Here is a 71923-nt window from a genome sequence, read left to right on the forward strand (position 1 = left end):
GAGTCCATAAAGTGAAAGCAACTTTATTAGGAAAGAAAAGGAATAAAAGAATGGCTACTCTGGCCGGGCGCAGCGGCTCCCTCCTGTAATCCTAGAACTTTGGCATGCCGAGGCAGGTGGATCACTTGAGGTGAGAAGTTCGAGACCAGCCTGGTCCAACATGGCAAAACCCTGTCTCCACTAAAATACAAAACATTAACTGTGTGGTGGCAGGTGCCTGTAATCCCAGCTACTAGGAAGGCTAAGGCAGGAGAATCGTTTGAACCCACGAGGCGGAGGTTGTAGTGAGCCAAGATCATGCCACTGCATTCTAGTTTGGCCAACAGAGCAAGACTCCCTCTCAAAAAAAAAAAAAAAAGAATGGCTGCTCCATAGGCAGAGTGGCCCCAAAGGCTGCTGGTTGCCCATTTTCATGGTTATTTCTTGATCATACGCTAAACAAGGGTTGGACTATTCCTGAGTGTTCCAGGAAAGGGGTGGGCAATTCCCAGAACTGAGAGTTTCTGCCCTCCCTTCCGAGACCATGTAGGGTAACCTCCAGATGTTACCATGGCATCTGTAAACTGTCTTGGCGCTGGTGGGAGTGCCTTGTAGCAGTTCACGCATTATAATTAGCACATAATGAGCCGTGAGGGCAATCAGAGGTCACTCTCGTGGCCATCTTGGGTTTGCGGCTTTGGCCAACTTCTTTACTGCAACCTGCTTTATCAGCAAGGTCTTTATGACCTGTATCTTGTGGGGACCTCCTATCTCATCCTGTGACGAAGAATGCCTAGCCTCCTGGAATGTGGCCCAGCAGGTCTCAGCCTCCCTTTACCCAGCCCCCATTCAAGATGGAGTCGCTCTGGTTCACGTGCCTCTGACAAGTTGGCCTGGGTTGAGCGTTCCCTAGTGTGTGGTTGTTGGAGCTGTTTTTAGGAGTAAGAGGGATTGTCAGTAGGAAACAGGCCTCTGTTAGCCCTGGGGCTGGCACTCTGCCCCAGTATGTCGGCCTCATTTTAGTGGTGACAAAACTGGGGCTCAGAGACCTCAACTCCCTCATCTCGAACCCCCAGACTGTCAGTGGTGGGCTGGGGTTCGAATGTGGGGCTTGAAGACCCATCATCTCCTCTGGTCCCCCAGTCTCTGCTGCCCAAGAGGAACAGGATCCCAGGATCCAGGCCCCTCATGGCACCAGCCAGGGTGGGTGGAGATGGGAAGGCACAGTTCCAAAGACCCCCGGACTCTGAGGCAGGTCGGGGGCCGAGAGCAAGCCGGACCTGCGGACCCCACCCTGAGAAGAATGGCTGCAGGCCCGGCCCAGCGGGCAGGAGGTCTGTGTCCTCAGTCAACGTGACGGCGCTTCCCGCTCCACCAGCCAGGCCGTGCCGTCTTCACGTTTCCAATCATGCGGCCTCCTCTCCAATTCCCAAGCCCCACCCACAGAGACAGCGATCTGGGGTCCACGTGAGGTTTGTCAGCAGCTCTGACCCGCTGCTTCCCGCCAGTCCCGCGGCCGGTTCTGGAAAGCTCTCTGCTGCCCCCAGGTGGGGAGGCTCGGGGCAGGGCTCTGGCTGCAAGCATGGGGTCCGAGAACCTCCTGGCTCTGTCACCTCTGCTGGGTGGAAAACCAACCCAGGACTGAACCAGTGACACCTGTGGCGCTCCCAGAACCTCCTGGCTCTGTCGCCTCTGCTGGGTGGAAAACCAACCCAGGACTGAAGCAGCAGATGGGTGCCTGATTCCTTATGATCAGAGCTCCGCCCACTGGCAAGTCTCTCTCCGGGCCTCAGTTTCCCCTTCCATTAAACGAGGGGCTTGGGGGATACCAAGGAGGGGTAACAGCTTAGTGAGGATGGCAGGTTTCTTCTGGGGAGATGAAAACATTTTGAAAGTAGATGGCGTGAGTGGTTGCACAGGACTGTGAATGCACAAATGCCACCACATTATTCGCGTTGAAATAGTTCATTGCATGCGATGTGAATGTCACCTCATTTAAAGTGTTTAAAAGAGGGGCCTGGGAGAGTGCAGTGTATGTGAGAATCACGTGGGACACCCACAGTCTCTGAACCTCGGTTTTCTTGCCGTAAACTGGCAAAGAGACCGTGTGAGCTGTGTTCCCTAAGGCCAAGAGATTCCAACAAGGAAAACCTGGGATTCCAGGGACTGGGATGAGGGCCGGGGACCGGAAGGGGAGGGGTATGTGGGGATGGCTTGGGGGCAGCCCAGATAAAGCTTTCAATACTTGGCAGCAGCATCTACACAGGCAGAGATCCCTGCATCTCACTTCCCACAGGGCTGACCAGTGGCCAGAGGTGGGACTGGCCAGGCTCAGCCCAACCAAGTCTGGGAGCAGAGGACACTGAGTGAGGGATCCCCGGGGCCACCGTCACTGGCCTGTGGCTCTCCTGACACCACAAGAGAGGTCCAGGAGCTGACCTTGGGTCCCAATGGGGGACACCTTCCTGCTGCAGGCTGGCAGGGTGGTGTGGTGGTCAGTGTACTGGGCTCTGCGTCTCCGCCCCTACCTGCTGCTGTGTGACGGTGGGCCAGACACCTAATTTCTCTGTGCCTCTATTTCTTCAATGGCGAACAGGGACACTAGCAGCCCCCACATCTGGGCACAGTGGCCTGAAGGTTAAAGGCAAGGGCGGCACGAGACCTACAGCAAAAGCTCTGAGCAGGGAGAGCAGGGAGCTGCCCAGAGAGTTCCACCACCATCTCCCCTCTGGCCACCGAGGAAACCGAGGCTCATGGTGACCTGGCCCAGGTCTGTTGGACTCACGGTCCTTCTCATCCCCAAGATCAGAGGGCTGCCACCAGGGAAGGAGCTGGCCCCTAGACACAGCCCAGGAAGCACACAGGGAAGGATGCCCTGGGGACTTCGGTAGGTTATTGCAAAGAAAAATTTATTGCTATTTGAACCCTGCTTTCATGCCCCATTTCCCAGAAAATGAGCCACGGGAGACACCAGGAGAGGGAGGAGACGATCCTTCTTGCACAAAACCCACTCCCTCGGATGCTGTCCTCAGCGAGGGTGGCTGGGGGCCAACCAGGGGGCCCACCCGCAGAGTGGGAGAGGAGGCATGTTGACCCTGCGGACGTTGAGCTCTGTGGCGAAGGTCCTGGCCTTCTGGTAGAAGAGGAGCGACTTCTCACGGTCCAGGAGGAAGTTGTGGGAGATGGTGGCCGGCCGCGTGTAGATCTTCAGCTGTGCCTTCTTGTTGCCCAGGTCCACGGCGGCTGCCAGTGCCAGCTGGTAGTACTCAAACGGGTCCTGAAGGGGACAGGTCATGCTCAGCAAAAGGGGGACTCGGAGCCCGTCTTCCCAGAGGCCGTTCCTCTCTCCAGGTCATTCCACATGTCCAGCCAATGCTGGCTCACCCCATGAGCCCCGAAACCTGTTACACTGCTGTGGTCTCAGCTGCAGGAAGTGGGGACGACCCTGACACCCCTGGAAGCCTTCCTGACTGCCCCTACGCCCCACTCACCCCAACCGTCCTGCCCCAGTGCCACCCTCTCCGCAGGCAGTGGCTGCTTTCCCCATGGGCTGAGGTCAGGACAGATCCTGCCTGCTCTGAGAGTTCCATGCAGGACCCGTGGCTCCTAGCCACAGCAGGGGCACAGCGTTGAGTGACCCAGGCTCCCCTCTGGCCCCTGTCCATGCTGACCATTTCCAGGCCCTCCACGGGACAGGCCAGGTACAAAACCATCTCACAGGTGTCCTCTCTGGCAATGTTCCCTGAAATATTGACGGAGTGTGACTCCCCAGACATCCACTCCCATTTTCAATGCGTCTTTGGCCCAAACTCACCATCCCTGGGTTGGGATGCCGCCTCCCAGACCTCCTCCTTCACCCTCCCATCCCCCACCCGGCTTCTCCCCGGCGCCTCCTCCACATGGGGCCACCCAAGGAACCTCTCTAAGACCCATGCCTGGCCTGTCCCTCTTTACCATCTCAAGATGGCTCCCAGGGTCAAGGACAAAGTCCAAGATGCAGCAAGTCCATTCCCCCACTGCCCCGCCCCACACACGGAGCAGGGGCGTGAGAAGGCCCCGAGTCACCGCCACTGCTCATCCAATGCCCCCGGCCCACCCGAACACTGGACTCTGTGCTGGGTGCGTGGCTCAGCCTAACGTCCTTGCTCCCAGTCTGAGGGACCTGGGAGTAAACACTGACCACACAGGGTGGCCCAGGCTGTGGCAGAGGGAAGCCCAGGAGCCTGTGGGGGGCCCAGGAGGCCCCAGACTCAGCCGGGGGTGGAAGGCAAAGGCTTCCTGAAGGGGTGGGGGCATCCCAACTAAACAGGAAGGAGCCAGCCAATGCATATGTCTCTGCATGTCCCTGTGCGTGTGCTTGTGCGTTTGTGTGCCTGTGTGTGCGTGTCCGTGTGTGTGTGCCTGTGTGCATGCCTGTGTGTGCGTGTGTGCACCTGTGTGTGCGCGTGCCTGTGTGTGCGTGTGCCTGTGCCCGTGTGCATTTCCATGTGCCTGTAGTGTGTGCAACAGCTAGTGAGTGGCAGGCTGAGCCAGGACACACCTAATCTTCTCTATTCCAGGGCTCACTCTCACGTGTACACTAAAGGCGACCCCATTTTAGAGGCAATCGGCAAAGATGCCCATTTACCCCGCCTCTCTGCCAGCCTTCCAGGCCCCATGCAGCCCGGCGTTTTCTCCTACTCCTCTGGGCCCTGGGTCCAGAACCTCCTATACAAGGAGGAGGGTGTAGCCTTGGAAAGACAGCCGCCCTTAGGGAATTCCAAGGGGGCCTCCCTGTGGGAAGCTGGCCTGCGCTGACAGCATAGTCACGATGACGCCCAGAGGGCTGTGCATGGGAAGGAGGTGAAGGAGGCCTCTGCCCCTCAAACCCAACCGTGGACTTTGGCCTCTCAGGTACTACTTGGCCCTTTCCTTCCTCCTGGGCAGGCGGAGTGGGCGGCAGGCTTGACCAAGAGAGATAAAGGCCTCTTCTGGGAGGCCCATCCCCCTGGGTCCCAGGCGAGCCCCTGAGTGGTGAGCAGTGTCCCTCTGGGTCTGACACTTGGCACCTCCCTGTCTGGCTGGGACTTGGGAGGCCACAGGGACCACTCCTGACCACCAGGTGTCACCAGCACTGGGCGGGGGCCTCCCGGGCAGCCCCAGGCCTGCGGGTGGGGGACACGGGGCGAGGTCGTAGGGCTGCCCCAGCTCCTCATGTTGTTCTAAGGACCCCAAGATCTCGGCCCCTGGACTGGAGTGCCCTGGCCCCTCAGCCCATAAGGAGCACTGATGCGGTGCCGGTGCGATGCTGAGGAGGGGCAGTGCCTGCTGGGCAGAGGGGTGGAGACACGCCAGGTCTGGGTCTGACAGTCCCAGCTCTCCACCCCTGCAGGGCTGGGGGCAGAGGGAGCACAGCACCTCCGCTCCAGACAGACCCGACCCAGCAAGGCCTCAGCCTGGCTGGCTGGGGCCCCGCCCCACTGCACCTGCCCTGAGCTGGGGTTTCCCTGTCTGTGAAACCGATGGTAAGACACTGGTCCCACCCCACCCTTCCTGGGTGATGTGAAGGTTCAAGGTGTCTTGGGACTCCAGGAAGGAGTTGCTCAGTGCAGGCTGGCACCCTGGGCAGGCTTCCTAGAGGAGGCGCCAGGATTTGGGTTGGATCTTGCAACGTGGATTCAATGTGAGGATGATGCGGTCCTCCGAAATGTCCTTCTCCCGACCCTGTTTTCTTTGTTAAATGCAACTTGACACTTGACTGTCAAGACTCAGTTTTGGTGTCACCTCCTCCAGGAGGGTCCCCCTGACTACATTCCCCCTTCTTTACCCAGAGGCCACCATTGCCCACTCATGTGTCAGCCTCCCTGGCTGAGACTGAGTTCTTGAGGGTGGGGCCTGGCCAGCTTGGGAGCTGGGTTGTATCTGCTAACATTGCCGGTTCCTCCAGCCACGTGCAGAGCTCCAGGGAGGCCACTGGGCCATTCCTAAGGCAGGCTGGAACCCAGGCCTCTGGGGTCTGGGTGGAGATCCCACTCCAAGGGGGCCGGGAACACCCCGAGCCCTGCCCCTCCCCACCCACCTTCAGGTCATAGAAGATGATGTCACCGAGCACCAGATACACCTTCACATAGTAGAGGGTCTGCTCGTCGAACTCCAGTGGCGAGTTGCAGAGCTACAGGGCCTTGAGGTAGAAGTGCTCCGCCAGCTTGCCCTGGCCCAGCTGATGGTGCAGGGCGGCCAGCCGGTGGTAGGCCACGTGCTCGTTCAGCCCGTCCCCTGGGGTGCAGGCCAAAAGGGCAGGTGTGAGGAAGTGGCTCCCTGGGGCAGGGAGGGCACAGGCCCCTCAGGAGCAGGTATGCAGACCCCTGGCAGTACCTGGCTTGCCTCCAGGCACCTGCGGTCGCCTGGGCAGCTCTGGCCAGTCCCTTCCAGGTTCCCAGACTCACTTTCCCATCTGCAAAGCAGAACTAATAAGGCCTGCCCCTGTCTACTGTGAGGCTTTGGCAAAGTCGGACTTGGATGGCCCAGCTCTGTGCCTACACAGAGCCACCTGCCTTTGCTCACTGGTTTTAACCAGGGGAGCCCAAAAGCCATGCAGTCCAGGTGCTCCCGGGCACCCCGGCTCCAGGCAACCCACAGACGTGACATCCGACTCCTCCTGCGTGTGTCACAATCAGAGCCCCCTACTTTGGGGAGTCAGCTGCACACCTACTGTGTACTGGGCCACGGGGCACAAGGTGCTGGGGCATGCGGCCTGCCTAGGGTTCCCTGTCTCTGGAGGGGGACAGACGACCCTGGCACAGCACCAGGGGATGCCCGGCTTTAAGGTGCCGACTGCTGGAAGGAGAACTGGGATTTTATCAGCCAGAGAGCCGTGTGGTTGATGAGGTTGGGTAGGGCACAAGAGAAAGGGAATGTGCCACTCAGCCTGGCACATAGAGGGACCAACGAGATGCCTGGCATGTCTGGAAGGCAGAGGGCACACTGGGAGGCCCTTGTGGTCAGCAGCGGGAACAGGCAGAGGAAACAGAGCTCAGTCAGGCAGGGAGCTCTGCACTGCGTGAGAAACCTCGGACCGTGCCCCACAGCTAGATGGGCAAGCCAGTTGGGCAGATCTGCCTGCCTGGACAGGAGACCAGGAAAATCCAGCAGCTGTTTCAGCTCCTGCCCTGCAGACCTGGAGGCTGGGCTCTGGCAAAGTGTGGGTCCTGGCAGGGTGGGGGCTCAGGGGACTTACCCAGAGTGATGCTGAGTGCTAGGGCCATGTAGGCAAACTCCAAGCCGTCCTGGGGCTTCTCCAGTGTGGCCAGGAGTGCCACCAGCTTGTTGCACAGCTGTAGCTGCAGCTCCGCCTTGCAGTTGCCTGTAGTCACTGCCAGGGCCAGGACCCGGTCCTACCACACAGGCAGGTGGCTCAGGTTTCCCACAGCACCCACCTTTTCCAGTGCCCTCCTCAGAGCTCAAACATGTGCTTGGAGCTTCCCACGCCCCAGCTACCCCTGCACCTCCACACAGCTCTGTGCTTTGGGATAACACACAGTTCAGACACCCAAGTTGGGGGCTGAAGAGTCACCTGAGGCCCATCCAGCTACACCCGACAGCCTCAGACCAGCCTTTCCCACCTGGGCACCAGGGGGTCTGGCTGGGGGGAGCCAGCACTCCTCTCTGCTCTAAAAACACCGCATTTATCTGTGCCCAGGGCTGAGCCACACCGTGAGCTCAGAGGAAGGGAGAAGCCGTCCCACTTCGGGGTGCAAGCAGACCTGGGCCTCCCACTGACATGCTGTGTGTCCTTTGACATGTCCCTGTGCCTCTCTGAGCCTCAGTTTCCTCATCTGGAAGATGGGGACAGAACTTCCAGCTCATGGTTGCTTGAGATCATCAGGTACAAGGGTAGAGCCATTGTCACATCCAGGCCCCAAACGTTTGTCCCGGGCAGGGGCATGGTCAATATCATTCCCGGTGAGACCACTTGGAAACTAAGCATGTGCATGGGTGGCCCTGCCTCCGGGTGGGAGGCCTCTGCCCTGCCACACCTGTGCCTCAGCCCTCCAGGTGCTCCCCTGAGGCCCACCCACATCAGCCCACAGGCCAGCTCACCCGGTAGAAGGACACGGCTTTCTCCCGCTCCCAGGCCCCATTGAAGAAGATGTTTCCAGCTGCCTCAAACAGCTCCAGCCTCAGGCTGGGGTCGCCTGTGTACAGGATCACATTCTGTGCCACCTGAAAGGAGACAGAAGTTCCCTCAAGACCCACACATGGCGAGGTGGCCACGCCCACCTTTGCCAGCCTCCTTCCTCTCACACACTACAGGTACACCTGAGCATTTTTCAGGCTCTGTGCATTAGGGATGCCCCCACCACTGGCATGAGGACAATGAACTGATGCACCTGAGTGCCAGGAGGTGACTGAGCAGCTGCAGCCCAGGAGCCCGACACCTGTGAATCCTACCACCAGGGCTAGCCCTAGCCCACTCCGCCTGTACTCAAACCAGTCTCCGTGGCCCCCAGATAGCTGGGAGCCCATCCCCTGGCTCCTTTCTGGGTTGCCACATCCCTGCCACATCAACAGTGTTTGTGGGTGGGCCTGGTCCCCTCTTGGCCATGAGCTCTTGATCCCTCTCCTCAGCTCAAGGAGGTATACAGCAGGTGCTCAATCACGAAAGCTTCACCAGGCTGGTGAGCTTCACAATTTGTTCCAGATCACACTGTGTTTGGGAAAGCCGCTGAAAACAGCCACTATGATAGATTCATTTTGTAAGGAGATGTGCCACGTGTCGCTTGGAGCAAGTTCTTCTGTGTGTTAACTGAGTGGTCACATTATTTGAGCATGTGCTGTATACCAGCAGGTGCTGGGCACTGTGAGGGGCTGCGCCGCTGCCCTCAGGGAGAAGATGCTGGCCACTGGGGGAGGATGTGCAGGAACCAGTTGGAGGGAGGGAAAAGGCACACAACAGGTGCTCAGCAGTGGCTTAGGAATGAGTGGATGGATGGATGAATGGATGAGGAGATGTAGACACATGGATGGACGGATGGGTGTGTGGATAGATTAATGCTGGGATGGATGGATGGATGGATGGATGGATGGATGGATGGATGGATGGACGGATGGATGGGTGGATGGACGGACGGATGGGTGGATGGACGGACGGATGGGTGGATGGATGGATGGATGGATGGGTGGGTGGGTGGAATGATGTGTGTATGTCTGCATGTATGTATGGGTGGGTAGATAATGCATGGATGGGTGGAGGGTAGATGATGTATGTGCATATTGATGGCTAGATGGTGGATAGACGAATGTATGGATAAACCAATGGACAGATAGATGAATGGAGGGATGGATTAATAGGTAGAGTAGTGGATGGATGGATGAATGATGGATGGATGGACGAACAGTGAATGGATGGATGGGAGAAAGGATGGATGATGGAAGCATGGATGGATGATGGATGGATGGATGAATGAATGGGTGGATGGATGATGGATGGATGGAAGGATGAACAGGTGGATGGATGGATGATGGAAGCATGGATAGATAATGGAAGCATGGTTGGATGATGGATGGATGGATGAATGGATAAATGGATATGTGGATGGATGATGGATGGATGGAAGGATAAACAGGTGAATGGATGGATGATGGAAGGATGAATAGACGGATGGATGGATGAACAGGTGAATGGATGGATAGACGGGTGAATGGATGGATAAAAGGATGGAAGAATGATGGATGGATGAATGGACAGATGGATGAATGGACAGATGGATGAATGGACAGATAGACGGATGATGGATGGATGGATGATGGATGGATGGATGGATGGATGGATGATGGATGGATGGAAGGATGAACAGATGAATGGATGGATGATGGAAGGATGGATGGATGAATGGATTGAATGGATAAATGGATAGATGGATGAATGATGGATGGATGGAAGGATGAACAGGAGGTGAGTGTGATGGATGGATGAATGATGGATGGATGAATGGTGGATGGATGGAAGGATGAACAGTTGGACGGATGGAAGGATGAACAGGTGGATGGATGAAAGGATGAACAGGTCGATGGATGGAAGGATGGAAGGATGAACAGGTGAATGGATGGTTGATGGAAGGATGAATGGACGGATGGATGGATCAACAGGTGAATGGATGGATAGATGGGTGAATGGATGGATGATGAATGGATGGATGATAAATGGATGGATGATAAAAGGATGGATGATAAAAGAATGGATGGATGAAGGGACAGATGGATGGATGATGGCTGGATGGATGATGGATGGATGAATGGATAAATGGATGGATGGATGGATGATGGATGGATGGAAGAATGAACAGGTGAATGGATGGATGATGGAAGGATGGATGATGGAAAGATGGATGGATGATGGAAGGATGGATGGATGAATGGACGAACAGGTGGATGGATGGTGGCTGAATGAATGGATGATAAAAGAATGGATGAATGATGGATGGACGGATGGATGGATGGATGGATGGATGGATGATGGATGGATGAATGGAAGAAAGAACAGGTGAATGGAAGGATGAACAGGTGAATGGATGGATGAACAGGTGAATGGATGGATGCTAGAAGGAAGGACGGATGGATGGATGGAACGATGAGCAGGCGAGTGGATGAATGACGGAAGGATGGATGGATGATAGATGGATGGATGGATGATAGATGAATGGATGGATGGAAGAATGAACAGGTGAATGGATGATGGAAGGATGGAAGAATGGATGGAGGGATGGATGGATAGGTGAATGGACGGATCATGGATGGATGGAAGATGGTTGGATGGATACTGGAAAGATGGATGGAAGGATGGATAGAAGGATGGTCGAACAGGTGAATGGATGGACGAAGAGGTGAACAGAAGAATGATGGATGGATGGATGGATAGAAGGATGAACAGTTGGATGGATGATGGAAAGATAGATGGAAGGATGGATGGATGGACGAACAGGTGAATGGATGGATGAATAGGTGAATGGGTGGATGGACAGGTGAATGGATGGATGATAAAAGGATGGATGGATGATAGATGGATGGAGGGATGGATGATGGATGGATGGATGGATGGATGCTTGGAAAGACGAACAGGTGAATGGATGGATGATGGAAGGATGGAAGGATGGATGGATGGATGGATGGAAGGACCCACAGGTGTATGGGAAGACGACGGAAGAATGGATGGATGGATGGATGGATGATGGATGTATAGATGGAAGGATGAGCAGGTAAATAGATGATGGAAGGATGAATGGATGGGTGGATGGAGAGTCAACACCACAGGGGTCCTCCTGCATCCCTTGCCACTCACCTGGATGTACAGGTCCACCAGCTCGCTCTGCCGCAGGATGTAATAGATCTTCCCTGCTTGCAGCCAGGCATGCGCCTCCTTCTCTTCCTTCTGAAGGTCAATGAAAATCCCCAGACTTCCTTGGTGTAGTCCAGAGTGGATTTGCAGGCCCTGGAATCAGACACAGGTGTCAGAACAAGGGCTCTCATCCTCCTGGAACCAGTCTGCCTCCTCCCGTGGGTCTGGTGACAGATGAATCTGGAATGTGCGGACTGGGAACGGCCCTCTTGTGTGTGCAGTGTTCTGCTCTTCCCAGGCTGCTGGGAGGGCCAGGGTGAACACACATGGCATGGAAAAGATGAAGGACATCCTTCAGAGGGAATCGAGCATCATGCTGCCCTGTGGCAGGAGGAGTGTGCTAGTCCATCTCCCCTGCCTCCCAGACATGGCCTGTGTCTTCTCCAGACGCGCCAGGAGCCGTTAGTGTTCAGAGGCTATCTGGGCCAATGGTTCTCAAGGTGTGCAGGCATCACAGTCACCCGGAGGCCAGTCCTTATAGCTTGCTGGCCCTGCCCACAGAGCTTCCGGCTCCACAGGCCTGGGGCAGGCCCTAGAACTCCCACTTGCCACAAGCTCCTAGGTGACATGGATGCTGTTCTACTGGTCCAGGGACTACACTTTGAGAAGCATGGCTCTAGCACACTGGCCCATTTTCCTTCTGTGAACCTGAGACCAAGACTGGAGGCAGTCTCCCTGGTCCCCATGGAATCTGGCTCCTTCCCTGCCCTCTCAGTAAGTCCGACACTCGAGGGGGTGTGACTGCAGCAATGTCACTGGGCCCTGTGGGTGTGGTGGCCACGGCCATGGTTACCCCACCAGGTCAGGATGCTTGGGGGAAGCCGAGTAGGCCACATATGGGACGTGAGACCTTGAAACCCTGTCCCAGGGAAGCAGGTGACACAACTGGCTCTGTCTTCTGTGGGAGAGAAGCCACAGGTGGCTGCTGTGGTCACATTTAAGGGGACAGATGAAGGCCAGGAGTGAAGATTCGGGGCAGGCAGAGGTCAGAGGACAAAAGCCACCATAGTAGGAAGAACAGCCCAGAGTGCACGTACTGCCTCTGCTGGGGTTGTGATGACCTTTGACCCAACAAGGGACGCTCAAGCTGGGACTCACGGGCCAGCAGCAGCCCTGGGACGACCCCAGGCCCACCAGCTCAAAACATCTGATGCCAAGGAACCAAATGATCAAAAGGAGAGGGGTTGCTGGTGTCCTGGGCCAGCTTCCCTTTGCCCCCCTCCCTGCCCTGCCCGCCCCCACCTCCACCACTGCAAAGCCAGCCCTTACCGCTTGGTGCCCAGGGACAGGTAGAGTTGACTGATGGTCTCCAGGAGCTGCCCCTCCAGCACCTTGCCGGCCACCTTGCGGGCCAGGGAGAGCTGGAGCTCATGGTAGATGACACACTGGGCCTCGCTGGGCATGACGGTGCTGTAGAAGTAGCACAGCCGGTGGACGGCCCGCAACTGGCCTGGGCAGAAGACAAAATGGAAGACGTTAGTCTCCCAGCATCGAAGCGAGGCTGGCTGGGCTCGGAGGCCCCTGCGCCGTGCTTGCCTCTTTCACACCTCTGTGAGCCTGGGCCCCATAGGCGGGGAGACTGAGCGCAGACAGGCCATGCACCCGTGCCAGGGCAGACGCCGAGCACACAGTCACATGGGCACACCTTGGTGCAGAGGCTCATGGTAGAGGCCGGCCTTCTTTACAACTCCCAGGGCCGAGGTCCTGGCCAGGCTCGGCCCCTGCACCAGGCCATCTATTTCTGCTTCACAAAGCCCCTCAGGCCAGGACCAGGGCTGCCTTCAGCCTGAGCTGATGAGGCCAGGGGCACAAGTAGCCCCTGTCGCCGATGGAACCCTGAGAGAGCAAAGCCAAGCGTCATGTCTGCCACACACGGCATCATGTTGGGGGAATGGGGTTCAAAGCCGGCCCCTGGCGTTCCCACACATGCTTCTCTCATGCAACCAGGCTCCCAAGCCACATGCTCACTGGCCTCTCCCAAAGCCAGGGCGCTGGGAACTGTGGAAAGCTTCTGATTTTCTAGTGCCAGAAACATTCTGGAGATTAACACAGGAAACCAGGTACGCCGAATGGACATCTGTTACACACGCCACCCAACAACAGCTGAATACACAGTCCTCTCGAGCACCCAGGGGACATTCCCCATGACAGACCATGTGCCAGGCCACAAAATGAGCCACAGTGAATGGAGAAGGACTGAGACCAAAGCGGAGGTGTTCTTCAGCTGTACTGGCACGAAACTGGAAATCAACAGTGAAGGAAATGTGAGAAATTGAAAAATATGTGGAAATTACACACTCCTAAACAACCAGTGAGTTCAAGAGACCATCAGGGAAACTGAAAACTAATTTGAGAAGAATGCAAACAAATGCACAGCCCGGGCCAGCGCAGTGGTTCACGCCTGTCATCCCAGCACTATGGGAGGCCGAGGTGGGAGGATCGCTTGAATCCAGGAGTTTGAGATCAGCCTGGGAAACATGGTGAAATCCCGTCTCTATAAAAAAATAAAATATAAAAATTAGCCGGGTGCGGTGGTGCACGTCTGTAATCCTAGCTACTTGGGAGGCTGAGGCATGAGAATGGCTTGTACCTGGGTAGAAGTTGCAGTGAGCCAAGATTGCACCACTGCATCCCACCCTGGGCATTAGAGCAAAATTCTGCCTTTAAAAAAAAAAAAAAATAGCACAGTGTATCAAAAATTCCAAGATGCAGCTAAGGCAGTGCTGAAAGGGAAATTTATAATTGTAAATGTCTACATTCAAAGAAAGAAGAAAAATCTCAAATCAAAAACCTAACCTTCCACCTTGAGAAACTAGAAAAAGAATGAACTAAACCCAAAGCAAATAAAAGGAAGAAAATAATAAACATGAAAGTGGAAATGGGAAGTAAAAATACAGAGAATGGAAAAACAAAAGAGATAATCAACAGAACCAAAAGTGAGTTTACTGAAAATAATAACAAAATTAACAAATCTTTCACCAGATTGACCAAGAAAAGAAAGATGGGACACAAATGACTAAAATCAGAGACTGAGCACCATGGCTGACGCCTGTCATCCCAGCGCTTTGTGAGGCCGAGGTGGAAGGATCGCTGAGGCCAGCATTCAAGACCAGCCTGGGGGAACATGATGAGACCCCATCTCTAGTAAAAAGAAATAAATAAAAAATTAAAAACCCAAGTTTCTAAAATCAGAAATGAAAGAGGAAACATTATTGCCGACCTGACAGAAATAAAAGGATTCCATGAAAACACTACGAACAATTGTACACCAACAAATCAGACCATCTAGACACAACAGCCAAGCTCCTAGAAGGACACAAACTACCAAAAGTGACTCAAAAATGACCCCGAGTAAGCATGTGGGGTAGCAGCCCCGCCCTCGGTCTCCTCGACCGTTCAGCGCGGGGTGGGGAGACAGGAAAGCATGATCCCCGTTCCCTGGCCTGCATTTCCAAGTCTGAATCCCCCAGCACCCCGGGGAGGGCCTCCTAGGAGGAGGTGCCACAGGCTATTGTGCCAGGAGCCACCGGAGGCTGCAGTGGGGGCTGGGGCGCTGGGTTCCTGGAGGGTCTCCTTCCAGTCAGAGAATGCCCCTGGGGAAGAAGCCTGGGTCTGAACCGGGGCCCCTTCACACGGTCCTTTCCAAAATCTCATCCCTCCTAGGGCCAGGAGTGGGTGCCAGGCCGGTGCTGGGAAATGGGCAGATTTGGCCACAGCCCCTGGGACTCTGGTCCAGGCCACAGGAGGCATCTCTGAGTGGTCTCACTATGCCATGACAAACCGCTGCAAGGCAGAGGGGACCCACAACAGTATCCCTTGTCTCGGCCATTTCCCTGGACTCAACTTCCTCATCTATCCTCTGCGGCCTAGATTTCAGACAGCCCTGCCCACCTACTGTCTGTTCACTGCTCAGTCTGCAGTGACTGTTCAATAGCACTCCATGGCTCCCCAGTGCTCTTGGGGAAAAGGCCAAGCCACAGCCTGAGGCCCCAGGCCCTGCTTAGCTCTCCAGAAGAGCTTCTCACCATCCAGCACCCAAACCACCCACTCCTAACTCTGCACCTCCCTGCATAAGCCCTGCTCACTCACCCCCGCTCACACCCCACTTATCCCCGCTCACACTTCCGCTCACTCACCCCAATCACACCTCCGCTCACTCACCCCCACTCAGTCATCCCCGCTCACGCTCCCACTCACCCCATCACACCTCCGCTCACTCACCCCCACTCACTCATCTCCATTCACACTCCCGCTTACTCACCCCCACTCACACCACCACACCCCACTCATCCCCGCTCACACTCCTGCTCACTCACCCCCATCACACCTCTGCTCACTCACCCCCACTCACTCATCCCTGCTCACTCACCCCCATCACACCTCCGCTCACTCACTACCACTCACTCATCCCCGCTCTCTCTCCCGTTCACTCACCCCCACTCACCCACCCCCACTCAATCACCCCCGCTCACACCCCCTTCATCCCCGCTCACTCACCCCCACTCGCTCACCCCTGCTCACACCCCACTCATCCCCGCTCACACTCCTGCTCACTCACCCCCATCACACCTCTGCTCACTCACCCCCACTCACTCATCCCTGCTCACTCACCCCCATCACACCTCCGCTCACTCACTACCACTCACTCATCCCCGCTCTCTCTCCCGTTCACTCACCCCCACTCACCCACCCCCACTCAATCACCCCCGCTCACACCCCCTTCATCCCCGCTCACTCACCCCCACTCGCTCACCCCTGCTCACACCCCATTCATACCCTCTCACACTCCCACTCACTCACCCCCATCACACCTCCGCTCCCTCACCCCCACTCACTCACCACCACTCACCCACACTCGCTCATCCCTGGTCCTTCACACAGGCTACACCACCAGCCCCTCCCCCACCACCTATTACTTGGACTAAATCCTCTCAACCCTCTGGTCCCAGACTAAAGAGTCTTCCCTAACCCGGGGCCAAGTGCTGCCCCGCCATCACGCCACTCACCCTTTTGTGGCTTCTCTGGCCTAAAGCTCACATTCCCACGCTCAGTCCCTGCCACCCGAGGACCCCACAAGCCCCATTTGTGGGTGGGGCCTGGCACACACTGCACAACGAGCTGCTTTTGCATGAACTGCTCTGCGGCTTTGGGCAATCACCCGCCCCGTGTCCTCTGTGAAGTGAGATGACAGGTGCGCAGGCTGCCAACATACCAAGCAGATAACACGGGCACAAGAACCGGCGTTCAGGGCCTGGCTCATGGAGGGGCCCCAAGTCCCAGCTCAGCAGAGCCTGCCTTCATCCCAGGGTTATGGCTAGGGATTCCCAGCACGCAGGACTTTCCGTGCTCAAGGCAGTATGGTCCCTGGGCAAACTGGGAAGAGCTGGCTGCCCCAGTAGGGCAGAGGGCCTGGCCCTGTGTGGGAACCGCCTGTCTCCAGGGCGCTTGCCAACATCTGCTGCTGGCCATGACTCAGCACTTTCAATGGTGGAAAAACCACCACTTGTTTCTGAATCACAAACCCCAGGTGTGCCCTGACCCGAGTGGCCCCGGAAGGCGCACAGGAGGAACCGGGGCACTCACTCTCCACATGGCCCATCCCCACAGTGACCAGAAGGGCCCACTCATAGTAGCCCTTGCCCTGCTGGGCCGGACCCTGGTGGGTGCAGAGGTGGCCCAGCTGCAGGAGCACGTGGTGAAGTCCCGGCCACACTCCCTGCAGGACAGCCTCGATAACAGCCGCACGGCCTCCAGGAGGTAGTGATGGGCCATGCTGCTGGCACCCGCGTGCAGGCACAGGGTCCCGAAGTTGGCCAGCACCACTGCCTGGTTCCTCCGCTGGCCCAGGTCCTGAGCTGCCCGCAGGGTGTGGTAGTAGCCCTAGGCTGCCTGTCTCGTCTGGCCCAGCAGGGCAAGGGCTACTATGCCTTCAGAGCCACGTCTCTCTCTTGTCATCTAACCCATTTAAACTCTCCTTTCAAACTCTATGCCAGACCTAACCACTTCTCACCTTTCTCATCATTTCCAACCAGGTCCAGCCCTCATCATAGCGCTCTGGGTTACTGCAAAAGCCTCCAAAATCGCCAGGCACAGTGGCTCATGCTTGTAATCCCAGTACTTTGGTAGGCCAAGGTGGGTGGATCATCAGAGGTCAGGAGTTCAAGACCAGCCTGGCCAACATGGTGAAACCCCTTTACTAAAAATACAAAAAATTAGCCAAGCATGGTGGTGGGTGCCTGTAATCCCAGCTATTCAGGAGGCTGAAACAGGAGAATCACTTGAACTCAGAAGGCAGAGGTTACAGTGAGCCGAGATCGTGCCATTGCACTCCAGGCTGGGTGACAAGAGCGAAACTCCATCTCAGAAGGTTAAAAAAAGAAAGAAAAAAAGCCTCCCAACCCACGTCTCTCCTTCCACCTTTCACCCTGCCCTGCATTCTACCTTCCACTCTCAAACATTTCAGAAAAAAAAAAAATTATATCCACAGAGAGAGAAAGAGAAAGTACAAATGGGGTGAAATGTTTGGGGAATCTGAGGGAAGAGTATATGGGAATTCTCTGTACTATTTTTGCAACTTTTCCATAAGTCTGGAGTATGTTGAATTCAAGAGTTAAACAAAGAAAAAACAAAAACAAAAACAAAAATAAAACACTGTCTCCCTTTGTGAACCCATCCTGTCTTTCCCCTGGCAACTGAAGGACGCTCTCAACTAACACATCTATTTTTTCATGAACACTAAAAGAACCCTTGCCTAGTTTTGAGTTTCTGTGCTTGGCAGTAGAAGTGTGTGTGTGTGTATTTCATATATATGTGTGTGTGTGTATATATGTGTGTGGTGTGTGTGTATATATAGAGAGGGAGAAATACATATGTGTTTATATATATAGAGTATATTTACATTGGTAATGTATATAAATATAAATATATGTGTGTGTGTAGATATATATAATACATACCCCATAGCCTGTCCTTAACCGGCTTTAAACTTAGTCGGAAAAACACATACGTAAGCAGAGAATTTCAAAACAATATGATGAATATTTTGATCGTTGGATGTGTTGCTATGGAACACGCTGCTAAGACACAAAACCTCCTAGATGGGGCAATGAATGAATGAAGTTTTGCACCTATAGGCACCCCCTCTGATATCACCTCAAACGTTTATAGTTATATGCATTTGCTGCCCCCAGGACCTCTGTTTCATAAGGGTTAGTCCTAGAGCCCAGCGAGTTCCTACTACAGCTGGCACACATATGCCATTCAAGAAACAGTGGCTGAGTGAATGACGAGTTAAGAACCATTTGTCAGCCAGTGCTCAGTAATACAACATGCACTGGTATGCAAATTATATTTTTGTTGAAAACAAGGGCAGGTTATCTTTCCAGAGAAAGCAAACCTCAAAAGCTTCTTTACCCTAGTAAAGCGCGTTCTAAGAAGCTCCCCTTATATAAAAGAAAACCTCCTCATTCGTTATCAATGGCACGTAAACCTAATAAGCCTTCACCTCTGATGACATCTCTTCCATCCCCAGGGCTAGATGAAGGAGGTTCCGGAAACCCTGGTAGTTGTGAAGGTGGCTCCCAGCTCTGACAGTCTTGAACCCTGTGGGCGCGGGGGTCACACAGCAGAAGAACAACAGAGGGAAGCATCATCAGGCTTCGAATCTGTTTGAACCAGAGATGGCAAATAGGCTGCAGCCAACTGAAAACACCAGAGATTCATGGTGGCCACCTGAGGGGTTGTGCTCTTAAAAAACAAAAATTAAAATTAAAAACTAAAAAATTAAAAAAGGAAAGGGTCAAGAATCCATCAGGTCTGACTGAGACGTGTATCAGTGACTAACACCCCGTATGGTAAAAGTACTCCGGTGCGCTTTGGGTACTCACAGCTGCAGCAGTATTCAAAGGCGTGTGCTTCCCTAAGACTAAGCCACGGGAATACCCCCCCAGCAACAATGCCAGGAGAAATGTCTAACATGGATTTGGCTAGAAATACAGTTGTCTTCAACAAATTAACACTGAATACATCCTGACTTATTAGAGCCTGTGAGAATGACATTCTCAATGATAACAGTTATCACTACAATCTCCAAACATCTGTGATCCTACAAGGAGGAACTGTGACAGCGCAGGCCACGTGTCCAGACTGCTTCCCAGACTGCCTGTTACAGAATAAAAGAAATGAAATCACCCCTAAGAATGTCTTCACTCACATTTAGCCCGTTGTTCCTTTGTGTGCATCTCTGTGCTAAAATGGCCATTCTTCCCCACAGCCTGAAGTCATACGCTAAAATAAATGAGACTCACATGAAGCCAGAAATGTGCAGATGCCAAGGAAACCAACACAAACGAAATGGGCTGGAGAGTGTGGCCAGGAGGATGGTACTTCCCAGGAAGCAATTACTTCATCTCTGCCCATGAAGCAGGCAGCTGTCACTGTCCCCCAGGCCCACGCCAGCCACTCGAAGTAGGTTCTAACCAAACTACCTCCAACAATCAACGTAAATACACCACACAATTGGCTTCTGAAAGGACACCTTGCAACCAACAAGAAACTGTAAGCACAACTTTGACAAACTGTGCAACTAAAATCCTTGGAAAGGGATCAACACTGCCACATTTTGACTCAAATACTGTTTCGTGGTAGCACTGCAATAATTCACTGAAACAAAAGAATGAATGAGGAATATGTTTATATAGGAATCAGAGGAAGCTTGACTAATCATTTAAAGAAATAGGTCAAGAAACTGCTAGGTTCAGATGCTACCGTGAGACACTGTCAGGGCCTTAGGCAAATTCACTTCTCTTGGTCCTGTTTATAGGTTCATCAAAAAGCAGCTTTGGACTAGGGAATCTGTTGCTTTCCAATGCCTTCCTTCTGCGATTCCAGCCCAGATTTTAGGACTGCTCTCCCACTTGGTATATGAAAGCATTTTCTGTGTATAATAGCAAGAGTACATTTCTGTGTTGAATGCGGTTTGGGACCTACTCTATGAGGCAGAATATCATCATGTAATGTTAAGCATGATGACAAGGCGTACTCTAGATAAGGATAACACATAAGACGTGGCCATACACCTGTGCGTGCCTGGCAGGGAGATGGGGAAGTCTCATTTAATGAAGCCGGGGTGCCTGTTGCACCTTAACATCCTCAGTCCACATCAAGTTCACAACGTTCTTCTGACATCCAACCACAGGTATCACATACTTTTCCACACTTTCCACCCAAGATTAAAATATGCAGAGCACCGTGATAAAGACGCCTCCATCCCCAGCATGTGGGCTCTCATTCTGTAGAATTACATACTTTCGGGGCAAAATGGTGACCAGGTTGTAGCGGCAAGCAAGACTGGGCTCCGTGGGGACAGCAGGCCCTGCAGCAGCCACCACTCCTGTCGCCACAGTCTGATGCAGCTGCAGAGAAGCTGTGGCTGAGGCCATTCACTTTGTGAGAGAACCGCACAGGAGGGAAAAGCTAGGGAAAGTAGGGAAGAGGGCAATGTCAGGCTTCTGAGCCCAAGCCAAGCCATCGCATCCCCTGTGACTTGCACGTATATGCCCAGATGGCCTGAAGTAACTGATGAATCACACAAGAAGTGCAAATGCCCTGTCCCACCTTAACTGATGACCTTCCACCACAAAAGAAGTGAAAATGGCCGGTTCTTGCCTTAAGTGATGATATTATCTTGTGAAATTCCTTTTCCTGGCTCATCCTGGCTCAAAAAGCTCCCACACTGAGCACCTTGTGACCCCCACTCCTGCCCAGAGAACAACCCCCTTTGACTGTAATTTTTTTTACCTACCCAAATCCTATAAAACGGCCCCACCCTTATCTCCCTTCGATGACTCTTTTTCGGACTCAGCCCGCCTGCACCCAGGTGATTAAAATGCTTTATTGCTCACACAAAGCCTGTTTGGTGGTCTCTTCACAGGGACGCGCATGACACGCAGGTGCAGAGCCAGGGAAGGATCTGTGATGAGAACAGAAAGGAATGTGCCTCCCTGTACACACGCTCGGATTTTATGACAATGTGTGCAGGAGGCTGAACTGGATGCCTGAGAACATTCCTCCAAGTTCTTTTGCTGATTTTCTAAATATTGGTGTAAAATCTGAACTCAGACAAAATTTTTTTAAATCACTTAACATCTTTGTCTGGTGCTCAGCATCATGTCTACATGATCATCTAGAAAACCAACTTCAGTTCTAAGGCTCACATCCTCCTATAAAGTCCTAGGGATTTCACAAGGGAATGCACCTCTCATTCACATCAAGAACACACACAACTACCATTAAAGAAACGCTTAATTTGCTTACACAATTTTTTAAACACCCAGATTTGAAGTACAATAGAGAAGACAACTTTTTGATAGCTCTGCTTTCCAAATGCGAACTGCCCATAGAGAAAATAACCTGCCGTGATTTCTAACCAGTCAACCACCTGTCTTCCCTGGCTACAGTAGGAGCAATCTTTCTGAGCTCAGGATGAAAAAGAACCCAGCTGGTTAGGGGACAGAAAATCATCACTTCTCAGGGGGCTTCCCGGGTCCCAAATCCCCATGTGATACACGGAAGTAAAAAACTATCAATGACCAAGCATCTGAACGCTTATCCCACCTCCCCATCTGCTTCTCCTGCCATGCAAATTTAAAATTAATAAGCCTGCTATTAGAGAACAGAGTTGGTGCTGCATCTGTCTTTCTAAAATTATGGATAATTACCAGCCCACAATGGCTTCTAATCAGATTTGAGTGGTCCCTTAGACAGAAAGCTAAAGTGCCTCAGCTCTAAACTGAGAAGAAAACAGAAACTGAAATGCTCTAGATTTGATTTTTTCCCCCTTGTTCTAAAGTTGCTGTTCCCGAATCTCCTTCTACTGTCTTCTTCATAAAATGTATGAGAAACAGGGAAATTTAAAGACATGATAGAAATGGCCACTTTTTCTAGGTACAAACTTTGTGAACATGATTTTCAGCTGCTGGGCTTTTTCTCCACAAACTGTGAGCCTGGAGTACATTTTCACCCTCGTGGTTACACATTCAGAGTCAGGGAAAGTGGCTTTAGCAGTAAAGAGGGGAGTGCAGTGAGAAGTGACCGGGCACTGAGAAGGGCAGACAGGGACTCTACCTCGGTGGCCTGCAGCACTCCTGGGCCTCGACCTTTAATTTTCTATCTGTACAAGGGATCTAAAGGCCCGTGATTCTAGAACACGACAGCTCTTCATACATACATACGCAAACATCACACGCCTATGTGAAAGCTGTGACACTTGGCTGATTTCCTGAAGAAGTTGTCTTGTATCATTTCTACTGAAGTACTCCACCTCCTTCCAGACAAGTATCAGAGGATGATGGCCTATCCCACAGCAATGTGTGTAACCTCTCCTGCTTAGGATCCCTGTTCACATAGCATTTTCCAAAAGCATTTGGTGTGAAGTGACAGAAGAAAGAAGAAGAAGGTTCTTTCAGCCCATTCATTCATTCATTCATTCATTCAACAAATATTGACTAACTATCTATGTGCCAGGAACTGGTGATATAACAGGGAACATATATTTTTGTAGGTAGAGACAGACAACCAAAAAGTATGTTAAAGAGTGATCAATGCTGTAGAGGAAAATACACCAGGAAACAGGAAAGAAGAATACCCGTAGCCACCCTACACTGGGGTGACGCTAGCGTTACAAAATGGAAACAGTGGCCGGGCGCGGTGGCTCACACCTGTAATCTCAGCTCTTTGGGAGACTGAGGCAGGCAGATCACCCGAGTTCAGGAGTTCAAGATCGGCCTGACCAATACGGCGAAACTCTATCTCTACTGAAAACATAAAAATTAGCTGGACGTGGTGGCACACACCTGTAATCCCAGTTACTCAGGAAGCTGAGGCACAAGAATCACTTGAACCTGGGAGGCAGAGGTTGCAGTGAGCCGAGATCGCGCCACTGCACTCCAGCCTGGGTGACAGAGCAAGACTCTGTCTCAAAAAAAAAGTAATAATAAAAATAAAATGTAAACAGAGAATAAGATACCAAAAGAAAGTACATGAACGATTAATTGTAACAAAACCCTTTGTAAGTTGATACTTTCCTTCCTGGATCCTTGTCCCTTACAAATGGAAAAAAAAGGGCGGGTAGGGGGTAACATCAAAATGATGGTGATGTTTTAAGATGACTTCAGGTTTCAGATGTCTGACAGCCATACTCATGTACTTCAAGGAAAAATCTCTAGCTCTGTAAGCCATCTGGGCAATGGTTTAATGTCTTTTTTTTTTTTTTTTTTTCCAGAGAGTTTTTAAAATACAGGAAAATGTGTGTGTTTATTTGGCTGCTCTGTCCCTGCACACGTGCAAACTGTGCTAACAGGTTTTTCCATGTTTTGCTGAATTTGCCAGCTTGCCATAAACAGGCTTCCGTGTCTTAATTGTCTATAAATAGCACAAACACCCAAAAATGCAAATTAAGACAAGCTGACCCTTCAACTGCTGCTGCCATGACAGCAAGCGACAATTGGCCAAATCATTACGTGGAGACTGAAGCTGTCTGGCAGACAGCACAGGGTCCACTGCTTTTCCCATAGCATTTAAAGAAACAAGCAGAAACGGCTCTCCACACAGGACAGACACGTCCTTTGTTCTTTGAATAAATGCTGCCAATGCCCAAAATACTTTCTCCATCACACTATCTATATGGAATTCAAGTTCCTTCCAATACCATGAGTAACGCCAGTTATAGACTGTGTTTAGCCATAGTGACCCATTAGCATTCTTGTTCCTGTAAAATGTTGAAATAATAACATTGAGTGTGCACTCACGAGGTGCCAGGGTCTGGGTTTGATCTCGTTTAGTTGTCATTGAAATCCTGTAAGATCAGTACCATATTCTCTTATTTTTCATAGATGAGGAAACTGAGGCACAGAAAGGCTAAGTAAGTTGTCCATGGTCACAGGTTATTTAGGAACTTTTCTCCAAACTTTCAAAAGTTAACTACTGCCACTATTACAAATGGGTGTTTGTTTGTTTGTTTTTGAGACAGGGTCTTGCTCTGACCACGCTGGAGTGCAGTGGCGTGATGATGTTTCACTGCAGCCTCGACTTCCCGGGCTCAAGTGATTCTCACACCTCAGCCTCTCCAGTAGCTGGGATTACAGGCATGAGCCACCACACCTGGCTAATTTTTTAATTTTCATTTTTTGTAGAGATGGGGTTTCACCATGTTGCCCAGACTGGTTCCAAACTCTGGGCTCAAGAGATCCTCCCAGGTCGGCCTCCCAAAGTGCTGGGATTACAGGTGTAAGCCACTGTGCACAGCCCTACAAATGTGACTTGTACAAAGTCAGAGCAGTGAGCAGGAAGAGAACAGAGACTTCAGCGAGTCTCCTGGATGTTGCAACACCATATCCCTCCTCCATACCATAATGTGTCTGCACCCACCAAGCTCCTAGATGTTGAAGGCAGGCCAGCTCAGAGACGAAACAGCAGTCAAGAAAGAGAAGATGCAGACATGCGTCCTGATTTCAGCTCGATCGTGCATCTCTCCCCTGCAGCTGCACAGGCAGTAACCAGGTGCCATGAGTCTGAAGCAGTGTGTTTGGTTCCTGGCAGGTAATCTTTTGGGAGACCATCCCATACAATTAGTGTTACACTTCTCAAAAAGGAAGTGTGACTTTTAGAGAAAAATCTATTCCATTTGGGAGAAAGGTCTAATAAAACCACAAAAGGATAATACATTCATACAAAAAGAAATTCAATTCATCTGTCACAAACCGAAATCCCAAAGCCCTCTGGGCACACAGCTGCTTTTCTGAGCTGAAATTCAACTCCAGTTGAGAAACAAGTCAACGTTTCTAAAAAGATTTCTTTTTCACATGCCTTCAATAAAAATTCCTTTCCCTCACTTGTCATTTTCCAGATTTAATGGCTCTGTTGGCCTTCCTCTCATTTAGGCCATGAGCACTGACTGCAAGTCTGCTACAGCCCAGACTCCAAGGGAGGCACCCTAGGGAACACAGATGACCGCAGCACAGTGACACCCTCAAGGAGCACACATGGGGAAGGCAAGATGATACAATCGCAGGCTTCACACACAAAAGAACTTGGCATCCATATCCCGTCCCATTTCTAGAAAACAACGATGCTGAGTCAGTAACATGTACTGAACAGCCTGCAGTATGGAGGCAGGCACGATGGGGCTTCATGCGGGGAAGAGCACCTTCAGAAGGGGGCATGCAAGCAACGTGCAGGCAGGAGACACCCCCACGCACAAGGGCCAGCCTGGGGGCCTGCAGAAATGCCCATGCATCTGGGAGGAGGGAGAGAGGACAAGATACTTAAATGCTCCAAAATGAATAGAAGCCTCCCAAGAACCTCTCCCGAGATGGGGCAGGGATTTACAAAAGACCAAACCGAGCATGCGCAGTTACCTGAGCAGCGCGCCACCAGAGCGAGCTATCTAGGAAGAAACAGGGTCACTAGAAGCCTGAGGCTCTACTCCCAGCTCTGCAACTCATTCACCCTATGATCTTGGTGAAGGCTCTTAGCTTCTGTGAGCCACAAGAGAATCACGGGAAAACAGAAGATATGAAAACTGCTCTGCCTTTTTCACAGAACTGCTGAGGGAATAAAATCAGATAATGGATTTTAAAATTCTCTGTGAATTACGAAGCAAAATACAAACGCATGAAATCATTCTTACCATTAACAACAGCACTGTGAAATTAAGAGCAGAGTTAAGACCACAGCATTTTCCACCCCCCGGCTCCCGAGAGAAATAGTGAGTCCAGCCGATGTATTTGGGCAACCCCAGTATCTAGGCTTTGAGAGCCTCAAACAGCTCATGAACTCTGACAGTATCGCTCCAGCCCAGTGCTCACTAAGTTCTCCAAGACAGCCAACTGACAGAAAATACTACAGATTTTTCAGCTGGGCTTGAAGCCCTCCAAGCTCACAGCACAGCTCAACAATGAAGAAGAGTTTTCTGCCACTAGGCTCAAAAGCTGGCTTTTGTAGATTCCCATAGAAAGAACATTCAAGGCCAGGCGTGGTGGCTTATGCCTGTAATCCCAGCAATTTGGGAAGCCGAGGCAGGAGGATCACCTGAGGTCAGAAGTTCAAGAACAGCCTGGCCAATATGGCGAAGCCCCGTCTGTACTAAAAATACTAAAATTAGCCGAGCATGCTGGCGGGAACCTGTAATCGCAGCTACTCGGGAGGCTGAGGCAGGAAAATCGTTGAACTCAGGAGGCTGAAGTTGCAGTGAGCTAAGATCACGCCACTGCACTCCAGCCTGGGTGACAAGAGCAAAACTCCATCTCAAAGAAAAATAAAAAAAAGAAAGAGCACTCTTTTTTGCTGATGTTAAATTTCCTGTGCTTAATACAGAGAATCATATAATACTGAAATCCTGAAAAACATATCATAAAAAGCATTTAGTGACTGAAAAGACATTCAATATAACCTGTAACAGTGAGTTCCCCTCCTCTCTCCAGCCAGCTCCACTAACGCTGTGACCCTTAACAATGCTTTCACTACCACAGAGGAAAATTAATAGGACCTCTTACCCCTCTCAGCTGACAGCTAAACCAGTGCTTCTCCCTGGGCTCACTAAAGATGACCTTTACCCAAAACCAGGCTGCAATGACCCTGTAGATGTTGACTAACAATTTCAAAATTCCCATATTCTTTGTCCACTCTTAAGGAAGATGAACTGAAGCCAGGGGTCTCCAAGTCAGAACTAACAGAGGTCTTAAACATCAGATGGCCCATCCCCTTCTTTGACAACTGGGGGATCTAAAGCTGAGCTTATGGAAGAAAACAGCCTGTTTAGTAACAAAGCAAAAACCAAAGCCTAGTCACTTAACCTCTGGTCTAGAACTCCTGCAACAACCCAACGCCCATACAGGATGAGTCTCCCTAACCAGAAACTCCGAAATCCACAACTTTTTTTCAGTGCCGACGTGACGCTCAAGGAAATGTTCATTGGAGCAGCTCAGATTCTGGATTTTTGAATTCAGGATGCTCAACCAGCATGTATAATACAAATATTCAAAAATCCAAAAATGTAAAAAAATCTGAGACACTTCTGGTTCCAAGCAGTTTGGATGAGCGATATTCAACCCGCATTTTTTTTTTTTTCCTCTAATGAAGGAAATTAAAAATGAGGACTGAGCAAAGTCATTCAATCCATACTAAAGTCATTCAATAGTTTAATTAGTACCCATTTAAAGTTAAGTGCTACCCACAGATATCTAAAAGGATGAACAAATACATGCCTATAATCCCAGAACTTTAGAAGGCCGAGGCGGGAGGATCATCTGATGTCAGGAGTTCAAGACCAGCCCGGCCAGCATGGTGAAACTCCATCTCTACTAAAAATGCAAAAATTAGCCAGGCGTGGTGGCGCATACCTGTTATCCCAGCTACTCGGGAGGCTGAGGCATGAGAATCACTTCAACCTGGGGGGAGCACGTTGCAGTGAGTCGAGATCACACCACTGTACTCCAGCCTGGACCACAGAGCAAGACTCTGTCTCAAAAAAAAAAAAAAGGAAAAAAGAAAACTAATTTAAATTGTGTTTTCACATGGAGCCCATGTTCCCAGAACACAAGCCCTGCTCTATGCTCCAAAGGGTGCCCCTTTATCTTAATACTCACCATATTCCATGGCAGCCATTGGCGCGTGTCTGTCCATCGCACTAGACTTCCTGCACATGAGGCAGAGATCATATATTATTACCTTTCTGCTCCAATGTATGGCCTAGAAGACACTCAGTAAATGATTACTGAACTAAGTCAGTTACTAAGACATTTAAACTTGTATTAACAAAATTGATTTAATAATTTTGCCAATGCAGTGTTCATACCACACAGCTTAAATCTCAACCTGTGGATTCATCTTGTGTTCTGCTAGATTATCACCTATTAACATTCAGGAGGCACCTAGTATGTGCTAGGCATTACTACTTGCTGGGGACCTAGCAGTGGCAAAACAACATTCCTTGTTCAAAGAGAAGTTCTAGTATAAAGAGGAATAGAAGGAACAGGCTAGATTAATGAGAGAGCTAAGAAAAGGACAGGCTGCCGTGGGAAGCACCTGGTCTTGTCTGGATGGTACATAGTTAACGAAGTCTGAGTGCTTCATATAGCGTAAGATCATCTCCTCCAAAGAAGCTAATGAAGCTTTGATTCCCCAGTAGCAGAAGTCACCACAAAGGTGCCCACAGCCACGTGCTTAGTGTAAGAAGTGAAACCAATCAAACTAACAAAGCTCCAACTTCCAGAGGCAACGGTCCAACTATGAAATCCTCTGGCTATGTTCAATTGAAATTCAAGGTATTCAAGAGGCCAATATTTAAGTGATAAATTAACCCAACCACTTAAAACTAAAGTAGTCTTTGGTTCAAGGGGTAAGGGTATACTACCTTTTACAAATTTATTAGCTCTTAATATTTACATTTAAATATGATGAAGATGGTAGTTACTATGTGTTAGGCACCAAACTAAGCACTTTACACACACATTTGCACGATCCTGTGAGATGATAATGACCCCTTGTCATCCCATTTCATAGATGAAAGTCAGGTTTATATAAGCTTAAAAACTTGCCCCAAATGACACAGCTAGTTAGCAAAACCCAGGCAGCCTGACTCCATAGGCCTTGTTTAAAAAAGTAATATTTATAAACTGTCCAGCACACCGGTGGTGCAAACAAGAGTTCCATAAATGCCTAAAGGGTACTTCATACCCAAAATCGTTTCCCGCCAATCAAACTAGACTTACTCTGGTTCTGCATAACCAACTGTCAAATTATTGTTCCATGAAGAAAAGGTGGAATGGGTAGAGATCAGAATAGAGTGAATAACTGGTAAATATACTTCATGACAGGTAGTAACAGGATGTGGCACTTAGGCTATTTCCACATTTTTTTGCATAACACTTTTTTCACAGTTCTAAAGCACAAGAACCATTCTAAGCTGGTGAAAGCATAAGGCATGTCTATGATCCAGGACTCCAATTCACTGTGGATCAGTGGATCTCAACCTTTACAGTATATCAGAATCACCTGGGGGTTTTTAACAGCACTATAGCTGCCCAGGCTCCATTCCTGCAGATTCTATTTCAACTAGTCTGGAGTAAGCACGCATGCATTTTTCACAGCCCCCCAGATGCAGCTAGGTTTGCAAACCACTGTCCAAGATGCTCTCACACTTCTGCTCAGTTCAACACACACTCACTGAGATTCTAAGCACTAGGAATCAGGGTAAGTTAACAAGTCAGGCTCCACTCCCTAATAATATTGGCAAAGAAACCAATATCAGAGATTTATTTCAGTCCAAACCAAATAAATTGCCGGGTGAAAAAAATGACCTGGCATAGTTTGCCACACAAAACTTCCTGTATCTTCCCAGTCAGTAGCTTAGAGACTGACTCTGAGCCATGAGAATTCAGAATCAGGGCAAAATGCCAGTCTGAGGCATCTGCCACACTCCTAGCACACCCCCAAAAGCGCCCAGCTACATTTCACATCCACTGTCCTAACAGGGGTCGAAATAGGGAAGAGCAGTGCAATACAGAAAACAGAGCCTGCTGGGTGGCAAAAGGCTGGGAAATTCAAGTCCTAGTCCTGCTACCAATCGCTCTGGTCACTTCTCTCTGGTCCTGCTGTGGTCAACAGTTACATGAGAGGGTGAGGCATAAAAACACAGATGTCAGGCAAGCTCCAGCATCCAAAATACATAGAAATTAAAAAGCATTAAGGTGATATCAAGGAATGTATGCCATCAACCAGAAAAGTAACTGAAATATTCCTTTTCCCATTCTTAAGAAATCAAAAGTGGAAGCAGAAAATTGAGCAATCAGCCTATCAAGTTGACTGGGGCAACAGAATACACTCATGGATTCTGCTCACAACATCGAGGGTGACAGACCAAAAGAAGAACCGCAGAGCGTCCCTCTCTCCTCTGTCCACCCATGCCACCAGCACGTGAGTGCGTCCACATGCAGCGCCCAGTCTACTGTTCCACCGACGCCAGCGTCCACTCTCTGCAAGCCTACTAAGTGCCACATGTGCTATGATGCTCCCTCATCTCATCACCATAGACATCCCTGCTGGAGGTGAGTATGTGACAGATGAAAATCATGGAGGCCTAGGGAGGTTGAGACCTGCATTCCCACTGCGGTGAGGGCGAATTTTCTTCCTCTCACTATTTTCAGCCCCTTGGCTGACCCACCATTCCCCAGAAAGCTATCGAGTTCTGGCAGCTCTGAGGCCACAAAGCCATAAACGCAGGGGACACACAGCCCATCTGTCTCGAACGGGTCTTTTACTTGTCATGCTGGTCATTTCTAAGAGCAGATGGGTTAAGAAAGACTTGGCAAGTTACCACGAAATGAACCCTCCACTCCTCCCTGGGGGAAGGCTGACTAGCGAGCAGTCAGGCCGGCTTTCTTCCCCTCTTCCTGCATTCCTGTCCCTAAGGAGCCACAGACAATCCCATCAAATATAGGCAGGGGACAGCCACCTCCTTCTTACAGCTGGAGGTGGGAAGGGTCCCCTCGGGCCTTTCTAACTGCATGAAAACCAAACTGGGAGTTGTACTGACTCGGGCCTCACCCATGTTACAGGCATGTACAACACAGGTGCCCAGTGGTATCATCAGGCAGAACTACGAATGTGCTTTCCATCGCTTTCATACATTGATTCCAGAACGGCTATCCACACAGCTCCACGTCTCACACATACGACGTGCTTCATGGATTACACAGCATATTCACCAAGCCCCTCATCCGCTCCTCCCAGCAGCCTTGTGTAATACCTTGAGTATGCTTCTTCATCTCCATTTCTTAAGAAATGGAGTTTCTGAGGTTATGAAACCAAAACTTTCCCAAGAACATCCAGCTAGTGTTAGAACCAGGATATGAGGGCTTCTGATTCTAGAACCAGTATTTGTGCCACTGTTCCACATGGGCCTCTCCAGGGATTTCTGCCTGATCTTGAAATGCAGACAGGAAATCCATCTCTCTACAATCCTGGGGTTCCCTATAGACAAGAAGTCAAACTTCTAACAGAAAGCTTATACTTTTTTGGAAGACTACCTGGGATATTTCTTTTAAGTTAGTTTGTTCATGTTTTGGAAAGATTGTTCCAATGACAATGCGGGGCATGAAGTGTAGAAAGGATTCCATGATGAGGCAGAGAAACAATTTGGGGGCTCTTACAACAGTTCAAATGAGGCATGAGGCGCAACCAGAAAGGACAGAGGGAAAATGCATTGAAAAGAAATGCAAAATGAAATCCACTCAGACCCAGGATGGAAAAAGGGGGATTAAGCATGATGGTGGTTTCTAGTTTGAAAGACTGATGACCAACGATGTCATTAACTACTGCAGAGTGGTATCTGGGGCCTGGGTGCACCAGTTTGTTTAACCATTCACCTGCTGAGCAGTCTCCGGGCTGTTTCCAGTTTCTAGCCTTCATGAGGAAGCAGGAGAATCACTTGAACCCAGGAATTCCAGACCAGCCTGAGCAACAGAGGGAGGCCCTGTCTCTTCAAAAAATTTTAAACATTAGCTGGGCATGGTGTTGTACACCTGTGGTCCCAGCTACTTGGGAGGCTGAGGTGGGAGGATCTCTCCAACCTATGAGGCTGAAGTTGCAGTGAGCCATGATCGCACCACTACATTCCAGCCTGGGAGAAAGTGAGACTTTGTCTCCAAAAAAAAAAAAAAAATGCTAGAGCATCACCCATATTAAAGACAGGTATTGTCTTTTTGAAAATTTAATTACAGTTATGTAATGGACATGTAAAATGTCCACTTTGAAAGCTTGAAAAATATATAACTCTAAGTATTCTTACCTTAAAATTCTGATTCCTACCTAAGATATCGCATACTGTTTACATAAGTATCACAATGTCTGGACAACAACTAAAAATGTGTACGAGGGAGAAAAATGAGCATGTATGCCTATTAATTGAGATATATTTCCCCCTTATTACATAAACAAGTCATCACGGCAAACCCCTGTGGCTGTATCTAAAGCAAGCCTACAGTTTTACTTCTCTGTATTACAAAATGCAAGGCTAAAATTCAAATACTAAACATTTCCTGAAGCCAAGGGTAGTTTACTTAAAATAAATGCCTAGGGTCTATATCAAAAATACGAAAAAGCTAGCTACTTCATAGCCATTCCAATCTAAGTTCAGCTTTTTTTTAATTGACACATAATTGTGTACTGTACATACGTATGGAGTATACATAGTGATGTCATAATACATGTAATGTATGTGATCAGTGTAATTAGCATATTCACCATCTCAAACATTTATCATTTCTTTGTGTTGGTAACGTTCAATACCCTTCCTCCAATTATTTGGAACTATATATTCTTTTTTTTTTTTTTTTTTGAGAAAAAGTCTTGCTCTCTGTATCCCAGGCTGGAGTGCAGTGGTGTGATCTCAGCTCACTGTAACATCTGCTTCCCAGGTTCAAGCTATTCTCCTGCCTCGGCCTCCCTGGTAGCTGGGGTTACAGGCACCCACCACTATGCCCGGCTAATTTTTGTATTTTTAGTAGAGATGGGGTTTCTACCACGTTGGCCAGGCTGGTCTCAAACTTCTGACCTCAGGTGATCCACTCACCTCAGCCTCCCAAAATGCTAGGATGACAGGCATGAGCCACCGCGCCCAGCCTGAAACTATATATTGTTGTTAACTACAGACATCCTATGTTATAGAACACTAGAACTTATTCCTATCCAGCTATAATTTTGTATCCTTTAACAAATTTCTCCCTATCTCCCTCTTCCCCCACCCTTCTCACCCTCTAGGATCCTCTACTTCCAACTTTCATGAGATCCACTCTCTTTTGCCTTCCACATAAGAGAACATGTGCCGTGTAACTTTGTGTCTCTGGCTTATTTCATATCTTCCAGTTCCATCCACATTGTTGAGAATAACAGGACTTCATCCTGTGTTATGGCTGAATAGTACTCCACTGTGTATAAAGACCACATTTTCTCTATCCATCATCTGCTGTTGGACACCGAGGCTGATTCCATATCTTGGCTATGGTGAACAGTGCTGCAGGAAACACACAGGCGCAGAAGCCCCTCCGACACTGATTTCCTTTTCTTTGGGTATCTACACTGTAGTGAGACTGCTGGATCACACTGTAATTTTATTTGTAGCTTTCTGAGGACCCTCCATACTGTTTGCCATACTGGGTGCCCTAGCTTACTCACTCTTATTCTTTTTTCTCTTTGAGACAGAGTCTCACTGTTGCCCAGGCTGGAGTACAGTGGTGGAAATTGGCTTGCTTACTGTAGCATCCGCCTCCCGGGTTGCAGTGGTTCTCATGCCTCAGCCTCCCGAGTAGCTGGGATTACGGGCGCCCGCCACTGCACCCGGCAAATTTTTGTATTTTTTAGTAGAGATGGGGTTTCACCACGTTAGCCAGGCTGGTCTTGAACTCCTGGCCTCAAGTGAACCACCCACCTCAGCTGCCTAACAGTGCTGGGATTACAGGTGTGATCCACCACTCCCAGCTAATTTTTGTGTTTTTACTAGAGACGGGGTTTCACCATGTTGGCTAGGCTGGTTTCAAACTCCTATCATCAGGTGATCTGCCTGACTCGGCCTCCCAAAGCGCTGGGATGTCAGCGTGCGCCCCATGCCCAGCCTGCTGCCCTAGTTTACACCCCCCTACAGTGTGTAAGAGCTCCCTTTTCTCCATATCTTCACCAGCACTTGTTATTTTTTGTCTTTTTGGTAATACCCATCCTAACAGGTGAGATGATACCTCACTGCGGTTTCTGATTTGCATTTCTCTGATTATAAGTGATACTGAGCATTTTTTTCACATATTTTTTGGCCATTTGTATGTCTTTCTTCAGGAAATGTCTGTTCGGTTGGGTGTGGTGACACAAACCTGTAAGCCCAGCACTCACAACGCTAAGGCAGGAGGACAGCTTGAGCCTAGACCAGCCTAGGCAGCATAACAAAACCCTCGCTCAAAAACAAAAAAAAAGAAAAAAGAAAAGAAAAAGAAATATCTGTGTCTGTTCAGCTTTTTGATCTCCAAAAATTAAGAGCCCATTTTGGAATCAGACGACCTGCCTGATTGAGAAACAATCTGTGTTTGGTTCTACTCTGCTACTTCCTATGTGACTTTGGGAAGTTCCCTTAGCCACTTTGAGCTCAACTTCCTCAACATTAACCAGGAATAAGTAGCACCTGCCTCTGCTGGTTAACGCTGAGGACTGAAAGGAGAACCTCCACAACGCCACTTGATGATGCCGCCTGGCAGAAGCCCCTCAATGTGGGACTGGTAGGATCATCTGAAGCCAAATAAAACTTTCCTTTCCACTGTCCCAGGCTCACTCTGCATGCAATTAGCAAGGAATAGCGAAAAAAGGAAACCAAAATAGTTGCTTAATTTTTAATGAGAAATTTTATAAAGAGGGGGTGGTGGCAAAATAGGAGGGAGAGGAGGGGAAGGAAAAGCAGCCGGTCACAAGTTCTAGTCCAGGGCTCATCCCCGGCCTCCTCACTCAGGCAATCACCAGTCCCCACCTCCTGGGGAGGGGTACTTTCTCCGCTGGCTTCACCTACAGGAAAGGCACTGCCACAGGTGTTCAGAAACCAGGAGCACCTTGAAATGGGCAATGTGCTTTGGGTAGGAGACCTACAATTTCCCCAAAGAAACCACGGCACAAAAGTGACCCACATAGGAGGGACCAATGGCTGTAAATACTTGGTGGCAAAAACTGATGTCATACCTTCTGTACAGGAGGCACACACCCAAATAAAACTTGCCAAAATAGCAGAGAAAAAAATACAGCAGACATCCAGTGCCATTCTGTTACAAAAATATTTATATCCCAAAGCCAGGGACCTCTCTGGAACACTGTCTTTATTTCCACGTTTCATGGAAGATGTTTGAGTGCACCCACGTGTGTCTCAACAAGCTTCCAGTCCCTGCTCTAAACCCTGTGGCTCCTCAGCAAAACCCAAAAACAAGTATCAGTTTTCCTTCCAAATGGGAAATTTCCTGACCTAGCGAAACCAGCATCAAATCCACTTATTACGAGACAGCTGATTACAGGCGAAGTCCTCTAGTCCAGGATGACTCCCCTCCTGCAGGAGCAGGAAGGATGGGCAGAGCAGTGGCCTGCCAGACCACATCTCCAGGCAGTTTGAAACCATGGCTGCTCAGGTGAGCCATGATAAAAATCAAAACCAAGTATCTCTGAAAAGTGTACATGTCAAGAACCAGACCTTGGACCAGACTCAGCAGAAATGAATGTTGCAAGGTTTGTTCAGAGACCTCCTCCCCATGCCCCCTCTCCCCGGGACCTCCCTCCTTGCACTAGGGGCCCAGGGCCAATGGACCGCTCCCTTACCTCTAGCCCAGTGCATTTTCAGGACCAGCTCCCAGACTGTACCAGACCCTGAAATGTATTCACTGAATGCACTATTTCTTGAAATGATCGTAAATCACCTGATTATAACAACAATTGTATTAAAAGTGTTCTCTCTCTCCCGCGGGAATCGTGCCATGAGTTTGAGCACGCAGCTTTGCTTCTCTCTACTGCAATTCTATCATTTGCCAAATGTTAACAATTACTGTGTTCACCCATAGCATTGTTGTAAAAAGCCTTAAGACCCACTTCATGTAGCCTGCCTGGAGCACAGACCCTGTCACATGGTAAATGCCCACTGAAGGTGAGTTATCTGTAGCTATTATTACCTAGTACTACAGCGAACAAAAGGAGTCCATCAGGTCTCATCGTATCACCATGAAAGGATGTCCATGTAGACTGCGGAGTGGGAGTAGGGGAACTCAATGTTTATCAGGTACTATTTTGTTTTTTACAATGTGTACATGTATCTTTGTAGGTACACTGGAAAAGATCTGGAAGGAAATACACCCAGTGTTAATAGTGACTACCCCAAAGACACATTCATCCAAACACAAAACAGAAAAACACTCACCATCTTTCTGTCTTCCAAATCATTTGAACTATTTTCAATAAGCATCTATGGCTTTTGTAAAGTTTTTGAAAGGAATTTATTGCAATTTTTTTCTGGAGAAACAAGCAGGAGCATGAAAAAGGTAGAAACAGAAGGTAAAATGGAATGGGACTCAATGGAATTGAGTCCCAGCCAGGCTCAGCAATCACACGAACCACACACCTCTCACTACAACTCAACACCAGCTCTCTCTTCTCTTGGTCCAATGGCCCAAGACTTAGAGATAAAATATTTATTGTGATCACATCAATCACACCAAGGAACTTGGAACCACCCTTTCAAACTCCTCTGGTTCTGTGTACCTGCCCGGGGCTGTTAGCTTTCCTCCTGTGTCTCTGACTGGACTGTAATCCCCTAGTGGTGGAAATGCACCCTGACACTTAGCCATCATCCCCACAACACTCAGCACCGCATAGAGACCAGGGCAGTGATGCCCACTTGGACTGTGATTCTACTTATAAAGCAAAGGACCAGGGGCCAGATGCGACTTGTCTTTGGTAACTTACCAGCTGTTGCTTGAACCGGAACAAAGCCAGGTCTCCTGATGCCCAGAAAAGAGCTAGTGCCTGTCCCGCTAGAAACGTGGTGAAAATGTTTTGCTTGCTGTAAAAAGATGCACTACTGGAGAATATGAGTGCAACTTCTCATGGAGCCACTCAGCCCAGATCACTAGGAAACAGGGCAGCCGGATGAGACACTCGGCCCAGGTCACCAGGAAACAGGGCTGCCGGATGAGACACTCGGCCCAGATCACCAGGAAACAGGGCTGCCGGATGAGACACTAAGCCCGTCCACCAGAAAGGAAATCTGGTTGGGCAGCAGAGGGAAATTCACACAGGTTACTCCAGCCCAACGGCAGCAACAACATGAACCAAACAAAAAATACCTGACTGGAAAGCCATAGCCTGGCTAGCAAATTCGAAACAGAGCCACAATTCTAGCAGCACATATCACTGCAACACAGAACTTCAGTCAGTGTGCACACACTTTAAGTAGAAATGTAAAACGCCCATGTTTTTGGAACAAGCGGTCTATTTGTGTGTGTGTGTGATGTCAAACAAAATAGCTCAGAAGAAACTGTTGGCAAGGAAATAGAAATAGGCGCCCTTACACATTGACAGTGAGATAACGGTATGGCCCTAACGGAAGGGAATCGAGCAACACCCATCAACATTTAAAATGTGCAGAACCCTGGATCCCACAATTCCATTTCTAGCAATGCATCCTATGAACATATTCACGCAAATATGCAAGAATTACGTACAACTCAGCACTGATTAATCCAAACGGTTGGGAACAACCTAAATATTTACCAGTGAGGAACTGGTGGAGAACAGTATTTATCTTATGCCGACATCTGTGTTTTTAAAAAGATACATAGGCTGGGCGCAGTCGCTCACACGTGTAATCCCAGCACTTTGAGAGGCTGAGGCAGGTGGATCACGAGGCTAAGATATCCAGACCATCGTGGCCAACATGGTGAAACCCTGTCTCTACTAAAAATACAAAAATAATCTGGGCATGGTGGCGCACGCCTGTAGTCCCAGCTACTCAGGAGGTTGAGGCAGGAGAATCGCTTGAACTCAGGAGGTGGAACTGGTAGAGAACAGTATTTATCTTATGCCAACATCTGTGTTTTTAAAAAGAGCTGAGGTCACGCCAGCCTGGTGACAGAGCAAGACTCCATCTTGGAAAAACATACAAGCAAACAAACAAACAAAACTGACAACAGTGGTCACAGAGCAGTGATGAGAGTAGGACTGCCTTTCACTCTCCAGGACCTTTTGAATGTCGCTCATATTATATATTCAAAATATATGACTACAGTAAATATTTTCAAAGTAACTATGAAAAACTGGGGAAATAATAATAATATCTAACACACAGGACTGCTGCATAATTAAAGGATGAAAAATTTTAATCACTATCAGAGTTCAAAGGAAGAAAGATTAATTCTACCTTGGATGTCAGAGCAGGGATCATGTAAAAGAAGTGAGTATTTCAAGTCTTGAAGGATGGAGAAGATATAAAGAGGCAGAAGTGTGGAGATGATGTCCCAGATGGAGATAAGAACATAGGCGAAGAAGATGAAGAGATGAGAAGGTCTAAATTCTAAGTGCAGCTCTCAGGCTGGGCTTCAGAACAGGGCTTAGGCAACAAGCTGGGGTGCAAGGCTGATGGCGGGAATGGAAACACTGAAACCCAAACTTCCGTATCACTCCCGGATCATGAGCCTTGAATGCCAAGCCAGGGAACCCGTCCTTGATCTTAACAACGAAAAATCACTGGGCTGTCTGTGGCGGTTCATGCCTGTAATCCAGTGCCTTGAGAGGCTGAGGTGAGAGGACTGCTTGAGGCCAGGAGTTTGAAACCACTCTGGACAACACAGCTAGACTTCGTCCTTACAAAAAATTTAAAAATTAGCTAGGCAGGATAGTACACCTGTAGTCCCAGCTACTCAAGAGGCTGAGGTGGGAGGATCACTTGAGCCCAGGAATTTAGGGTTACCGTGAGCTGTGATGGCATGCCTGAATTCCAGCCTGAGCAACAGAGCAAGGGCATGTCTCAAAAATAAAATAAAATGAAATAAAATCACTAAACGTTTGTAGAGACATAAAGTATAAAATCATACCGTATATGATTTAATCCAGATATATAATATAAGTTCAACGAGGAAAAGAGAAATTAGGAAGCTGTTATAAGAAGACAAGACTCAACTAAGACATGAGCAAACGCCCTGGGCTCACAGCGCTGTCTTTATATAAAGGAATGAACTACCACATTTATTTTCATGGCATCACCAAGTTAAATACAGGCTACAGTATTCTGGAACCATCTCTGTATCAGTCAAATCACATGGCCATAATACCATAGGCAAATACCATAAAAAACACCATAGGCTGTGTGGTTTAAACATTAGTTTATTTCTCACAGCTCTGGAGGCTGGAAGTCCAAGATCAAGGTGTCGGCCAACTCAGTTCCGAGACAGGGACCTCTTCCTGGCTTGCAGACAGTCACCTTTCTTCTTGTTTCCTCACACCAGGGCAGTGGGAGCTCTCTGCTTTCTCTTTTTTTTTGAGACAGAGTCTCCACTCTGTCACCAGGCTGGAGTGCAGTGGCACATTCTCAGCTCACTGCAACCTCTGACTCCCTGGTTCAAGCAACTCTCCTGCCTCAGCCTCCCGAGTAGCTGGGATTACAGGTACATGCCACCACACCCAACTAATTTTCATATTTTTAATAGAAACAGGGTTTCAGGATGGTCTCAATTTCCTGACCTTGTGATCTGCCCACCTCAGCCTCCCAAAGTGCTAGGATTACAGGTGTGAGCCACCACACCCAGCCTGGTTTCTTTTCTTCTAAGGGCACTAATCCTGTCAGACCAGGGCCCACGCTCATGACCTCATCTAACCCTAATCATCTCCCAAAGGTCCTATCCCCTAATGCCATCACACTGGCAGTTAGGGCTCCAGTACAAGAATCTGGGGGAGACATAAACATTCAGTTTATAACAATGTCTTTTCAATCCTGTTGAAAAAAGCAACCAAATGAGTAGGCGAAGAAGTACCTTATATGTAAACAAGTCAGGACTTTTCATATTTCTGCTAATACATTAAGGTCAATTTAAAATGTCTGATAACAAGAGTCAGAAGCAGAGATACATGAAAGTTAGTTAATCTGCATTTTAGGCCCACATTGAGTTGTCTTCCAATGACATTGCGGCACAAAGAACACTGCTTTCTATTCCTGGTTTTGCCACCAAAGAAGCTGGAACATTTCCCTGTATTTCCGTTTATCTTGAAAATCACTGGGCTGATCTAGCAGACCTCCAAGGTCCCTTCCATTCACAAAGTCCACAAATAACTTCCTACCAACAGAGGCTACACAAATAAACTACACTGATGAAGGGGAAAGCTAACACCAGCAAACAATGAGATGCACACAAGACAAGACGTATAGAGAAGTGGATCAACCACAAACCGGTGGACGATGAGCCGGCGGGGGATAAAAACACATTCCCTAACGATGGACAGACAGGCAATGGCGCCGAGGTAGTATTGTTGAAGATTTCCTATTTTATATCTTCAAGATAAATGGCCCAATTGTTTATATTCATTCTGATTAAATGTGAACGTGAAAACTTCCTCCAGGGGACACAGACATCTAAAAAGTTCCCAATGTATCCAATTTGTCATTTGATATTTTTACTGACAAGAAAAATGAGGGACTGAATATACAAACAGACCATGCCTGATCATATGTATAAAGACAGAACTCAGACCACAACCTGTAGCTACCCACCCAGGATATCAATCCCCTATCTACAGTAAACAGCCAGGAGGCCAGCCAGGCTAGCACATCAGACAGGAAGCCAGACTGCTCTCTCTCCACAACCCAGAAACTACACCACGACTCTGTCCCACGTGGCCAGGATTTGACTCAAAACTGACAGCCACCCTAATTTTGGCCCCTATTTCCAGTTAGGATAATTCAGAGAAAGCCATATATGCCCCTAACCAATCACATAAGACACCCCACTTCTGCACAGCCGCCTCCAGCCCCCAAAACAGCCTCCACTGGGAGCCGTTCTTTTCCATCCTGAAGCTTCCCCACTCCTCATCCGCCACTCACTGCCATGTCAGTCTCTGCCACACGCAAGTGACAGTGTCGACTCCATTGCCACAGCAGCTCTGAGAAAGTTGCCTCTGCCTGTCTCATGTGGGCAGCCTTCCTTTATTTCCCCCAAAGAATAAGTCTTAAATGAGGGGCTTCTCTCCATATGGCCAAGCTATATAATTCAGAAGCCCAGCATGGCAGATTCCAAGCCTGGAAAGACCGTACACCCCTCAGGTCCTCTTTCCACAAAACACAGCTTCCTTGAGTTCCTCAGTCACTCCCCACCAACCAGGGAAGGAACCACGTGTTATGGAAAGATCAAGCGCCTTGAAGTCAAACTTCTGAGTTCATCAAGTACTTCATTTTTCCACTTAAATTACGTGGCCTTGGCCAGGTGTGGTGGCTCACACCTGTAATCCCAGCACTTTGGGAGGCTGAGTTGGGCGGATCACCCAAGGCTGGGAGTTCAAGACCAGCCTAACCAACATGGAAAAACCCCATCCCTACTAAAAATACGAAATCAGCCTGGCGTGGTGGCACATGCCTGTCTTCCCAGCTACTCCGGAGGCTGAGGCAGGAGAATCACTTGAACCTGGGAAGCAGAGGTTGTGGTGAGCCGAGATTGCGCCATTGCACTCCAGCCTGGACAAGAAGAGCAAAACTCTGTTTCAAAAAAAAAAAAAAAGACGGGACCTTGAACAATTTTCTTAACTTGTCTAAGCCTCTATCTTCATCTTCAGTAAAATAATTTTACCTCTAAGATTGCATTCAATGGAATCCCACATGTAAAACAGCTGACAAATATTGGGGCCCAACAGCTGTGCGCTCCTACTGCCGCCCCACTTTACCCCAAGGGAGAAGCACAAGATGTCCAGAAAAAGCCTGTTGATCCCTATACCTCAGTAACCTGTGTTCACACAAGGCACAGTGGGATCCAGACTTACCAGGGTCACCCAAATACAAGACATGTTTTCATTTTTCAACTTAGGTACACATGGCTTCTAACGTTCACCATGTATGATCCATAATTTAGAAGAGATTTTCCTACACTACCCCGTGGTTCTATTTTAGCAGACTTAGATGTGCCATAATAGCTCACTCTCTTAAGCCCTCTTCAGTATCAAAAACAAAACTTTAATCTGTAACACAGTTATCAGCAGTGAAAGTGGAAAAGGTACCTATGAGTCAAAATGACCCTCTGCCCCACCCCGCCCTACAAAAAGCTGTTCAGGAGGATTTGGGCTGCTTATGAGAATGCTGTCTGTATTCCCAGGGACAGACAAATGCCTACGCTGGTTAGAAGCTGCACTGCTCAGCCTCCAGGGTAGAAAGCTCCCCACACCCGCTACCCAAGGAGAAGAGAAGCAAATAGGGTGGCCAGGCTCCAGGACGTGGACTGTGTAGTGTGGTTTCTGCAGTCCAGGTCACTGCCATGGGTGAAGTTTTTCCTTCCTTCTTTTCCACCCAAGTGGCCAAGGTCCTACGGCTGCTGTAGGGTCTCTTCCCTAGAATGAGCCAGCCCAGCCATTCCCTTTCCCTCTTTTCATTTTTTCTTTTTTTGAGATGGAGTCTTACTCTGTCACCAAAGCTGGAGTGCAGTGGTGCAATCTTAGCTCACTGCCACCTCTGCCTCCCAGGTTCAAACAATTCTCCTGCCTCAGCCTCCCTGGTAGCTGGGGTTACAGGCGCCCACCACCACGCCCAGCTAATTTTTATATTTTTAGTAGAGACGGAGTTTCTACTTGTTGGCCAGGCTGCTCTCACACTCCCGACCTCAGGTGATCCAACTGCCTCGGCCTCCCAAAGTGCTGGGATTACAGACATGAGCCACCGCATCTGGCCGAGTCAGCCCAGCCATCCTGACTTTTTGTTCTGGCAAAATTACTCTCTTCCACGTCTACCTTCCAAGTAGCTAAATCAGAGATCCGGCCTTGGGGCAGGCTGGAAGAATCCCTGATTTTGGTCCTCAAGGGGTCCTACCAGGGTCTGGGACAATTCCAAGACTTGTGTTCTTAAAGAGGAAAGAAGCCTCACATACACGGCTCTCGCAGAGCTCAGGCAGAGCTCAGGCAAGGCTTGGGAGGCAGCCCTAATGTTTGGGTGTGCCATCTATGACAACAGCTAAGTGATCTGAAGCCAGCTGTCTGGGTTCCATCCTCAATTCCAACAGCGCTGGCTGTGTGATGTTAGACAACGTCCCCAGCCTCTCTGTGGTTCCGTTTCCTCACTGTAAAAGGGCCACAATAATAGAGCTGCTCTCAAAGTTAAGTGAATTCGTGCATATAAGGTATTCAGAACAATGCTTGGCACATGGGGGACTTCAATAGACACGTATTGAACAGAGTAACTTAGCAATTAGTAAATATATTCATGCAGGCCATGCACGGTGGCTCACGCCTGTAATTCCAAAACTTTGGGAGGCTGAGGCGAGAGGATCATTTGAGCCCAGGAGTTTGAGACTAGCATGGGCAACACAGCAATATTCCATCTCTAAAAATGTGTTTCTGTAACGTATATGTATATATACACTCATATATTCACAGCGTATTTATAATACACAAAATAGCTGGAATACAGACTTAACTATTCACAATGGTTACTTCTAGAGAAGGGGGAATGCAAATTTCAGCTTTTTATGCTACACGTATATTCTTTTATCATCTGAAATATTTAAGTAAATTGTATGTATAAATTTGCCCGAACACACATAGCAGAACAGTGTAGTTTTGACTCAAAAATCTTCACATCATGATGGAATTGTTCTGTGAAAGTTATAGAGATGAAAAGTCTCCCTCCAGCCTAAATGCTCTTTCATATGACCTATATTACACACACCAATGCAGATGCCCCAATCCTTTCCCCACTGTCAGAAGAAGTTTTCAGTGAACTGCATTCCCCTTTACAAACTAGATGATAGTTAGAGTTACCAGGCAAGAACGTGGATCCAGTTCTGCTTTTTCTAAGCCCAACGTTCCTCACATAATAGCAATGCATTCTTCAACCGGTCCACTGCCCCCAACACCTGAGCTCTCTGTTGTACACAACTCAGCAAGGCCTGGGAGAAAGCAGGTGCAAATTTCACTTACTCAGTAACAACACATCCCGCCTGATTCCTCTGCTGGGCTAGTTCTCAAGTCATCTTTTTCTAAGCTTCATTCGGCTCTACCACATGTACCTAGGCTGGGTAAAATACTTTACCAGGTTTTTTTTTTTTGAGACAGAGTTTCACTCTCTACCCAGGCTGGAGTGCAGTGACACCATCTCGGCTCACTGAAACCTCCACCTCCAGGGTTCAAACGATTCTCCTGCTTCAGCCTCTCAAGTAGCTGGGACTACAGGCGCACCCAGGACTACCACCACACCCAGCTAATTTTTGTATTTTTAGTAAAGATGGGGTTTCACCGTACTGGCCAGGCTGGTCTCAAACTCCTGACCTCATGATCCGCCCGCCTTGGCCTCCCAAAGTGCTGGGATTACACGCGTGAGTCACCGCACCTGGCCTACTTTACCAGTTTTATTCCTGAATTAAACCTATTATTACTATCAATAATGTCAATCAGTGCCATTTCATTCACCGTATGACACACACACACAAAGCACTCCATACTCGCTCCACCTATCTGCTTTTCTGCAATGGCCACAGTGTTCCCCATCTTACATGAGAGGCACAGACAAAGACAATGACTTCTCCAAGGTTTTGTAATTCACAATCAGTGGCAGAACCAACATGACCAACCACGTCTGGCCAAGGCCTGTGTTTCAGCCACACCACCTGGTTGCTGCCCCTAACGCTCAAAGGGCAAGTAACAGATCACTCCGATTGCAGAGGCTTCAGAAATGCCCTCCGCCATGGTACAATGGACGGTTCGCTCTCAGCAGGGGAGGCAGGGGTGGGAATCAGCACACAGTTCTGCTAGGTTTCTCATGCAGGGCACAGACTATGTATCTTGTGCCTTGCTTTACAGGTGAAATGTCTCCTGCCCCCTGTACAACAGCTTTCTTTGTCCTCTCCACATAAAAGTACAACTGAGTTCCTCAGGGGAAGGCAGTGATCACTGCCCTGTGCCACACCTGACTGATGTCCAAACAAGTGGACACACAGGCTCTTCTCTTATGGCCCAGGTTGCTCCCATCTGCTAAGCATCGAAAACTACACACAGGATTCGCAGAACATGAATGACATGGAGGTGACCGCTTTATCTCTGTTGAAAACTTACTGCACTCTCTTAAAAAAGGGAATTCAGGAAAAGCTGAACATTTGAGGCTGGCTGGCTGTAATCTTCAGCTGCTGAGAAAGCCTCAGCTGCTCGGTTCCACTGTGGAAATCCAACTCCTCCCTCAAAGTCCAACTCAAGTACACCTCCTCTGCGGTGCCTGCCCCTTCCTCCCTTTCACAAGCACGTGTTCCCTCTGCAGTCCCAGAGCATTCTATTGCCACCTCTGGAGCCACGCTGTCCCAGCCTACAGCCAGCTCAGTGCGCAGCTGCCTCTCCTTGTGTGTACCTGCAGGCCCCACCTGGGCTGGAAGGCTGCCTCCTTCTCCTCCGCACAGAGGCCGCACTCAGGAACTACTGAATGAGGGAGGGAGTGGATGAGCAAGATCAGCCAAGGGCTACAGGGAGTGACCTGCAGCTCCCAGCAGGAACAGCCCCTGCCCTGCCAATCCGGAGGTGCTGGCTCTGTTCTCAGCAGGGCCGCTAAAAGCTCCGTTATAACAGCTCTAGGCCACAATGTCAACTTGGTGTCAGGCCCTAGAGACACCGAAACTCCTAACAAATAAAGAGGCCGTGTATGCATCATGCTGGTTAAAAGCACAGGCTTCGGAGTCAGAGCTTGAATTCCACTTATTATGTGATCTTGAGCAAGTTACTCAATGCATCAGTCTCATTTTGTCACCGGCAAAATGAGGACATTATCTGCCACACAGTGTTGCTGAAAAAGTAAGTGAGGTGACAGACGCAAAGTGCTTGGCAGTTACTTACTCTTATTGGTTTATTACAAAGAAGAGAACACGGGAACAGCCAAATGCAAGAGAGGCACAGGGCACACCACGGGGCAGAGAGGCCGGGGCTCCCATGCCGTCCCTGGAAGTGCCACCTTCCCAGCACCAAATGACTTCACCAAACCAGAAGCTCCCCAAACCCAGTGTTTAGAGGGTTTTATGGAGTTTTCATAACATCAACATGATTAAGTCATTGGCTACCCGTGACTAGCTCAATCTCCAGCCTGTCTCATCTCCCCTCCCAGAGGTAGGGGTGGGGCTGACATGTCCAACTCTATACTCATGACTCATCTTTCTGGCAACCAGCCCTGATCCTGAACCTGTCTAGGGGCCGAAGCCACCTGTCATCTCATTATCATACAAAAGACACTCCTATCACCCCAGAGATTCCAAAAGTCTTAGAAGCTCTTGTATCAGGTATTGAAACCTAAGACCAAATATTATAACCAATGATGTTCCTATCACTCAGGAAATTACAAGGGTTTTAGAAGCTGTGGGCCAAAAACCAGGAAGAATACTAAATATATACACTATTGTACTATGTATCCCACTATCACAATAATTTTTTTTGAGACAGAGTCTACCTCTGTTGCCCAGGTTGGAGTGCAGTGATGCAATCTCAGCTTATGGTGCGATCTCAGCTCACTGCAACCTCCACCTCTCAGGTTCAAGCAATTCTTGTGCCTCATCCTCCTGAGTAGCTGGAACTAAGGTGTGCAACACTACAACTGACTAATTTTTGTATTTTTTAGTAGAGATGGGGTTTCACTGTGTTGGCCAGGCTGGCCTTCAACTCCTGGCTTCAAGTGATCTCCCCGCCTCGGCCTCCCAAAAATCTGGGATAACTGACGAGCCACTGTGCCTGGCCTCACTATCACAATAATTATACTGAGAGGATGGGGGAGAAAAACATGGGGAACTGGAGGAGCGGGGAAGGTAAGCAGCCTGAATCTTTGTCTTCCACAGTAAGACATCTCCCTGTCTTTCACACAATCTGGAAGAACGAGCTAAAACATAAACACAGTAACCTCCAGGGACCAGGGATCAGAGTGGAGAAGGGTAAGGTAGGGGATTGCTGGGTTTTGTCCTAAGCCTTGTTAATTTCTGACTCTTAGTCTGTAGGTCTGTACAACTTTGCTAAAAATGAGCATTTACCTGTAATCCCAGCACTTTGGGAAGCCAAGGTGGGCGGATCACGAGGTCAGGAGATCAAGAGCATCCTGGCTAACACGGTGAAACCCCTCTCTACTAGAAATACAAAATATTAGCCGGGCGTGGTGGCAGGTGCCTGTAGTCCCAGCTACTCAGGAGGTTGAGGCAGGAGAATGGTGTGAACCTGGAAGGCGGAGCTTGCAGTGAGCTGAGACCATGCCACTGCACTCCAGCCTGGGCAACAGAGCGAGACTCCATCTCAAAAAAAAAAAAAAAAAAAGTTTTTAGTTTTTAAACAAAATCTGATACTTGACCAACAACAATAGTATATTAAGTGATATGGTTTTGTGTTTTTGTTTGAGAGAGGGTCTTGCTCTGTTGCCTGGGCTGGAGTGCGGTGGTGTAATTCTAACTTACTACAGCCTCAAATTATTGGGATCAGGTGATCAACCTCTCAAGCAGCTAGAACCACAGGTGTGCACCACCACGCCCAGCATTCTTTCTTTTTTTTCTTTTCTTTTTTTTTTTTTTTTTTTTTGGTAGAGGTGGAGGTCTCACTATGTTGCTGGTCTTAAACTGCTGACCTCAGTGGATCCTACTGCCTCAGCCTCCCTAAGTGCTAGGATTACAGGTGTGAGCCACCACACCAGGCCAAAGTGGTGTATTCTAAAATTTTTTGTAATCCAACCACTTTGAAAAACTATGGAGAGCTATAAATCGTCTCCCCATAAACACACATGGATGCATATACACAAAATTGTTGCACAGGATTTTGGGGACTTCATAAAGTTCTGAAAGCCAGGTTAAAAACCTTAGGATTATAGATTCTGGGTTTTTTTTTTCGTTTTCCTTTTTTTGAGACAGAGTCTCACTTTGTCGCCCAGGCTGGAGTGCAGTGGCGTGATCTCCGCTCACTGCAAGCTCTGCCTCCCAGGTTCACGCCATTTTCCTGCCTCAGCCTTCCGAGTACCTGGGACTACAGGAGCCCGCCACCATGCCTGGCTAATTTTTTGTATTTTTAGTAGAGGTAGGGTTTCCCCAAAGCCAGGATGGTCTCAATCTCCTGACCTCGTGATCCACCCTCCTCGGTCTCCCAAAGTCTGGGATTACAGGCGTGAGCCACCGCGCCCGGCCCTAGATTCTGGTTTATTAAAGGAAATTTATTTCAAGTCAGAGCTTGTCATTTATTGCACAGGAAAATAAAAATTTCGTTAAGAAAATCAAAAACACCTACATGATAAAATGAGGTCCTGCTTGGTCGTAAACTACTTGGTGACCACCATCAGTTGTTTTCTTGACCACAGGATGCACCTAATTCCTAACTATGAATAAAGGTACAAACATTGTTTATTGGGCTTTTGGCTTCAGCCTTGAAACAATCGGATTCTCTCAAACTCAGGAATGTGAATCGCTGTTGGGTGGATGCAGCTGTTTCCATTCTAGAAATGCACCTGGAATCATGTACTTTGCGACTATGAAGAGTCCTTTGTGTAAAACTTGAAAAGGCAAGGTCCCAAATTCCCCATATGGGTGTTTCTTCCAGTAGAGGAATTACTCTAATGACTTCTTAGCAAAACTTACATGATCAGGGCAGGCCATCAAAATACTCCAGAACACAAAGTTTAGCTCCATTTCTGATGGACCTGTCTCCACTGCTATCAGTCTCACCAACAGCCTCACATCAAGTCAGAGGAACGGTTTTTTCATTTAAGAAGGATCTTCATGGCTGGGTGTGGTGGCTCACGCCTGTAATCCCAGCACTTTGGGAGGCCAAGGTGGGTGGATCACGAGGTCAGGAGTTTGTGACCAGCCTGGTCAACATACTGAAACCCTGTCTGTACTAAAAATAAAAAAATTAGCCAGGCTTGGTGGCACGTGCCTGTGGTCCCAGCTACTCAGGAGGCTGAGGCAGGAGAACTGCCTGAACCCGGGAGGTGGAAGTTGTGGTGAGCCAAGACTGCACCACTACACTTCAGCCCGGGCAAGAGAATGAGACTCCGTCTCAAAAAAAAAAAAAAAAAAAAAGAAGGATCTTCATGTTCCTGCCAATTTGGAAAAAAAAAAAAAAATTGGTATCTGTTAACCAGAGGTAATGAAAAGCACCTCCCAGGCTGCTGTAGTAAGTGGATCGGTAACTGTGGTGGGAGATTCCAACCCGCGAGACCTGTGACTATATCACGCAGCAAAAGGGCTTTGCCAAAGGCCTTAGGAGGAGTATCTTGGGCTATCCAGGGAGGTCCAATCTAATCCTATGAGCCTCTAAGAGCATAGAACTGGCCAGGCGAGGTGGCTCACACCTGTAATCTCCGGACTTTGGGAGGCTAAGGCAGGCAGATCATGAGATTAAGAGATGGAGACCATCCTGGCTAAAATGGTGAGACCCCATCTCTACTAAAAATACAAAAATTAGTTGGACATCGTGGCGGGCACCTGTAGTCCCAGCTACTCAGGAGGCTGAAGCAGGAGAATCACTTGAACCTGGGAGGTAGAGGTTGCAGTGAGCTGAGATCATGCTACTGCACTCCAGCCTGGGCAACAGTGCAAGACTCCATCTCAAAAAAATATTTTAAAATAGGGCATTGAACTTTCTCCAAGTACAAGAAGAGAAATGCACACAGGGGAACTGAAGAGCCTGACCAGGTCCCTGGGTTAGCTAGTCCTGAGCTGATGGGACCATGTGCAAAGACCAGATAGAGGCCTCAGGAGCTGAGGGCAGCCCTCAACAGATGGCCAGCAAGGAAACAGACACCTCAGTCCTGCAACCACAAGGAACTATATTTGGCCAAAAGCGCTTGGAAACAATTCTCCAGTGAGGAATGCAGCTCAGCCCACATTATGATTTTTGCCCGGTGACACCCACGTCAGAACAGTGGGTGCCCCAAAAAACTGTGAGATGATACAATTTCAATTATTTTAAGCCACAAAATTTGTGGAAATGTGGTAAAGCAGCAACAGAAATGAATAGTGATTTACGTGGAAACCCCTAGAAGACTGTCTGGCACGGTGTTGACACTTGACAAGTGTTTACTGATTTCCTTACATCGCAAGGCAGGGCTGGCCACACTCCATCCAAAACAATAGATGATAGACTTGTTCTGACAAAACAGATTCAGTGAATTATAAATGGCCCAGAACACCTACAAATTTTAAGTTTCAGGTAAGTGATTGCCTTTCCTTTCACTTAGAAACCTCCCAATGCTCATCTTACTGACAAACTCTAAGTACCAGGCAGGAGACTAAACACCAGACAAACCCAGCCCCAGATGCCCCGAGGGAGCCCGTCCCAGCACTCACTCCGCTGCACTGAAATGATGTCCAAGTCAGTTGATCCCACTAGACCAAGAACTCCAGCTCTCCATGTGTGAGTCACCAGTGCTGCCTCTGCATCTCTGCTTCTAGGATGGTGCTTCTGCACTTCACAGGAAATCTGTATCAATGTTTGTCAACACTATGTATGACAGTGTCACTTAATATCTGCACAGAAAACATCAATTCTTTGAGGACCAGGGCCGGGTTTATTAGCCTTCGTACTCCCACTGCCACTGTCTGGGACATCAGAGGCACTCGGTAGAAGTTGGTGAAGAGAAAGAAAAGGCAGAGGAGAGAGAGGAAAGCAGGACCAACACCGCAGACACAGATTCTGAGGTGGCTGGAGGAGAGGCAGGACAGAGAAACTTCCTGGATGCTGGAATGGGGTTCACTGTGATACCTGCTGCTGGATTTCAAATGTCAAAGGTGACGCTTTGCTGACCTTGACGTCTGACTGCCCTTTAGCCTTCCCAACCTCAAGACAGGGCACTTAGAAACTGCAATGTCAAGAAATGATGCTTCATTAAGGCATGGGAATGTTATTTACATGAACCTTCATTACTGCATTTTTTTACATGGGAATGTAAATAATTGAAGAGATTGTTAAAGACTAAATCATGCACATTCAATAACTTTGTAAAATATTAATGATAACTGAAACACAAATTTTGATGTTCCCCAAAAATGCTAACATATAAAAGAATACTGGCCAATTAAAGATAGAAAACAATCCTAATGAAGCTCCCCAACAGACACATTAAAACTTCTCTGTACATTAAACATTTGAGATTTCAAAGGAAAACCCAGATTCATTCCATTCTTAATATGGCGTTTAAAAAAAAAATCTTAGGTAATACAATATTTCATTTAAAATTTACAAAATTCCGTTACATTCATAATTTCGTTTGATCCTCAAAACAATCTCCTGAGTTAGGCAGAACAGGTATTACTAACAACTAACTCCATTTTATAGGTAAGGGAACTGAAGTTCAGCAAGTACTTGGGCTTAACAAAAGCTTTAATAGGGCCACATATCGAAACCAAATCCTCTGCTCAAAAGAACTAGAATAAGTTATCTTTTACATATTATTCATACTTATATCCTGTCAATATCCAAAAATGTTTTGAGGTAGCCTGCAATAATAGACACCTATCCAATAAAAACATTAAAATGAAAAACGGGGAAAAAAACAGCGGGTGATATGGGAGACAGACGAAGGTAGATAGCAAAGGCTGAGACTTATAATCTAAGAAAACTTCATCTCTGACCTTCCAGTTCCAGGGAGATAACGCTAAAGGAAACAAGATGGTTTATAGACTCAAAATCTGACAAAAGAGAGGTTGCATCAGTTCTTAACTCTGAAACACTCCTAGCAGTCACAGCAAATCTCTAGGACAACATACCAATGGCATCAAAGCAAGAGTATACTTCAGTGATAGAGTGAATTAAGTTCCCTGTTTGGGACCCAGGCCAGGGCTAGAGAAAAGAACTCTGAAATGTAGAGCTCAGAAATACATCCTCTGTCGGCCACAGGCAGTGGCTCACACCTGTAATCCCCAGCACTCTGGAAGGCTGAGGCGGGCAGATCACGAAGTCAGGAGATGGAGACCATCCTGGCTAGCACAGTGAAATCCCGTTTCTACTGAAAATACAAAAAATTAGCCAGGCGTGGTGGCAGGCCCCTATAGTCCCAGCTGTTTGGGAGGCTGAGGTAGGAGAATGGAGTGAACCCAGGAGGCGGAGCTTGCAGTGATCCGAGATCCTGCCACTGTACTCCAGCCTGGGCAACAGAGCAAAACTCTGTCTCCAAAAAAAAAATATATATATATATATATATATACACCCTGTCTTCTCCATACCCATATGTCCCCTTCCGTGAGAGACTTCCTTTCATTTAATCCATATAAAAATCAAGCCTACTCTAAATGAAAAATACTTTGACATAGAAGCAGCATTAACTAGTTAAGTTTTATTAAGACATTAATAAAATCTAGAAAACCATAAAGAAAATCTGGTCGCGTTTTGAAGCCCTCTCCTAAGATCAGATTCCCCAAAAGAACAAAGTGTATGGGGCATATAACAAAGATATTTTCCTAAACTAAGAATGCAAATCAAAATAAAGGCAAAATCCTACTGAGTGAAGCAAAAATTGTAATTCAGTAGCTCAAGACTTGACCAAATGTCTATTTTTAATCCCTATAATCATCCAAATAACTAGGAAGAGCAGAGAAAATTGTGTCTCCTTTCTACAGAGACACGTGGCTGGCTTTAAGAAACTCAAACACATCAAATTCCCACCTTACCAAACAGATAAATTGGAAAGGAGCTTAGTATTTTATTTTTAAATTATTTATTTACCTTTTTATTTTTAAGAGAAAGGGTTTCACTCCGTCACACAGTCTGGAGTGCAGTGGCATGATTATAGCTCACTGCAGCTTCTAATCTTGGGCTCAAGTGATCCTCGCTCCTCAGCCTCCCAAAGCGCTGGCATTACAGGTGTAAACCACAGCAACCGGCCTATTTTAAAGAATTAATTACCATATACCTTAGAATTGGAGCTCCTTTATAGGTCATTCAACATGTGATGCAATTTTTTACAAGTGCTATTTTTTTTTTTTTTGAGATGGAGTCTCACTCTGTCGCCCAGGCTGGAGTGCAGTGGTGCAATCTCCGCTCACTGCAACCTCCACCTCCCGGGTTCAAGTGATTCCCCTGCCTCAGCCTCCCGAGTAGCTGGGACTACAGGCGTGTGCCACCACACTCAGCTAATTTTTTGTATTTTTAGTGGAGACGGGGTATTTTTAGTGAAGACGGGGTTTCACTGTATGAGCCAGATTAGCCATCTTCTAACCTCGTGATCTGCCCGTCTTGCCCTCCCCAAGTGTTGGGATTACAGGTGTGAGCCACCACACCTGGCAACAAGTGGTAATTTTCAACTATGCTTCAAACCATTACACAAGCCAAGTACATCTACTCAAGACACTCTCAAGTTTCCATTTACTCCCATTTTAGTCAACAAAATAAAATGTTAAATTGGAACATATTTCACATGACACTTAAAAGATCAACAAAATGCTCCTGAAAAGTTCTGAGCTCAACAACTCCATTAATGAGAAAAAAACAAATCAACTGGATATAGGGAAGATGCTGCACATAAAACACAATTGTGAAGAATATGCAAGATATTGCCAAAAAGTTACTTAAGTTTTCATCACAGATACTTGTCCTTAAGTCTGAGATAAAGTATATACTCATGTAACTAAACTCGTTTAAAAGGAAACAAAGGGGAAGAAGAAAAAGAACTTCCACTTTAGAATCCACATTTTCAAAGGCCTCCATTATTTACACCATTGCGGGGAAGAGAATTTTTCTCTGCTGTATTTGCTTGAAAGAATTAAAGGTGTAGGGCAAAAATTCTTGGAAATTATGTAGTTTACGATCCTGAAAAGCGAGAAAAATGAAGCCCAGAAGAGAAGGCCTTCCAGGAAAATTCCAGAGCCGGAGGTAGACCCAGTACGTTGTTTTTGTTTTCGTTTTGAGAGGAAGTCTCACTCTATGGCCCAGGCTGGGGTGCACTGCAGCCATTTCACTCACTGCAACCTTCACGCAGTCCCCTCAGTGAGTTGGCGAAGCAGTCTCGCTGCGAGGGAAGGCGGGGAGGGTGGGGAGGGCGGCGGAGTCTCCCACTCGCGGTGACCCGGACCCCGCCCCACGAGTGGGTCCTCGCAGGGCCCCCTCTGCCGCACGCGGGGACCAGCCACGCTGCGGGGTACGGGGCAGAAGCCCGCGCCCGGGTCCATGCAGTCCCCTCCGCGGCAGACGCGGGAAGCCGGGGATCAGTGGGGACCGGCCCCCACCCGCAGGGCAACCGGGACTCCCCGCGCCGGCCCACGCGGTATCGCAGCAGGCGCGAAGCCCCCGGTGCCACACGGGGCCGAGACAAAGCCCAGGCGCAAGGACCCCGGATCCCGACCTCGGACCCTGCGGAGCCGAGCTCGGAGCCGCCACACCCGGGGCAGAGACCCCCGCCCGGTCCGGAGACCCCGTCGCCCATGGCGCCGTCTCACCTCAGGCCGCCGCCTCGCAGCCCTAGCTCCTCGCCTCGGCGCCTGGGCCGACTGGAGCGCAGCTGAGCAGCCGACAGAGCCACGGCAGCCTCAACAATGGAGCCCCAGGGCGGGGCCGCCGCCGCGCCGCTTCAGCCCGTGTTGCCCGCTCAGGATCCGGCTCGGATCAAGGAGCTGCAGCTGGCGCGGGGCTGCGGCCGGGAAACACACCTCGAAGGTGCACACGGCCCTGCCCGCCTCCCGCCGCCTCGCCCCGCCCCCAGCGGAGCCGGGCGCCCAGGGTCCGCCCCCCGGCCAAGGGGGAGCAGGCTGCGCGGAGAAGGTGGGGCCTGGGGGAACAAAGGGAGGTTGGGCGGGGCGGCGCTGGGACTGGGCGTGGGGGGTACCGCGGGAGGACCGGACCCAAGAGCTGGCCGGATCCTGGCCTCCTGGAAGACCCAGCTCAACGTCCACCTGGAGTCTACTGTACAGGAGGCGCTCATCTCAAGCCCAGAACTCAGGCTTTTAGGACAGAGAGCGAGAGACAGGCTTGCTTTACAAAAAGGGAAACTGAGGTCCAAGGAATAGGATTGCCTGCTGCCCGAAGTCACGTAGTCCCATTCACTCGTTCACCTTGTCATTCAGCAAACGTTTGGAAGCACGTATGGTGGGCGTTAGGAGTGAAGTAGGGCCGGGCGCGGTGGCTGGCGCCTGTAATCCCAGCACTTTGTGGGGCCGAGGCAGGTGGATTACTTGAGGCCAGGAGTTCGAAACCAGCCTGGCAAACAAGATGAAACCCCATCTCTGCTAAAAATACAGAAACTTAGCCGATCGTGGTGGCGCGTACCTGTGGTTGCAGCTACTGGCAAGGCTGAGGCAGGAGAAATCGTTTGAACCAGGGAGGTAGAGGTTGCAGTGAGCTGAGATGGTGCCACTGCATGTGCTCCAGCCTGGGCGACAGAATGAGACTCCGTCTCGGAAAAAAAAAAAAAAAAATTAATAGATGGGAAGTAGAGGCGAACCTAGGCCTTCCCTGAAGGAGCTCGGCCAAGGAGTACCTGAAATGTCTCTGCATCTCTTTAAGGTCTGATAAACGAACCAGGAGCGAGCACTAATCACTTCCCTTTCCTGCCTCAGAGCTTTCACGTGTTTGCTGTTCCCCGCCTGAAATGCCAAGTACCAATGGTATTTATTTATTTATAGAAATGGGGTCTCCCTATGTTGCCCAGGCTGGTCTCAAACTCCTGGCCTCAAGCTATCCTCTCCTCAGCCTCCCAAAGTGTTGGGATTGCAGGCATGAACCACTGTCCCCAGACCTGATCGTCTTTAAAACGTCTTTCCTCATCTTATTTGAGCTTCCTGCTTCATGTGACCCCACACCCTTGGTTTCCCTGTACTCCCATAGCTGCTCCTCGGTGGGTCCCAGGGACCCACCCCCTTCTCTGCCCAACTTGTATATGTCTGGACTCAGGCCAAATGCCCTTCCATTTGCAGTGGGCACTGCCACAAGAAATCTCTTGCTCTTCCGGGCTTCACAAACCATCCACATGCTCTGCTGCCTGCCAGAGACATCTATCCCATCAGATGCCCAGCCCTGACCTTTCCCAAAGCTCCAGCTGGACGCAGGGAAGCATCTTAAATTTTCCACAGGCCAAAACAGACTGCTTTATTAGTGCCCTAACCTGCTCATTCACATTCTTGTGATTCTCTGTGAACAGCCCCTCCATCCACCCAGCTGCTCAGGTGAAAATCTCAAATCCTCCTCCAGTCCTTCCTCCCCGAACCTCTCATGCAGCCCTCTGCCTTCCTAGGACACTGAGCACCCCTCACTCCCAGCGCCGGCTGGGGTGCTGTCTGAGTGGCTGCCACCCACGTGGCATGAATTGTGACCTTTTGCCCGGTGTGGTGGCTCACGCCTGTAGTCACAGCACTTTGAGAGGCTGAGGCAGGCAGATCGCTTGAGGCCAGGAGACTGGGACTAGCCTGGCCAATATGGTGAAACTAAAATACAACAATTAGCCAGCCATGGTAATGCGTGCCTACCATCCCAGCTACCCTACCGAGGAGGCTGAGGCAGGAAAATTGCTCGAACCTGGGAGGCAGAGGTTGCAGTGAGCCAAGGTCACACCACTGCACTCCAGCCTGGGCAACAGAGTGAGAATCTGTTGCAAATTAAAAAAAAAAAAAAAAAAAAGCAGAAGAAGAAGAAAGAGAAGAAGTGTGACCTCTCTAAGGCAAGGCAGTGTCCCACTCTGATTCACTTCCATGTGCAAAACAGGACCTGCGCCCTGAAGGCACTCACCCAGGGAGGCTGCTGGGATGGGTGGATGCACAGTTAAAGTCTTCTTGGTGGCTGGGGCTGACCCCATCCCCATCGCTCTTCCCACACACACCTGCACCCTCATCACTCCCAAGCTTGCACCCACCACTGAAAGCCTGTTCCTTAATCTGATTTGCCTAACAAGGTCCCCGGATGAACAACACATGCTTCCCTACCTCTCCCCTGCTAGGGCCCCACCGTGTTCTGGGATGTACTCAGGGATCAGGAGAACAAAACCTCAGGGAGTGAAAGGACATTCCAGGGTGCAGGCCTCTGCATCCCCCTCCATGCCCTCACCCCTGCCTGACACACCCTCACCCCTGTACTTGACCAACTCCTACCAACCCTTAAAGTCTCACCAAATTCAGTGGTGGCAGCCACACCCTAAGGTGGCTGACCACCCCCCAGTGACCTATGCCCTTGCATAATCTTCCTGACCTTGGGTACGAGCAAAACCGGTGACTGGCTTCTAACCCATAGAGCCTGGCGAAAGCAATGGGATGTCAATGTCACAGTGCATCACCTTCGCACACTAGAGAGAACGGTTCCGCCTGCAGGCGCTGCAGGAGGGAGATGCTGTGCTGAGAAAGGACCTTTGGAGGGGCCCGTAGGCAAGGAAGCAAAAAGCTGGGCCCTTGCCAAGCGGGTCCGAGGAAATGAATTCGGCCAATAACCTCGGCGGACCTGGAAATGGATTCTGCCCTGATGTAGCCTCAGATGAGGATGCAGCCCAGCTGCTTAGCGTGAGATCCCAAGCACACAACCCGCTAAAATGTGCTCAACTCCTAGCTTGCCAAAATTGGCTTAAAGGTGTGTGTTGTTTTAAGCTTCTAAGTTTTTAGTTATTGCCTATGAAAGTGTTAAAATATGAGACAGTAACTTAAGTCCCCTCCCCATCACACATATTCTGCTTTCTGGCATTCATCACAATTATACTTATTGATTTAAAATCTCCCTCTTGACTGGGTGCAGTGGCTCAGGAGTTCCAGACCAGCCTGGCCAACATGGTGAAACCCCATCTCTACTAAAAATACAAAAATTTGCTAGATGTGGTGGTGCAATCCTGTAATCCCAGCTACTCGGAAGGCTGAGGCAGGAGAATTGCTTGAATCCAGGAGGCAGAGGTTGCAGTGAGCTGAGATTACACCATTGCACTCCAGCCTGAGTGACAAGAACAAAACTCTGTCTCAAAAAAAAAAAAAAAAAAAAAAATTGTCTCTTGCCACTAGCATGAAGGTTCCATGAGAAGAAAAATGGAAACTCTTGCTCATAACACTGCCCCAAATGCCCAGCACGGTGTAGCTCTAGGGCAGTTAGTCGATGGTGCATGCTGCTGGTTGGAGGGCCCAGCTGGTCCTCCCAGCTGCCTTCTCTTTGGTCACATTCCATTATAGAGAACAGAATAGTTTCTTGCCTTTCCAGAGTCCCTCTTAGTGGGGATTGGCCTAGTGACATTGTCCTGCCCCAGGAGACATAAGTGGAAGTTGGCTGAAAGGTTTCTAGCCTTGGTGTGCTGGGACAATTTGAACCAGGACATGACAGCTGACCGTCCATTGTGTGGGAATTCTGCAACTTGTTTGTTCAACACATTCAGTACTTAAAAATATTAAATAATATAAACTCGCAAATTAAAAAATGCATTAGACCAGATGCAGTGGCCCACGTCTAACACACTGGAAGCCTGGGGCAGGAAGATCACTTGAGCCCAGGAGTTCAAGACCAGCTTAGGCAAAAAAGGAAGACCCTGTCTCTACAAAAAAATTTTAAAATTAGCTAGGCATGGTGGTGTGTGCATGCAATCCTAGCCACTCAGGAGGCTGAGATGGGAGGATCGCTTGAGCCATCTGTTCAAGGCTCCAATGAGCTCTGATAGTGTCACTGCACTCCAGCCTGGGTGACAGAGCCAGACCCTGTCTCAGAAATAAATATATTTCATATATTAATAAATTTATAATAAATGTATATATACACATTTATGTATTATAATTATTATGTGTATAATACACATAATGTATTACACATTTATGTATATAATATAATTTATGTATTATAATAAAAGTATATATACACATTTATGTAATATAATTATATTTAGACATAAATATCTATTTCTTGTTTTATTTATTTATTTATTTATTTATTTTGAGATAGAGTTTAACCCTTGTCACCCAGGCTGGAGTGCAATGACACAATCTAGGCTCACCGCAACCTCCGCCTCCTGGGTTCAAGTGATTTTCCTGCTTCAGTCTCCTGAGTAGCTGGGATTACAGACACGCACCACCACGCCTGGCTAATTTTTGTATCTTTAGTAGAGATGGGGTTTCTCCATGTTGGTCAGGCTAGTCTCGAACTCCTGACCTCAGCTGATCTGCCCACCTCAGCCTCCCAAATTGCTGGGATTACAGGTGTAAGCCACTGTGCACAGCCTATATTATATATTTATATATTATAATTATGTATATTAATTTTATGTAATATATATAAATATAAATATAAAAACTTTCCTTGCCTTCTCTCGTTTCTACCTACAGTCAGTCCCATGACTTCAAATACTATCTACATGTAGTAATTTTAAATGTATAGTTTTTTTATATATATATATTTTTTTATGTTGTTGCTGTTGTTGTTGTTGTTGTTGTTGTTGAGACAGAGTCTCGCCCTGTCACCAAGCTGGAGTGCAATGGCGCAGTCTCAGCTCACTGCAACCTCTGACTCCCGGGTTCAAGCGATTCTCCTGCCTCAGCCTCCCAAGTAGCTGGGCTTATAAGCGCCCACCACCACGTCCAGCTAATTTTTGTATTTTTAGTAGAGACAGAGTTTTGCCATGTTGGTTAGGTTGGTTTTGAACTTCTGACCTTAACTGATCACCCACCTCGGCCTCCTAAAGCGCTGGGAATACAGGCGTGAGCCACCTTGGCCAAAATATTTTTCTGTTTCCAAACATTTTACATGAGAGGAAAGTGGAGAATAAATTATCTGACACTCTAATGTAAAAAAAAATCTTTGTGCCTCTCTTCTTTTCATCTTTCCTAAGTGCACATATTACCAAAATGTCTTTAGGTTGAGGTCTCCCCGTGAAAACTTTACAGGGTGTTGTGTCCTCAGCCACCCTCCTGTCTTTTCCTAGTCCTGGCATTTTAGAACTGTCTGGGGATGACCCAGGATACCCACTGTGGCCATGTCTATTGGAGGGTCTAGTGAGTATCAGCCCCAGGGTCATCTCATCCCCAAGGACAGCCCGAGGTAGGGGGTAGAGTCTCTCATGGGAGCAGCTGGATGCTCTTGGCCTTAGAGGAATCTCCTGGTATAGTTTCATCTAAAATGGTGACCCCTTAGGGTTATTAAAATTTTAGGACATTAAAATGAATGGACAATACAACGTAATGTCATTAAAGCTAGGTTATTGAAACTGTTCCTCCAGCCGGAGCTTTTATTCCTCGGAGACACATTGACGATCCGCAAATGGGATGCTGATATTGAGAGGAAAAGGCAGAAATGATTTCTGCTTTCTAGATTGTCTCAGACTTGCGAAGAGAGAAAAATTGTCCCAAAGGACAAGGAAACCCACCCCAGAGAGGATGTGCAAGAACCTGAATATGAAAATGCACTTAAGGCACACAGGAGGACAAAGAGCAGTGCCAGTGCCTCCTAGGTGGTCACTGAGTCCTTTACTGAACAGGATGGCTGTCCCGAGGAATAGAATGGCCTGCCGTGACACTTAGAAAGGTCTGTGTTGGAGTCAGCAATGCCTCTCCCTGAGTTTGTTACCTTGATAAGGCTTGTCCGCTTATTTGAGTTTCAGTTTTTCATTGACTATAAGATACATGTTGTCAGTACAGCTTGAAAGATAAAGGTACTATTTCCAAAGTAGCAAGGTAAAATGACGTATATAATTTGCTAAAAATTCATATTTATTCCTTCCCCAGAGTGAGTGTAGTAGGTTTTAAAGGTCTGTTCTTTTTAAGGGTAATTTCAAATGGAATTGTAGGACTTAGCTTTGTCAATGCTACTGGTGAAATAAAAGTGTGACAGATAAATTGATGATTTACAAAGATTCACCAAAATGTCAGTTCCCCTCTTGTAGCATGGTGAAGAATTTATGACAGTGGACACATCTGTATCCTCTTATCTGGATATCTGAGGGATTTTTTGGTGTTGTTTTTTGTTTTCTTGGAGACACTGTGTTGCTCTGTAGCCCGGCTGGACTGCTGTGGCACCATCTCTGATTACTGCAACCTCTGCCTCCCGGGTTCAAGTGATTCTCCTGTGTCAGCCTCCCGAGTTACTGGGATTATAGGCACCCACCACCACACCCAGCTAATTTTTGTTTTTTTTAGTAAACACGGGGTTTTAGGCCTGGCACGGTGGCTCATGCCTGTAATCCCAGCACTTTGGGAGGCCAAGGTGGGCGGATCATGAGGTCAGGAGTTCCTGAGTTCCAGAGCAGCCTGGCTAACATGGTGAAAAACTGTCTCTACCACAAATACAAAAATTAGCTGAGCCTGGTGGCAGGCACCTGCAATCCCAGCTACTAGGGAGGCTGAGGCAAGAGAATTGCTTGAACCCGGGAGGTGGAGGTTGCAGTGAGCCAAGATCTTGCCACTGCACCCAAGCCCAAGCGACAATGCAAGACACCATCCTCACACTTGACGTAAACCCTGGCTGCAGAGTAAAATCAATCACTTGTGGAGATTTTTTAATATAATGATGTGTCAATTTCAACCATGGATAAGGCCATTTAGCCTTAGTAAGACCTATCGTGTTAAGATTGTGCCTGTTTTGCAAAATTTCATGTCATCATCCCACTTGTTATTCAGGAAACGTTTTCTCTTGAGTTTTAGGTTCAGTACTGAGGCTCCTTGATGGACAATACATTTTCCAATTCTGAGGACAAGGCAGAGGAAGCCCCCTCTGTGAGAACTTTCATTTTGCTTCTGGAAAAGTACATTGAATCAAATATAGGAAAGGCTTGCATGGTGGCTGACAGGTTCGCCTGCTTTATCATGCTGGTGTTTTATCTTCGGGACAGAAGTAAAAGGAACACAGCTATGTCTGCCTCTGTGTAATAACTCAGGACTTACCTGAGTAAACTCTGGGGTGTCATGAGATGAACTGCTACCTCCACTTAGAGAGGCTTCAGGGACAAAATTTCAAGAGATTTCTGAGGGATAGAAGAGCAGGGCTGCCTTATTCTCTGATCCCAGGTAACCACTCAGAGACAGAGGCAAGGGCTGGGGACACCCAAATGCATATACTAGGTGTCTTTGATACAGCCTCCATTTCCTTGCTAAATCTATGCAATGACACACTGAGAAATCTGGCGAGTGGGGCTGAAGGTCCCTGATGTGTCAGTTCCAGGGTTGGATGGAAACAAGTGGTTTCAGTGGACATTGAAGTAAAGGGAGGTGAGCTGTGAGGAAAGAGCCGTCGAAGACTGGGGAGACTCGGAAGTTGGGGTAGAATGTCGACCCATAAGCCAAGGAGTGCAGATGCACATCGATTTGTTAGGGCTGCATAAATGAAAGAAGGACTTCACCAACACACTAAGTTTTTTCAACAACCGATTGTATTCTTTCAATATTTGTAAGTATTGATCTTTTGGAAATGTTTAATGAGATTTCTTATATAATTCTGCATTCAATTTATGCCCAGGTCACTTTGCTATTATACATTTATGTGCTGCATTTTTATGAATAGACATTTTCTCAAATTTCTTAATTATTTTGCTAAACTATGTGTTAAGAGTTTTTTCTAGAGGTCCACCTTCTTGACTCACTTTTCTGATGAGAAATCTATCAGGTTTCTCCACAGTGATTTTCAAATTTGATAGCTCCTCAATGTGAGAAATTTAATGTCAACTAAGAAATGAATTACCACTAAAGAATCTTCTCTTTCAAGATGCTAACCGTGTTTTGTCCAGTGTGAAATCTCACATGTGCAACAAGCGTTACTCTGTGAAGAAAGGATTTCTCATGATTTTTCAAGGCATAACTTCTCCAGTAAGAAGTGTTTGGTATTCCAAGAGAATTCATTGCCCTTGGAAAGACTTTCCCTTCTTATTTAGCTTATAAAGGATTTCCTTTCTTATTTTCCATTTTAGCAGCATTTTATCACTGGGTTTTCTTGTGAACATCAAGCCTAGTGCTTGGCTGAATGTTTATTCACAGAAAATTCCAATAAAGGGTTCATCCAAGTAAAGTTTTCTTAGGTTATTTGACAACAAATTGCACATAAAAACATTTTCACACTGAACACAGAGCTAGAGATTCTCTACCTGAAAGTCCCACACGTTTTAAATTATTAAAACTGTTGCTGAAGACTTTTAGTTTATCATGTTGACAGTTTCAGCTCTCTCGTGTCATTTATGATCAGATCACTAACACGTCTTTGGTACACACATGTCGTACAATTTCTCTTCCATATGAATTTATTGATGTGGACTGAAGAATAAAGGCAACTGAAGTTACGTCCATGTTGGGTATAGTAATTCTTCAAAATGTGGGTCCTTTGGCATGTTTAGATGTTACACTACAGCTGAAGTCTCTTCCATATTCCTTACGTTCATCATTCCTGACACCATGTCATCTAAAGTCAGAATATGTTCTGAAGACATTTATAAGTTTCTCTCCAGGGTAAATTTTCTGATGTTATTTAAGATTAGTACGTTGACTGAAGGCTTTCCCACATAAATGGCATTCATATGGCTTTTCTCCAGTGCATGTTCTCTCATATCATCTAAGGTCAGAAGATAGACTAAAGGCTTTCCACACATAGAAGACAAGCATGTGGTTTCTCTTCCGTGTGAATTCTTGTGTGTCCTCTAAAGCCAGAGCTTTGACTAAAGACTTTCCCACTTTTATCACATTCATAACACTTTTATCCAAGGTGAGTTCTCTTATGTCTTCGAAGGTTAGAGGATTGAATAAAGCCTTTCCCACACTGATGACACTTCTACGGTCTCTCTCCCGTGTGAGTTTTCTCATGTCTTCTAAGGTGAGAACGCTGAGTGAAGGATTTTCCACATAGATGACATGCATATGGCCTGTCTCCAGTGTGAGTCATCTTGTGCCGTCTAAGGTGAAAGCAATTAGTATAGGCCTTTTCACATATATTACATTGATATGATTTACCTTTAGTATGAATTTGTTTATGTGGTTTAGGGGACAACTGATTACTAAGGGATTTTCCACACTGTTTGCTGACGTAGGGTTTCTTTCCACTCTGAGTTAACAAACACTGAGTCATTGTGGAACTGTGAGTGCAATCTTCTCCCAAATCATTACATTCAAAGGGATCCTCCAGAATGAGAGAGTTCTCCTTTAGAGACAAAGATTAAAAGCTCTTAATGATTTACCGACATACATCTATACATTCATTTCACCACCTTTGAATCCTAGACCAACCATTCAGTGGTAGAGCCCAGTTGAAATGTTTCCAATGTTACTTGTGTGAAAGGAAATTAAATTTTGGCACCCCAAACTCATTTAACCAAAGGGAAAAATCAAGCTGGGAACAGGGTCACACAAACCTGCCTCCCCCTTCTGGTTCCTAAATAATATGGCTACAAGATGAAAAGCTACATGCCTCCCCCATATTTTGCCCACAAGGAGATTCCTGATGAGCTGTTAAAATTACACCATGACAATGCAAACTGATAGCTTGTCTTTACAGGCGCAGTCATCCCCAGTTCACCAGACACAAATGCATATCCAATTGTTTCCCTGCCCCATTTTGCCTATGTTGTCTTATATAAAATGCAGCTTTCCTGCATTATTCCTCTGCCTCATTTGTTTATGTCATCTTATGAAAAAAAATCCAGATTCACTAAGCCAGAAAAATTCATGAATGACTATTTTTTTCTACCCAACTTTTACATGAAAATTGTGTACTTCTCAATATCCCACCCTTTCCCCCTTTAAATTTGGAGAAAATTATCTTTGGAGAAAGGTATACACCTGTTCCCCAGGTGCATGTCCTTAACTCTGGCAAATACATCTCCTAAAATGATTGAGACTTGTCTCGTCATTTTTCTCGATTGACACTTGCGTACACATTATCTTCTGCAGACACAGATATTTTCTCTTTTGTAAGATCCCAACTGCAGAGTTATTCCATTAATTGTGATGATATCAATATCTTTCAAAGTCTGAGCATGAGTAATGTGTATGCACTTGTTCTATTTTAAAGATCTCATGTTATGGTTTACAACACAGGTCACTTTATTCACTGAATTCAAAGTATCAAATTTTTTTTTTTTTTGCTTAGAAAGCACTTAGGGCCAGCCTAATTACACTCAGGTGACTGTGCGTCATTACTAACTTAACCCATTACCAGATCTTTAACTTAGATGACTGGTGTACAGAGCTATAAAACTCACCATTGTCATACCGGTGGATGCATCTTTTCTGATAGGATGCATGGTTATCGTGTGTTTTTTCTTAAGGGCACTTTCCTTGTCTGAAATAATTGAAAAATAAATTGTTACCTTGGTATTATGGTAATAAAATTGTTTGAAAAACCACAAGGCCTGTTTACTTTTTTTCAAAAATTGACACTTAGATGTGGCAAATGTGTCAAATGAAGAAAATACTTCAATAGAACAGAAGGTAAAGCGTCAGCAATTAAAAAGAGTCTTAAAATTAAAATGTGAAAAGATTTAAAATGGACATGAGATATCAGGCAGGTAAATAGAGGGATAGTCTTCACAGGGGTATCAGTAAAAGAGTCAGCATGTGACAGTTTAACCCCAACGAGTACATGAATTATCCTTTTCCTGAAAGTAAAAGAAAAGGCAAGAGGACACAAGAGTAGCATCTGACATATGAACAAAAATGATGATACCATCTAAGGAATTCTGCTCCAGTAGCTTAACCTACATTTTAGAAATTACCACTCATTTAATAAAACCTCTAATTAATATTTGACTGATATTATTCATTGACAAAGCACCTCCTCCTATTAGAGCACAGGACCCTGTTGCTTACGCAGATTCTGGCCTTGGAGAAATTCTCTTCCTTCCCGCCAGAGCTCTTTTCCTTCCTCCAGCTGCAAAGTTATATAGGATTTGCTTATCTGGTACCCTGTTAGTGGAAACAGTACATGTGTTTTGAGTTCACTGTCAATAAATGTGCATTATCACCAACTGTAAGGCAGGCTATCAAGGAAGAATAAAACAGTGAAGGTCAGCTCAGGCCACAAGACCTAGAACACAGAAAACTCCCCAGGATTTTTTTGACCCAACATGAGACTAGAAAATAAATCCAAATGAAAGGTCCATCAGGAAAAGGAAATTCAAAACAGTCAGGACCTATGAATGCTGAGTCCATGCCTAAGTTCCAAGACACAATGCAGAATACACAGTCTTTTCAGAAAGAGATTAATTAAACCTCTGCACAGTATGTTTATTATTATTCTCATGCAGAACAAAAAAAAAATTTGATTTACAAAAATAATTGATGTTCTATACAGAAAAGATATTGCTATTGTTTTCACTAATTGGTCTCAGCCTAAGCGTAGCGACTAAAGCAGAAGAGTTATTTAGAAAATATTAAATTTAATACATTGAAAATATTCATTAGGCCGGGCGCGGTGGCTCAAGCCTGTAATCCCAGCACTTTGGGAGACCGAGACGGGCGGATCACGAGGTCAGGAGATCGAGACCATCCTGGTTGACACGGTGAAACCCCGTCTCTACTAAAAAATACAAAAAAACTAGCTGGGCGAGGTGGCGGGCGCCTGTAGTCCCAGCTACTCGGGAGGCTGAGGCAGGAGAATGGCGTGAACCCGGGAGGCGGAGCTTGCAGTGAGCCAAGATCACGCCACTGCACTCCAGCCTGGGCGGCAGAGCGAGACTCTGTTTCAAAAAAAAAAAAAAAAAAAGAAAATATTCATTAAGTTCTCAGGTCTGTTCTGAGTATTAGACACTGAGTACCAAGGAAATCATGAAATCCTTGTCAAGATTACATTCTAATTGAGTGACAAACTAAATAAAACAAAATAAAATAAAATAAAATAAAGATATTTCTTTCAGACAGATTTAGAGAGCTCAAACTTTTTCAGATAAGATCTGTGAGAGAATCAGAGAAGAGATTAGAGTTAGATATGGGGAAGCTGTTCCAACACTTATTGAATGAATGAGTCAATGTGTGTCTACATACATACGTGAATGTTGAGGGACTCACCGAGGGACACCAGGTGACTGTTGTTTTCCAGCATTACATCTCTGTACAGCTTTCTCTTGGATGTGTCCATCATGGCCCACTCTTCCTGGGTGAAGTCAATAGCTACATCTTCAAAAGTCACTTTCTTCTAAAACATCACAGACACTTTAGTTTGGACAGAGAATCCCTTTTAACGTCCAGAGGAGGAAGGCTGAGATGACATAGGTAGGAGCTGGGTATGCAGAACACCCAGTGTTTTAGGTTCCAGCCAGTTCATTCTCAATACTAGGCTGGTATCTGCCTTTCCGATTCACTCACAGAGACGTGCCCACTCTTAATCCATTAAACTTTACTATGAAGAAATATCACATGAAGTGTGGCATAATATAGCCCAGATATTTTTCAGTAATGTGTTAATCACCTGTACATAACTGAGTATAAAATTTTCGCTTGAACCTTCATAAATAAAACAAATTTACCATGAATTTCAAGAAAATTACAGAGTAGTCACAAGGCAAATAACCATGATTTACTACTTTTTAAACATGACCGTGATTAAATAAATTATTTCTCTACATAAACCACAGGTTTCTCACCAATCAAATGGTTAAAAGACCTATTATGTGCTTTGAATAATCTAACGAAGTAATAGAAAACATGTTTCCTATCTAGCAAATATTTATTAAATACATGTCATTGGTCCCTCATTCATTAAAAAGTTAGAAAGTAATGAACCAGACTCCAGCATTCTTCAGAACTGAACAAGTTTTACGCAGAATATAGGATTCAATTTATACATAGAGTCACTCTAATGTTATGTAATTCAGGTGTTCATGACAAGGCTTGAAGACAGTCGAGCAGCACAAGACAAGACCGCTGAGGCTGCTATACTGAGGAAGTCTTAGTCTGATGATTCCTGTGATATGAAGCTTCCTGTTCTCAAGGCAATCCAAACATCAGTTATCACTGCCTCTCTTTTAACTTTACCTTGTCACTTGGCTTGTTCAAGGATAAAAAGGCCTCTTTACTGTTTTGCTTTTTTCTAACCAGCCCTTATGAAGCATTTCCACAGAACCCTAAATTGTACTCTATCTACTATATTCCTTCTCCTGAGTGTGCAACCATAATTAAGTAATTGTATTTCTTATATGTTACTTTCAGTTACCAGAAGGTGAAAAGGTTAATTATCAAAAGGTAAAATGAATGGGGATAAGAATAATAATGACTTCTTTAGTTGTCCTTTTGCAAAGTTTTTAAAAGCACAAATATATTTTATCAAACTCTCCTTTTTCCTCAGCACTGTGCAGCTCTTGCCCAAGGCCTATCACACGGGATTTATTGAACTCAGCTGCTAGAACATCAGCCTCATTATTGGGCTGTGATCTTCTGCTCTTCACGCATCTCTATTGCCTGCATTCATCACAATCCTAAGTCTATTTCAGCCAACGGTACAGTTAATGGGTCAATTATTTCCCTATGAGGTTATAGGATGGATAGAAGAAAAAGAAATACATAAATGAGACCTCTCATGTCTTTTTTTGTAAATAGCCTGAATAGGGGCTGGAATAAAGTAGTGTAATATTAGAAATTATATTGATAATTTAGGAATCTTTGACACATGATACCCAACCTAGAGTCCTGAGAAAACTTAATTGGAGGCCAGATACCTGAAAGTCTCCTGATTGCATTTGGAACACCCAGGCTGGATGGATTTTGCATCATGAAAACAAACAAACAAAAAGAATAAAAATGAAACACCCATGCAAACTGCAGAAAACTGCCCATTTGCCAGCAATATGGGTGTCATTTCAGCAGAAAGAGGCATCCCCTACTCACTAGTGAATGCATTGTCAAGAACTCAGTCTCTCTCTGTCTTCTTCTGGATTTCCACTTGCAGACACTTCAGGCACTAAGAAAAGCTGAGGTTGGAGAAAGAACACGTGAGACACCAGCCTTGTACACAATTTTCAGACCAACCTGTGATGAAAAGCCAGACCTTCACTGAAGTGTGACACCACCTGCACCACAGCCTGACCAACAGACACAAACACACAGAGGCCTCTCCTCTTTTCCCATGGTCAAAATTAGGAAGCCTATGACTATGGTTTCTGACAAAGAAGGAACACAGATATCTTGTGAACGAGAACATCAAAAGCACTGAGTTTTGTATGTTAATTGACACAAGTCCAGATATTCAGTTCCCTCACTGATTTTAAAACACAGGGATCCCTGACTCCGCCCACATGTGGAATATGATTTCCACCTGTAGATAAACACTGTGGGATTTCTCAGATTTTATTATCCCAGCTTTATGCCCTAGCAATGTTTCTCCAACACCAATCACAGCCTTCTGAAGCCTTACTCCACTTTTACTTTCTCTCAATTTCGACTTTTGTATTTCCCCTTGGAACTTGGAAATCAATCAAGTAAGAATCTGTTTTAGGGTCAAGTGCAGTTGCTCTTGCCTGTAATCCCAGCACTTTGGCAGGCCAAGGCAGATGGATCACCTGAGGTCAGGAGTTCGAGACCAGCCTGGCCAAAATGGTGAAACCCCATTTGTACTAAAAATACACAAATTAGCTGGGCATGGTGGTGCTTGCCTGTAATCCCAGCTACTCAGGAGGCTGAAGCAGGAGAATCGCTTGAACCCAGGAGGCAATTACAGTGAGCCGAGATCCTAACACTGCACTCCAGCCAGGGCGACAGAGCAAGACTCTGTATCAAAAAAAAAAAAAAAAAAAGAAAAAGAAAAAAATCTGTTTTAGGATGGGGATAATGAATTCAGGAATTTATTTCACTTGGAGGGTCAACACTCCCATCCTGCTGATCTAGCCCTTAAAATCCACTGCATCAGAAATTCGCAGCAGTACCCTGGGTCATAGTGTTTCTGTCCTGTGTATACAGTCACAATCCTCTAAGATGCTCAGAAAATACAAAATGACTTAGGGCTGAGAGAAATGTAGCAGCTCAATCTGGTATTTTACTAAGGTGGTATCTAAAATTCTTGCAATCATGGTTTATGTTAGTCTTTGTGAGTTGCAATATCTCTGATTATCATGATACATATTTGCTGAGAAATACTGATGTCCATGTGTATATTCATATATATGTAGGTATATAGATGGATATGTTTATATGAATGCATGTGTTTGAGATGGGGGAAAACATGCATGTATTATTTCCCTGCTAAAAATAAAAAAAATTAAATATATTTTATGTACAAATGATAATTATGTGTCATAAACTTCAAAAAATTTACTGACCCATTTGTACATGAAGTCCAGGAAAAATAAAAAGGGTAACTTTGTATTAATTGTGATGTTGTGCTTACAGATATACATAAATTTCCTTTTTTAACCCTTATAATAACCCTGCTGATTATAGTTTATTTACCAGTTCAATAAATGATCAACAGAGTTTGAAAAATATGACAAAATTACAAAACTAGAAAATGACACAGCAATACTTTTAATTATATTCTGCCTTGTCACTGCCTCTTCTTGCTTTTTTACAAAATTACTCCCCTAACCAAGGTTCTGTATGATTCTGGGGACTCCAGGATTTAGACCCCAGTTCCCAAACTTCACTGTGTCTATTTTTACTGCCACATTTTAATGCACATTTACAGACTTCAACAAGCACTTTTCAATATCAACTTTTTTCTTATTCCTTGGTCTATTTCCTACATCTGTTCATCAAAGCTCCAGTAACATATGACTCCATCTGCCTGTCCCTTCCATGAATGTACCTGACAGTACATGTATTATGTAGTCTATAATTCAAGCAGAACAGATATTCCTTCAAAAAAATAAGGTATTAGAGAATGCCTACAAAGCTTCAGTGAAACCAGCTGTAACCCTTAATATTATTACCATGTAAACTCTTCCTCGAATATCAAAATAAGATTTGGACTTTAGAGAATATTTGTGTGTGATTATAACCCAAACATGAACTAAAAGTAATTTAAATGGTCATATACAGACTGTGCCAGGGACAAACAAGGACAAATATTATAAGAAAATCAAAGCACACTTATTTCCTAAAGGACTCTTGTGTGGAATCTATAAAAACTATTTCAAGATATAGAGATTAAATATATTTCAAAACACACACATACACAAGCAATCTTTAGGATAAATTTTTTAAAACTTATGTTATGGGTCTAAAATTTTCATTAATTCATGGAAAAAATGTATTGACAAACTTCTCACCAGAGCAGGAATAACAACTTCTGTATTTGGTGACTTCAAGATGAGAGCCTGCACAGCTTAGTATCTCCCTCCAGATCCAGATCTCTCTCTCTCTCTCTTTTTTGTTTTTTGACAGAGTTTCCCTCTTGTTGCCCAGGCTGGAGTGCAATGGTGAAATCTCAGCTCACTGCAACCTCCACCTCCCAGGTTCAAGCTATTCTCCTGCCTCAGCCTTCCAAGTAGCTGGGATGACAGGCATGCACCACCACGCTTGGCTAATTTTGTATTTTCAGTCGAGACGGGGTTTCTGCAATTTGATCAGGCTGGTCTGGAACTCCTGATCTCAGGTGATCCACCCGCCTCAGCCTCTCAAAGTGCTGGGATTACAGGCATGAGCCACAGTGCCCGGCCCAGATCTCTTAAAAAGTCATGAGGAAGGAGCCATTCTGCATCCTCAATATTACCTTAATATTTTAAGGACACCCATAACAATTAAGAGGCTGACTTGTGACTTTCTAGCCCTTTCAAGGCTATTTAGGCCCACCTTAGTGAAGTATTAGGAATGCAGTATTAGGTCTCAAGTTCCTGGACACCAAAACCATGTTCTCCAACAGATCTTCAGTAAAAATAGCTGATGTCTATATTCTTTTGCCTGTCCTTTTCCTTCCTTTTAATTCAGAACTGCGGTCTGGAAAAGTGCTATTATTTAGTAGATTCTCTCAATTCTCAACACCAGTGCTATACAGTGTTGA

The 71923-nt window shown here is 47.2% G+C and overlaps 1 protein-coding gene, 2 long non-coding RNA genes and 1 pseudogene across 3 annotated transcripts; all 4 read right to left on the reverse strand.

Annotated features, from left to right (window-relative positions):
• Nucleotides 1–2871: 2871 nt before the first annotated feature.
• Nucleotides 2872–13016, reverse strand: LOC139361640 (SH3 domain and tetratricopeptide repeat-containing protein 1-like). The gene is made up of 8 exons (XM_071090333.1): nucleotides 12956–13016; nucleotides 12623–12803; nucleotides 12452–12500; nucleotides 11297–11446; nucleotides 8059–8181; nucleotides 7196–7352; nucleotides 6038–6234; nucleotides 2872–3256 (listed from the first exon to the last, which is right to left on the reverse strand). Exons 1-7 carry the CDS (start codon nucleotides 13014–13016, stop codon nucleotides 6131–6133), a joined length of 825 nt encoding a protein of 274 aa, XP_070946434.1. The 3' UTR covers nucleotides 2872–3256; nucleotides 6038–6130.
• A 4-nt stretch (nucleotides 13017–13020) lies between these two features.
• Nucleotides 13021–37739, reverse strand: LOC139361645 (uncharacterized). Its single transcript, XR_011619224.1, has 6 exons — nucleotides 36881–37739; nucleotides 36091–36255; nucleotides 27997–28046; nucleotides 27751–27868; nucleotides 18858–18955; nucleotides 13021–13847 (listed from the first exon to the last, which is right to left on the reverse strand). It is a non-coding gene; the product is annotated as an uncharacterized lncRNA (long non-coding RNA).
• An 8912-nt stretch (nucleotides 37740–46651) lies between these two features.
• Nucleotides 46652–54764, reverse strand: LOC139361646 (uncharacterized). Its single transcript, XR_011619225.1, has 3 exons — nucleotides 54523–54764; nucleotides 50440–52972; nucleotides 46652–47403 (listed from the first exon to the last, which is right to left on the reverse strand). It is a non-coding gene; the product is annotated as an uncharacterized lncRNA (long non-coding RNA).
• An 8788-nt stretch (nucleotides 54765–63552) lies between these two features.
• LOC139361644 (zinc finger protein 705A-like) lies at nucleotides 63553–68829 on the reverse strand (annotated as a pseudogene).
• Between the last annotated feature and the right edge of the window lie 3094 nt (nucleotides 68830–71923).

Source organism: Macaca nemestrina, unplaced genomic scaffold (genome assembly GCF_043159975.1).
Source record: "Macaca nemestrina isolate mMacNem1 unplaced genomic scaffold, mMacNem.hap1 Scaffold_80, whole genome shotgun sequence".
Lineage (NCBI taxonomy): Eukaryota > Metazoa > Chordata > Mammalia > Primates > Cercopithecidae > Macaca > Macaca nemestrina.

What these genes read in the sequence shown, in the direction of transcription:
- LOC139361640 (XM_071090333.1), bottom strand. Translation starts at nt 13,016, where the DNA reads ATGAGCCTCTGCACCAAGGTGTGCCCATGTGACTGTGTGCTCGGCGTC. An exon ending in TGGTGGACCTGTACATCCAG is followed by an intron (nt 8,182 to 11,296) that starts GTGAGTGGCAAG and finishes GTCTCCTTTCAG; the next exon opens with GTGGCACAGAATGTGATCCT. An exon ending in AGCACTCAGCATCACTCTGG is followed by an intron (nt 6,235 to 7,195) that starts GTAAGTCCCCTG and finishes CCTGCACCCCAG; the next exon opens with GGGACGGGCTGAACGAGCAC.